Source organism: Bidens hawaiensis, unplaced genomic scaffold (genome assembly GCF_021521415.1).
Source record: "Bidens hawaiensis isolate Kalapana, Puna unplaced genomic scaffold, B.hawaiensis_p1.1 tig00018745_1, whole genome shotgun sequence".
Classification (NCBI taxonomy): Eukaryota; Viridiplantae; Streptophyta; class Magnoliopsida; order Asterales; family Asteraceae; genus Bidens; species Bidens hawaiensis.
This window is the reverse complement of record NW_027492838.1, coordinates 268,716-331,083: the sequence shown is the minus strand read 5'-3', so window position 1 is coordinate 331,083 and position 62,368 is coordinate 268,716. Positions and strand designations below refer to the sequence as shown.

The 62,368-nt window shown below is 36.5% G+C and overlaps 6 protein-coding genes, 1 non-coding gene and 1 pseudogene across 10 annotated transcripts; 3 read left to right on the top strand and 5 right to left on the bottom strand.

The window, feature by feature from the left end:
* Positions 1-7,618: 7,618 nt before the first annotated feature.
* Positions 7,619-10,558, top strand: LOC143556799 (NAC domain containing protein 50-like). 2 transcript variants are annotated; one of them, XM_077046040.1, is made up of 5 exons: positions 7,619-7,954; positions 8,761-9,038; positions 9,179-9,364; positions 9,861-10,040; positions 10,119-10,558. In XM_077046040.1, the coding sequence occupies exons 1-5, from the start codon at positions 7,753-7,755 to the stop codon at positions 10,362-10,364; spliced, it is 1,092 nt and encodes a 363-aa protein (XP_076902155.1). In that variant the 5' UTR covers positions 7,619-7,752; the 3' UTR covers positions 10,365-10,558. The 2 variants fall into 2 exon arrangements, with proteins under 2 accessions (XP_076902155.1, XP_076902154.1); XM_077046039.1 differs by having other exon boundaries at positions 9,861-10,558.
* A 3,265-nt stretch (positions 10,559-13,823) lies between these two features.
* LOC143556829 (NAC domain-containing protein 53-like) lies at positions 13,824-20,850 on the top strand. The gene is made up of 6 exons (XM_077046065.1): positions 13,824-14,175; positions 17,348-17,622; positions 17,763-17,951; positions 18,779-19,246; positions 19,337-19,559; positions 20,156-20,850. Exons 1-6 carry the CDS (start codon positions 13,983-13,985, stop codon positions 20,551-20,553), a joined length of 1,746 nt encoding a protein of 581 aa, XP_076902180.1. The 5' UTR covers positions 13,824-13,982; the 3' UTR covers positions 20,554-20,850.
* A 687-nt stretch (positions 20,851-21,537) lies between these two features.
* Positions 21,538-23,842, top strand: LOC143556827 (putative CoA ligase CCL5). The gene is made up of 4 exons (XM_077046063.1): positions 21,538-22,985; positions 23,089-23,156; positions 23,234-23,336; positions 23,551-23,842. Exons 1-4 carry the CDS (start codon positions 21,594-21,596, stop codon positions 23,674-23,676), a joined length of 1,689 nt encoding a protein of 562 aa, XP_076902178.1. The 5' UTR covers positions 21,538-21,593; the 3' UTR covers positions 23,677-23,842.
* A 107-nt stretch (positions 23,843-23,949) lies between these two features.
* LOC143556828 (putative FBD-associated F-box protein At5g22720) lies at positions 23,950-26,488 on the bottom strand. Its single transcript, XM_077046064.1, has 3 exons — positions 25,509-26,488; positions 25,264-25,433; positions 23,950-24,200 (listed from the first exon to the last, which is right to left on the bottom strand). The coding sequence occupies exons 1-3, from the start codon at positions 26,478-26,480 to the stop codon at positions 24,194-24,196; spliced, it is 1,149 nt and encodes a 382-aa protein (XP_076902179.1). The 5' UTR covers positions 26,481-26,488; the 3' UTR covers positions 23,950-24,193.
* Positions 26,489-28,922: 2,434 nt separating this feature from the next.
* On the bottom strand, positions 28,923-33,675 carry LOC143556826 (uncharacterized; annotated as a pseudogene). Its single transcript, XR_013139450.1, has 8 exons — positions 32,183-33,675; positions 31,956-32,074; positions 31,390-31,432; positions 30,871-31,295; positions 30,208-30,499; positions 29,389-29,554; positions 29,201-29,306; positions 28,923-29,114 (listed from the first exon to the last, which is right to left on the bottom strand). The product of XR_013139450.1 is annotated as an uncharacterized LOC143556826 (transcript).
* A 12,732-nt stretch (positions 33,676-46,407) lies between these two features.
* On the bottom strand, positions 46,408-46,480 carry TRNAA-AGC (transfer RNA alanine (anticodon AGC)). The gene has a single exon. It is a non-coding gene; the product is annotated as a tRNA-Ala (tRNA).
* A 2,881-nt stretch (positions 46,481-49,361) lies between these two features.
* Positions 49,362-53,324, bottom strand: LOC143556797 (uncharacterized). 2 transcript variants are annotated; one of them, XM_077046038.1, is made up of 6 exons: positions 53,026-53,324; positions 51,887-51,918; positions 50,379-50,569; positions 50,237-50,282; positions 49,785-49,867; positions 49,362-49,663 (listed from the first exon to the last, which is right to left on the bottom strand). In XM_077046038.1, the coding sequence occupies exons 1-6, from the start codon at positions 53,262-53,264 to the stop codon at positions 49,484-49,486; spliced, it is 771 nt and encodes a 256-aa protein (XP_076902153.1). In that variant the 5' UTR covers positions 53,265-53,324; the 3' UTR covers positions 49,362-49,483. The 2 variants fall into 2 exon arrangements, 1 of the variants encoding a protein (XP_076902153.1); XR_013139447.1 differs by having other exon boundaries at positions 49,556-49,663; positions 49,785-49,902.
* Positions 53,325-54,659: 1,335 nt separating this feature from the next.
* Positions 54,660-55,588, bottom strand: LOC143556796 (uncharacterized). The gene has a single exon (XM_077046037.1). The coding sequence runs from the start codon at positions 55,309-55,311 to the stop codon at positions 54,697-54,699; it is 615 nt and encodes a 204-aa protein (XP_076902152.1). The 5' UTR covers positions 55,312-55,588; the 3' UTR covers positions 54,660-54,696.
* Positions 55,589-62,368: the final 6,780 nt, after the last annotated feature.

The following is a 62,368-nucleotide window of genomic DNA, read 5'->3' as shown; positions in this document are numbered from 1 at the left end:
GTGGTGATAGGCTTTGGTATCAACATCAAGTCGTTTCTTGAACGATGGGCAATTAGGAAAACAAGTTTGCTTCACTTGCACTCCAGAATGCTACTGATTGTTTTCAATTGTTAACTTGGTTTATTGAGGGTAAGTTTGGCAGAAAACTTTTATAGTTTTTAAGAGCTTTTAGCTTTAAGCTTTTAAAAAAAAAACTCTTACTTAATTTAAAGCCTTTTTTGATTCAAGGAGTTTGAAGCTTTTAGGTTATAAGAAAATAATTAAAGCTTAAAGTTTATACTAGTAGTGTTTAGAAATAGCTACAGGCTTTTAGTATTTTAATTTACTTAAATAACCTTCAAAAATAAATACATTAACTATTATTGTTTTAAGTTATGCTTATTTTAGTAATTTTATACATTTTATTAAAAACTCCAGCTACTCTACCAAACATCTAAATATATCTAAAACGTTACATCTACCAGCTACCAGCCACCAACTATAGCTAGCAACTAGTTTTGCCAAACATAACCTAAATTAATAGTTATAAAGGTTCATGTTCTTTTTCTTAAAATAACCCCTAAATGGTATATGCAGTATTCCTTACTTAACATTAACAAGGGGTGTTTGATAGTCTCTTAATTGTCATTAAAAGACTACCTCTTAGGCTGAGTGTAGTGGGCGTGGGCTCGGGCGACAAACGGGCGCGAAGGGGCTAGAACACCGGCCCCCCCCCCCCCACCCCGGCGATAATTGGGCGAAAAGGGGCGGGGGCGGGTTGTTTTTGTCGCCGGAGTGTTAAGAAAATAATAATATTATATATATATGACCGTTGACAACGGTCAAATATAAAAAAAATAAAAATTAATTTAAACAATATATATATATATAAACATACACCCCTATTCTTCATTTTATATCCATTTTATATACAATTCATACTCAAATTCTTACAAAAAAATTAACAAAATGAAAATCCTAGAAACAATCCGAACCAACCGAACTACCAATTCCCTGCTTTCGATCAAACGAATGGTTCGCAACCGAGCCAACCGAACCACCCGAACTTACAATGGAACCCGATGAACCTAAACCAACCGAGCTATCCGGTTCAATTTTCCGACCCGAACCTAAACATGTACGCCAGCTATCTCAGCCCCCAAAACACAATGCCGGCGTTCGGGTCTACACCACCGGAGTCGGATCCGGTGACGGTGCCGGAGACACAAACGTCACGGGCCTCCGGTCAAGCAAAAAGGCAACCCGTAAACACAAAAAGAAACAACCGGGGGAGCTGATGGTGCAACGTGATCCATACAAGCACTGGAGCGAGGAGGAGGAGGTGGCCCTCGCAAGGGCTTGGGTCGTCATTTCGGAGGATCCCGGCGTCGGTAAGTTTTTTAATATTAAGTATTTATTAAAAATGTATTTAGTGTTTATTAAAATGTATACTAATTGTGACAAATAATTTTAATTTGTAGCTAACTTTCAAGCCACCGGGGTGTTTTGGAAGAAAGTCTTTGAAGCTTGGCTCACGATAACCAATAAACCCGAAGACTACCGAGGAAAAGAAGAGGTTCAAGCCCACTGGAAGGGGCTTAACGCCGATTGTTAAAATTTTGTCGGGATAATTAACCGGTTGCAGGGGTCCGGCTGGCGTAGCGGGCATATCGACGTCGACATTATAAGTCAAGCCTTGAGCGACTTTCGAGCTCAGGGCCAAACTTTTGAGCGGCCCGGGAAACCATTCAAGTATTTGAAGTGTTGGGAAAAGCTACGTCGTTGTGCGAAATGGAATGGGGCACCAACCGTTCCGGCCGCCCGACCAGCCGGCTCATCCCGGCCTTCAAAAAAGTCGAAGACATCGTCGTCGACAAATCCGAGCACACCAAACACACCCTCCGATGCTCGTAGCTTCTTCCTGGACGACACGATTAACTTATCGGACGATGTTAATATAGCCGACGACAAAGAAGTAGAGGAGGTGCCTCGACCACGCGGGAGATCGAGAAAAAATAAGGGGGATGTTCGTCATCAACACGATTCAATACGGCGCCCGATAAAATAAACGAGTTGGTCGGTCATTTGGAAACAAATGCCACGGTAATAGAAAACGACATTCGAGCATCCAAGAAACAACAAGAAAAGCTGAATCAGATGTTGGAATTACGTCAAATGAAAGACGACTACGAATCCCTCAAAGCGGAGAGGTTTCACGAGGATGCCGCGTTATTGTTTCAATGACGACGTGAAAAAATACGCGAATATTACGGATATTAGTTTCTTTTTTTTTATTTATGTTTTTTTATATTTTTTTCTTTAGTTATGTTTTTTTATATTTTTAGTTATGTATTTTTTTAGTTATGTTTTTTTTGTATTTCTTTTTAATTTTAATGCATTTTTATTTTATTATTTAAATAAATTAATTCTTATTTGATTAGTTTAATTATAATAAAGAAAATAATAAAAATAGATATTGTGGGCCCAACTTGTAGCCCCTACACCATTACACCAAAAAAAAAATTCGCCCCTTTGCTGACTGGGCGCCACGTGTCACAATTCGCCCCCATTTGTAACCCATTCACTACGCATAGCCTTAATGATCTATAATTTTTTATGGTTATCAGGTAATCTTAAGTCTGAAAGTAACAAAAATTCACCTAGTTTATAAAATAATTTTTTTTCAAACGACCACGAATTTTTATTACATGTAGTACTTGAACTTAAGACCTCCAAATCCTTCAAGAAAAAATCTATCTTTAACAATTGACTATCAACCCATTAACTTATAACAAAATACTTAGATCATATGTTTATAGTCTCTAAAGTCTAAACATATATAATAATGTGATGAATCTAACTCATGCTTAATTTATAACGTACAAAAAGATTTAAGGAAAAATTCCTCAAATATCCCATTTTAAAGGGAGATTTCAAATATATCCTTTTAGTATTCAAATTACTCATTTGTCCCTTAGTAACTCGTGATCTTCACCTCTACGTTATAATATCGGTACGACATGTTTCTTAACTCGCCGCCTCCCCTCCATATCAGCTCATAGCACGTCGTCTTCCCACCATGTTAGCTCGAAACTCATCGTCTCCCTTCCATGTTAGCTCAAAACGTGTCGTCTTTCCACGGTGTTAACTAAAAAAATATTCTACCTTATCTTTACTAATAACATGGATCCAAAACTTATAATTCGCCCCTTTGCTGACTGGGCGCCACGTGTCACAATTCGCCCCCATTTGTAACCCATTCACTACGCATAGCCTTAATGATCTATAATTTTTTATGGTTATCAGGTAATCTTAAGTCTGAAAGTAACAAAAATTCACCTAGTTTATAAAATAATTTTTTTTCAAACGACCACGAATTTTTATTACATGTAGTACTTGAACTTAAGACCTCCAAATCCTTCAAGAAAAAATCTATCTTTAACAATTGACTATCAACCCATTAACTTATAACAAAATACTTAGATCATATGTTTATAGTCTCTAAAGTCTAAACATATATAATAATGTGATGAATCTAACTCATGCTTAATTTATAACGTACAAAAAGATTTAAGGAAAAATTCCTCAAATATCCCATTTTAAAGGGAGATTTCAAATATATCCTTTTAGTATTCAAATTACTCATTTGTCCCTTAGTAACTCGTGATCTTCACCTCTACGTTATAATATCGGTACGACATGTTTCTTAACTCGCCGCCTCCCCTCCATATCAGCTCATAGCACGTCGTCTTCCCACCATGTTAGCTCGAAACTCATCGTCTCCCTTCCATGTTAGCTCAAAACGTGTCGTCTTTCCACGGTGTTAACTAAAAAAATATTCTACCTTATCTTTACTAATAACATGGATCCAAAACTTAAAAGTATTTGAATATTTTAAATGTTATTGGTGTTTAAGTTATTGTATATTAGATTTTGGATACTAATATGATTTAGAAAACTCATGCATACCATCAAATCATTTTATGTGTACCTTGTTTAGATTTAATTTTTAAAAAACCAAGATTTATTAGATTTAATTTGTTAGCTAACACCGTGAGGAGGCGACGAGTTTTGAGCTAACATGGAGGGAGACAATGAGTTTCAAGCTAACATGGTGGGGAGACGATGTATTATGAGCTAATATGGAAGGGAGACAATGAGTTTAAAGCTAACATGGTGGGGAGGCGACATGTTATGAGCTAATATGAAAGAGAGGCGGCGAGTTAAAAATCCTTTCGTCTCGATTTTCTAACCTAAAGGCGAATAAGAATTAATAATAGACAAATGGAGAATTTAAATATTGAAGAGATATATTTGAAATCTCTCTGGACAATTTGGGAATTTTTCCAAAGATTAATGAGAAAATTCCCTAAATAATCCATTTGAAGAGAGTGAGAAATTTAAATGACCCATTAATAATCAATATTCTCAAAAGGGATCAATAAATTTGGACTGGAGCGACGGGATTTAAAAAGATTTGAATCTCGTCTGTTCCGTCAAAATTTAAAGTGAATATGTCTTTCCCGTCCAAATTTAAAGTGAATCCGTCTTTCTCGTCCAAATCTTAAAATAATTTCGTCTTTCCGGTCCAAAATTTTAGATAATTTTTTTTGTCATTTTCTCTAACACTTTTTTCTCTCTCATTCAACCTCTCTCTTCTTTTTTTTCTTCTTCTTCTTCATCATCATCTTCTTTTTATTTATCATCTTCGACGATTTCTAGTTTCCGACTCGTCCGAGGAGAAAGATTTCGATAAACACAGAGTGGCTTCATCGTCAATTTCGTCATCTTCATCATTGTTACAGAAATCATAGTAATAATTATCGATCAACAACGAGAAATCTTGGAAGTTAACCGTTCTCCGTTAATGAGTTTTCTTTTTATGCGGGCGATGAAGAAGAAAAGATGATGATGATAAAGACGAAGAAGAAAAAAAAATGAATAGAGAGGTTGAAGAGAGAGAAAAAAGTGTTTGAGAAAAGGACAAAAAAAATTTCTAAAAATTTGGACGAGAAATACAAAATTATATAAAATTTGGACGGGAAAGACGAAATTATTTAAAATTTGGAGGGGAAAGACGGGATTCACTTTAAATTTGGATGAAGTAGACGATATTCAAATCTTTTTAAATCCTATCGCTCCAGTCCAAATTTGTTGGTCCATTTTGAGAATATTGATTATTAAGGGGTCATTTAAATTTTATCTCTCTTCATTTTTCCAACAACCAAACTTAAACTATGGGAAAATTCCCTAAATAGCAATTTTGAGGAGAGAGAAAATGAGAAATAGCCCAAAATCCCTGCATATTCCCAAAATAGCTCACTAAATTTGGATTGAAGCAATGAGATCTAGCGAAATCTTTAAACCAATAGAAGTCTGACAAGTGTAACTTTTTTGAAAATCCGAAGATTTATTTGAAAATGTTGGGGAACCAGTCCATATTTTCCACTTAATGTTCTTATAATAAAACAGTATTGTCCGACGGTATAATAATGTTTCCTACAGGATCCCTTCAAATTCCAAAAACTTGGGAAATTGTGCCTTCAAACTCAGTCTTTCAAGACATATTTCGGGTGAATTTGTACCAAGAAGGCCATGATTTTGTAAATATTGAGGGACCCATCAATATTTTTTCACGAAATCTTATTCTCAAAGGCCTTTTTGTCAGACGGTTTATTAGGTTTTATATCAGACCCCTACAAGTTTTAAACACATGGGAAAATGTACATTTTAATTTTGTCTTTCAAGATATTTATTTGGTAAATTTGTACTAAGGGGATCATAATTTTGAAAATATTGAGGGACCCGTCCATATTTCTTCACTGAATCTTATTATTAAAAGTTGTCTTGCCATACCATTTATTAAGGATTCTACCTGACCCCTACAAGTTTTGAACACATGGAAAAATGTGTCTTTCAACTTTGTCTTTCAAGACACAAATCTGTTAAATTTTTACTAAGGAGACGATAATTTAGTTCAACTCTTACGTGTCCATCAATATTTTGCATTATATGTATAGTATCATCTTCCTCAATATCTTCAACAATCAACTCTAATTCTTGAATCAAAACCCTGAAGTTTAAGATGGGGGATCAAGCTGATGTTTGAAGCAAGACTAACACCTCCCTGTTTACAGTTTATTGGAACATAATCATAGCTTTCATTACCGGTTTGCCAATTACCACCATAACAAACAACAACATTATCAAATTCCATGGAAGTTGAAGGTTTAGGGTGGTATAAAGGAGGAAGATGAAGATAAACACATGTATATTCATTGAACGATCATGTCAGAGTAGACGAAATCTCATAAAATATTGTCGGTGTAGACAGATTAAAAATTAATTTAGTAGGTGTGGACTAGATTTCAACAATAAGAAATAAACTACTAGCTCGTCTTCTTGGTACAAATTCACCCAAAATACGTCTTGAAAGTCTGAGTTTGAAGGCCCAATTTTCCAAGTTTTTGGAATTTGAAGGGTTTCGGTAGGAAACATTATTATACCGTCGGACAAGACTGTTTTATTATAAGACATTTAGTAGAAAATATGGACTGGTCCCTCAACATTTTCAAATAAATGTCGGATTTTCAGAAAAAGTTACACTTGTCAGATATCTATTGGTTTAAAGATTTCACCAACTTTCGTCGTCTCAGTTCAAATTTAATATGATATTTTGGGAATACGTATAAATTTTGAATGGCTATTTAGGGAATTTACATAAGAGCATTCACATCCCATTCCATATATTTTTCCTATAATTTAGCTAAAAAACACCATTCCATAAATTTATCTATCATTTTTCAAAATTCTTTCACATTCTATTCCCTATTCATATCCATAAATTATTATTTTTTATTTTTTTTCCTCTTTTGTCTTATTATATAGTAAATGGTGATTGGGAGATATATGATATATTAGAGCATTCTCAACCCATTCTCTAAAGTTGTCAAACCCATATAATTTAGGGTAAATTTTAAGAAAGCCATCAAAATCACCTCTTCAATCCATTCTCTATTATATGGATGAGTTATATGGCATCTAAAGTAAATCCCTAAATATAGGGACTCATTTTTTATCCATACCATATAATATAGCAAATATATCCCAATCACCATTAACTATACAATAAGACAAAAGAGAAAAAAATAATAAAGAATTAATTTATGGATATGAATAGGGAATAGAATGTGAAAGAATTTTGAAAAATGATAGATAAATTTATGGAATTGTGTTTTTTAGCTAAATTATAAGAAAAATATATGGAATGAGATGTGAATGCTCTTATATGGTATGGATAAAAAATGAGCCCCTATATTTAGAGATTTACTTTAGTTGCCATATAACTCATTCATATAATAGGAAATGAATTGGAGTGGTGAGCTTGATGGTTTTCTTAAAATTTACCCTAAATTATATGGGTTTGACAACTTTAGAGAATGAGTTAAGAATGTTCTAAACTATTCAACGAACGGCTAACCCATTCTTCCAAGTCTTAACTCCTCAAAATGTAGACCAAGTTACATGTACCAATGCAGCATGTACATCCGACGATTGAATAATGAACTGAATATTTTTAGTAATTTTCTCTCTGGAAATCAAAATCGTACATGAAAACCCTCAAAAGGGAACAAACAGGTGCAGAAAAAGTGTGTGCTCGATTTCCGTGTTAAACAAGCATCCATTCGTCATCCATCATGTAGCTTCATCTACACTCCTCATAATAATAATAATAATAATAACAGTCTAATTTCTGTAAATTAGGGCGCCAAAATGAGTAATGAGTTGATGACTGTGGCGCCACCGGTGGTGACGTCTGCGGTGACGTCATCGCTAGCACCTGGATTTAGGTTTCATCCAACGGATGAGGAGCTTGTAAGGTATTACTTGAGGCGGAAGGTGTGTGGAAAGCCGTTTCGATTTAAAGCTGTTTCGGAAGTGGATGTTTACAAATTGGAGCCCTGGGAGCTTGCTGGTAGTAGTTTTATAGGATTCCGAATTTTGTTTCTGATTTGTTGAATTTTATGTGTTTTGCTCAATTTTTTCAGTTGAAATTGCTCGAGATCTGCTCGCAAAAAGCTTGAATCAAGCCGAGGTTAACTAAAAATAAAAATAAGTTTTTTTAATAAACGAGCCGGCTCGCATGCCTAAACAAACCTTTTATTTAGATATTTTCTTTATGATAATTAATATATATTTATTTACTACTCACCAAAAGAGTTGAGCTTGAGCTCTTTATAGGTTAAACAAATTGAGCTCAAGCTTTAGAAATAGAGCTCGAAACGAGTTGAGCTTGAGCTTGAGCTCTTTTGAAGTTAAACGACCTGAGCTCGAGCTTTAGCTCTCTTTAAGTTAAACAAGCCTGGGTTCGAGCTTCACTTATCAAACTTTAGATAAGTTCAATAAAAGCTGATTGCCTTCCTCTTACACTAATAGTAGCCTTGCTTAATAAACGAGCCTGAGTTTGAGCTTCACTTATTGAGCTTGAGCCAGCTTGCGAGTTAAAACAAGCCTCTTATTTATATATATATTTTTTATTTATAAGTTATAATAATTAATATTGTTTATTTAATACTGACGAGCCAGGCTCGAGCTTTAGATTAGAACTTGAGCTTTCTATAAGCTAAACAAGCCAAGCTCGAGTCTAGTCGGGCTCATGCTCGGCTCAGCTGTTTGCACTCCTAAATTTCCCCAAATTGTTGTAACTAGGTTTGTTCTGTAGCTGTTAGGGTTTAACATGTAAGATATTATTCTTACATTATGTAATTTATATATTGTTAGATTATTCATCCATGAAGACAAGAGACCTTGAATGGTACTTCTTTAGCCCTGTAGACAGGAAATATGGCAACAGTTTACGGTTGAACCGTACTACCGCTAGAGGCTATTGGAAACCAACCGGAAAAGACCGGGCCGTTCGCCATAAATCCGGAACCATAGGGATGAAGAAAACACTGGTGTTCCACAGTGGGCGGGCCCCGAATGGCAAGCGAACTGATTGGGTAATGCATGAATACAGACTTGTGGATGAAGAATTGGTGAGTGCTGGCATATTGCAGGTTGGAAATTTGCTTCAGTCATGATTATTGTATTTGTCTTTGTATGCAGTTATATAGATAGATAGTTAGATCATACATATGTTATGGCGCTATTATTATTAAAGTAGTTTGTACTCTTGTTTTGTGGGTTGCGGAAAAAGGATATGTTTGTGCTATGCAGAATATTTCAGAAGAGTGGTTTAGGACCGCCCAACTGTAACCGATATGCACCGTTTCTAGAGGAAGAATGGGAAGATGATGCAGCTCTTTATGTTCCCGGTAGAGATACCGAGGAGGATATGTCCCCCGGTGATGAGTCTCAGGCTCAAGGAAATGGCATTGTGCAGGTATTATGTTGTATTCAATTTTGTTGTTATATATGTGTGTGTATCTATGTGGAAAATGACTAAAATACCCTTGCACATTCGAATCAGAACAAATATTATGGACCAGTTCATTTTTTAAGGTTGATGTAGATGGTAAATGATACAGTGAAGCTATAACTCAAAGCTTGTGTGCATACATGTGCAAATTACCAAAATACCCTTGTGATCTTGTGCTATCGAAAGTCCCTATTGTATTTGATAATTGATATCTAAAATGATCTTTTTTACTTCCATCATGCAAGAATTGCAATGTTTGACCAACACATATTAGTAAATTCATTGACTAACTGGCGGACCAAAATACCCTTGCAATTTGTTTATTTTTGTTGATGCATGTTATAAATGCTACAATGAAGTTATGGCTTGTAGTTTGTGTGTATACATGTGCAATTTACCAAAATACCCTTGTGTGCTTGTGTACTTGTCTTCTCATACATATGAAACTCATTTTTCACAGGAACTCGCTGCCAACGCGATCCCGTTAATAAGTGAGCCAATGGTGGACCTACGAACCGTCTTGTACGTCTGTAAACGTGAAAGGTCTGAAGATTGTGTTGTAGACCACGGGCCCGAGCTAGAAACCATCTCTCTGTTTCACAATAAAAGGTCAAAGCAGAGTGTTGACCCGACCACCAATGTCAGCAATGGGAACGCTTCAGAAGACTCGACCACCAGTCAAACCCCGTGTGCACTCATGGAGTTTCCTCTGTTGCAGTCTCTTGAAGCTAGTAAAAGTCAACCAACCGGTCAACCCTCCTTCCATGCCTCCTCTCTTGAAAAATTCGTGCCACCTGGATACTTAAAGTTTATTAATAACTTGGAAAACGAGTTGCTTGATGTTTCAATGCAAAGAGAGACTATGAAGATTGAAGTGATGCGTGCCCAGGCGATGATCAACATTCTTCAGGCCCAGATTGACGTGTTGACCAAGGAGAACGTTGACTTGAAAAGGGGCGTATAGGTAGTTTCATGTCATTTAGTTTTGTGGCCCGATGGCTATCAAGGTGTACTTTGTTTTGTGCATATGTACCCTGTTTCTAGACAAATGTTAGAATGGGGTGAGTTTATTTTAATTAAGTCATTTGCTTAGTCTTAAACTTCCAATTGTTTGGTTACTATTTTTTTTCCTTTTGTGCTCAAATAAGCTTAATCTGCATCATTTACAGCATAGGTTTTTGGACAAATTAATGTTCCTCTTTATAGGTGGTGATAAAAAAGGTTTTCTTTAGGTGTTTGGTAAATATGTTTTTCTCATTCAGTTTAAGATTTAGTTACATAGTGGATGTTGAGGTAGGTTTAGAGGGCGTGTGACTTGTTCCAAAAAAAGTTTGTAAAATAGTCGGTTTTGGTTAGATTATATTACGTGTCAGAATGGACGGATATTGTATAGGCCGACTAAATAACGTGTCAACAAGGGCGGTTCAATGGGCTTGTGTAAGGCCCCGTTACCGGTAGCCCTACTTTCGTGTTGGATTTATTCATAAACGCAGTTCTAAATATCAGAGTTAATTAAAACATTCGCGGAATATAAAAGCTTTCATAAAACATTTCATAACAAAACACATCTTGTCTTAAAACATCATTTTGTCTTTCAAAATAAACAAACATTAGACTTAAACGTCTTGAGTCTTCGGATGCCAGCCTCTTATTCAGTGCCACGTGTCTCCTCAAGCGAGCTGCCTCATCCTACTCACCTGCGTGCATCTAAAAGTCAGCTACGCTGAGTGAGTTCTAGTTAATCATACATTATACAATACACATAAACTTATATTCTTTCATTCATAATTTCATACTTTCTTACTTTCCTTTTTTGTATTAACTTGCTTTCATATCTTACGTTATAAAGATCATCACGCCCTACATTCCTCGAGTATTATTAGGGCTCGGTACCCTCCTTCCTTGAGTATTATTAGGGCTCGGTACCCTCTTTCCTCGAGTATTATTAGGGCTCGGTACCCTCTTTCCTCGAATATTAGTAGGGTTCGGTTCCCTAGTTCTCGAATATTAGTAGGGTTCGATTCCCTCTTCGTTACCATACAACCATACATCATACCTCGAGTATTATTAGGGCTCGGTACCCTTTTCGTAACCATACAACCATCATTTCCTTCTTTTATTAACTTTATCACGTTCATACACATAAGCATACATATCATACTTACCTTATACATAGCGTTACAACCTGACAGTACGTGCAACATCCGAAGATCGTTCACGTACCATCAAGCAATCATTCATACATTTCACATTATCCACATAAGGCATACACTTATCTCTTAGGATAAGCGTATTAACAAACATATTGAGTATGCACACGGCCCCGAAAACATAACACATAAATGGGGCTAGAAACTCACCTGAACACGGTTACGTTCACCGTTAATCGTAATCCCTTTCTTCAGTTGTGCACGGCTGACTGTATAACAAGTATACGTATCAATTAACTATCACTACTCGTATCATCTTTCTAGTCTTAACTAGTACCCACAACGAACGGGGGTCCGGGGGCAGCGCCCCTGGCTGGGGTCGAGCTGCCAGGTCAGCTTGGAAAAATTTTATTTACATTAACTGTCTTAACACATTTTCTATTAGGTTTTTAATTTATTTTCTAAGCGAACTTAACTTTAGGCGAATTTAACCTTAAGCGAACTTAGCTTTAGGCGAAGTTATCAGTTAGGCGAACTTGGCCGTAGGCGAAGTTATCAGTTAGGCGAACTTGGCCTTAGGCGAAGTTACCAGTTAGGCGAACTTGGCCGTAGGCGAAGTTATGCTTTGAAGGCGAAGTTAAGCTTTGAAGGCGAAGTTAAGCTTTTGCAGGCGAAGTTGTTCAGGTCAGCTACAGGTTTGGTTTTTATCAAGCATTTTGGCGATTTTAATACCCTTGTTATGGTTCGACATCACCCCCTACGTTCCCTAACCGTTTTTGTTCGTATATATATTCCGTATATACTATAAAGCTTGGACCTTTAAGGTAAAAACGTTCAATACTACGTAAACTTTAAAGGTCAAGAACATACCTTTTATACGTTCGGTGTGGTCGCGGTTTGCTTGGTTATCTCGTATATTGAAGATCTAATAATGGTCAGCTTGATTCTTGGTCTCGGATGTCTCTCTCTCTCTCGGCCGAATATGGTGTAGTGTATGTGTGTGTTTTTGAGTGTGTATAGATTATGATGGAAATGAAATGAGGGTTTAGGGTTTTAGGTTGGTTTAGGGGATATTTATATCCCTTAAAGCCCATGGACCTAAGGCCCATTCTCATTTAACCCATCTTAATTAATCTAAGTCCATGACCGTTCTTTACTCGACATTAATTAATTAATAACGCGAAATCACTAAACGCAACTTTCTTTATTTAACATTATAAATTTTAGGATGTTACAGCTTGGCTAATTAAGAAAGCCTTTTCTTTTTCAAACTTTAGCAACAATTCAAACGACTAATAAAGAAAACTCTAAATTGTCTGAAACAAGTATACATTATATGTTTTTTAGCTCTTACACCGCGACAAGAAGGTCCAGAGATGATGGTTGAGTGAGTTGCAAATGGAGCCACTACACCTATATTTGTACTGTTTAGTATACTAGTTTAAGGTATTTCTAAACGTAAAGACGTTCCTACAATATTTTATAAGGAATCTATATAAAATATCAATAATATCTAGATTTTCATGAATATTTATATAACTTTTCAAATATGTTTAAGACTAAGGGTGTTTCGTATTCGAATCAAACTCAAGGAACTCATAATTTGTTTCGAATCACATTCAATTTCGAATGTTCGAATTCGGCTTTCAATAATTCAAAAGTCTTCGATTTAGTAATCAAATTTTGAATTAATTACTAATTTATGATTTTCAATTCGATTCGAATTATAAGTTATATATTTTATTTTTATTATATTTACACACACACCTTTTTTTTACAATACGTTAATTAAGATTTTTAAGTTCTAAAGACTAAAAATTTAAGTTCATTATTTTGATTATTAATTCATGATTTCAGGTAATTAGACGTTACCACTTTGAGTATTTAGAATGTTGTAACTTTGAATGATTGATTTGTTTTATAGACTTGGATATTTTTGGTGTTTTTTAAAATCTCAAGTTTGTAGTACATTTGAAATTAAAAATAAAATAGACATTCATTCTCATATTTATTTCGAATCGAATCCAAATCGAACTGATTATTTTGAATTCAGTTCGAGTCTAGTCTATTTCTAACTCAAATCCGGCTTTCAAAATTCAAAAATTCAAAATTCGATCCATTAATCCTTGTATTGTTTTTGTTAACTGTAGCACTCATGATGAGTCATCACGTTTGAAGAATAGTCAAGAATATTCTAGATATCATTTTTAGTTCGGTCATAACATATCCATATTCTTATATCTAACCTTTTATCCAAAAAAAAATCTTATTAAACAGATATTAGATAACCAAAATAAAATAAAAAAGGTTTATTTAGTAATACACAGTTACACACACAAACACACCAACTCGTTTTCCAAATTTCAAAAATCCCCAAATTTGAATCAAACCCTAACCCTAGCTCTTCAATACTCAAAAATCACTCGTATATTATGGCAGTAATCGTTGATTCGTTACCAGCAGCACCAGCCACAGCCTCTTCGTTGGCTCCTGGGTTCAGGTTTCATCCCACGGATGAAGAACTCGTGTGGTATTACCTCAGGCGTAAGATTTTCCGTAAACCATTTCGATTTGACGCGATTTCGGATGTTGATGTTTATAAAGTCGAGCCGTGGGATCTGCCAGGTCAATTGACTCAATTCAGTTCTCTTTTTGTTCAATTTTTGTGTTAATTAGGGTTTCTGTGATTGTTGAAACCTAGATTTTAAATTATTATTAACTATTCGGTTTGGGTGAAATATGTTTTTTAAAAGTTATAATAAAATGTTTTATGAATCTGGTAATGATGTAGATAATATCTGTGGAACTCATAGCTAGGGGTGTGAATGAAATGTTAGGAACAAAGCGGCGCGCGGAAGCGAAACAGCACACACATGCACAACGATAAACACACATAAACGAAAATATAAACGACACAAGAATTTAACGTGGTTCGGTCCCCGCGAGGGGACCTACGTCCACGGGCTGCAACTAGGTTTTCTTATTAGCTCAGAACCAAGATTACAATTACATGATGGGATATATATAATAAACAAGATTAGGGTTAAACATAATTAGGAGCCAAAACCGGGCCTTCTAATAAAACCGGCCCAAAGGCCTTCATAACCCAACAATCTCCCACTTGAAGGCCTTGCGATAAATTCCAGCCTGCCATCCAAGTAAATATAACAATCTCATTCATCCAGTAACTCTAGTAATCTTCAGTAATAGAAATCAACCAAGCCTCCAGTTCCAAGAACAAGCTAAAACTTCAACAAAAGAAGTTCTCCAAGCCTCCAGTTCTCTAGGAACAAACTAAGATTTCTACCAATCCACACCAGTTGCAGCGCCCCTTCCCATCAGTTACCTGAAAGGCCCATTGAAGCTCCCGAGAGCTCCAATCCGGTCATCACAGACCCAGCCATGACAAAACCCGCCAATGGCTCATCCTCAATCTTAACCGGCCCTCACTTACTCACACTACCGGCTCCAAAGACTTCCAGAGGATAATCACTCTCCAAAAATCAGCAGACTATACCAGGAGAGATTTTCACATTCGGATTTCACAGTCTTCCGAACTCAACGTCCCTTTGGAAACAAACCTAGAACACACCGCGTGCTCCCACTGTTACCAAAACCTCGAACATGTTCAGACCTCCGAATACGCTCAAGCTAACATCACTGTGGCTCCAGGCTTCATGTCTGCAAACTGAAACCCCTTAGCTCTACCCGATTCAGCGAGCCAAGACCTTATAACTCGGAAGTTGGTTCACTTCTTCCGACGATACAGAGACCGTATCTTCCAAAAGTCTTTAACTAAAAGATTCAACAAATGCTTCATTGAAGTGAGTAACAAGAAATAAAGCAAACTAGAATCTTGAACCCAAGAGTCTTCACCGCCTTCACTGAGTCTCAATGCATCAACCCCAGATACATTCTCAAAAGCAGAATTCCAAACCTTTCGACATCGACTCTTAAAATGTCTCACCTCTACGCAACCTACCAAGTCGACTATGCCCAGCTCCCACTGTTCCTGTTATCCCAACCCATGCCACACCAACACTCCATGAGATGAACCCCACTCGTACTATCCCGGCAAATAACTTTACCCAACACGAGATTATGAACCTCTCAAATGGTGTACCACTGATCACCACCAAACAAGATATAACTTCACAATTCCAAACGAACAAGAAGTAATAATCACAGTTTCGAACCAGCTAACAGGCAAACAGCTATAACAACAGTAGAACTTTCATGAAATCAAGCGGTACCAAGGGTTCTATGACCGTACACACGATCAGTTAACTCAAACCCTAACCGAAAGATCATCCAAACGAGCAATAGATTACATGACTTGCCACTAACCTCATTTTTTTTTTTCACTTATGCCGTCACCAGCACACCCGCTGGTTCCATTTTCTCCAAGTTTATCCATCACCAGTACTCAGACTAATCTCTTGCAAACAAATCTGAACCCGAACCTAAATGGTCTTCACAAAACCCGGTTCCCTGAAGCCGAGCAACCTCCAAAGAAAAACCCTAAAACCCGAAACACCCGACCCGGTGCTTCACCTGCAACGCCCGAGTGAAACCTGCAACTCCAAGAAGTCCAAAACAGGAATTCTAATTGCAAAATCACCCGGAAAACCGTCCCAAACAGCCCTGAAAAACAGCCCCGAACAGCCCTGTTAACCAGAAAAAACGAAGATCTCTGACAATACTGTTCACCGCCGGAATCACTGTTCACGGCCGGAAACACTGTTCATGCCGGATACTGTTCACCGCGGCACTGTAGCGGCGGCACTGTAGCAGCCCTTCTCAAACCAGCCTCTTCTACCTTTTTTTTTTTTCCGATCGATACCCGTGCAAAACCGTGTGTAAACAACGAGCCAAAGCTCTGATGCCACTTGTTAGGAACAAAGCGGCGCGCGGAAGCGAAACAGCACACACATGCACAACGATAAACACACATAAACGAAAATATAAACGACACAAGAATTTAACGTGGTTCGGTCCCCGCGAGGGGACCTACGTCCACGGGCTGCAACTAGGTTTTCTTATTAGCTCAGAACCAAGATTACAATTACATGATGGGATATATATAATAAACAAGATTAGGGTTAAACATAATTAGGAGCCAAAACCGGGCCTTCTAATAAAACCGGCCCAAAGGCCTTCATAACCCAACATGAAACCGATCCAAATCTGTAATAAACTGAATAACTTAACCGAAAAAGTCAAAAAACCGAACCGAAACAAAAACTGACAGTTTGGTTTTAGGTCTTTGTAAAAATCGAACTAATGGTTCTCTTTTGGTTTAACATGTACAAAATAGGAGTAAGTCGTGCTGGATTTATGGATTTTATTATTTTTTTAATTTTTATTTGAAGGAATTTATAAGAATTTGATAAATATGTAGCTCTAAGTATTTTAGTCCAAATTTATAATAATCAATTATTTATTAATTAACAAAATGATTAAGACCCAAATTCATTATTTTGTGACAATTATTTTTTTCGTCCCATATTTTTCAAGCTCAAAATGATTAAGACCCAAATTAGTTACTTTTTGTATTCTTTTTTTCAGTCAAGAATTCTCAAGCTCAAATGGGAAAACCAAAAAGACCGAAAACCGTTCCCGAACCAAAAAACCGATACTGAATGATTCTTAAAAATTCAAAAACCATAGTTTCAGTTTTTGGTTCGGTTTTAGTCCAAAACTGACCCAAACCACCCATGCACACCAACGGTAGTACTTTGAAATTTTTGTGAAGTTGTTAAAGTAGAGCTAATATTTGGTCAAATTTGGGGTGCAGGTTTGTCCAGAATCAAGACTAGAGACCTAGAATGGTACTTTTTTAGTGTTTTGGATAAGAAATATGGAAATGGATCGCGTACAAATCGAGCAACTGATAAGGGATACTGGAAGACTACTGGGAAAGACCGTGCTGTTCATCATAGGTCTCGATTGACTGGCATGAAGAAAACATTGGTTTATCATATTGGTCGGGCACCGAAGGGTGAGAGAACGAATTGGGTTATGCATGAATACAGATTCATTGATCAAGATTTGGAAAGAGCTGGATTTCAGGTGAGGAAGATGTGGTTTGTGATTTGTATTACATAATACACATACATGTGGTTGATTTGTGATTCAGTTTATGTTTGTTTTCTTCTGTTATCTTGATGTTGCTGTATTATGTTAACTTATTGTGGATTTTGGGTGGGCAGGATGCATTTGTTCTTTGTAGAATCTTCCGGAAGAGCGGTTCTGGGCCTAAAAATGGTGAACAGTATGGAGCACCATTTGTTGATGAAGAATGGGAGAATGATGAGCTAATAATGGACCCGAAGCAGGACTTTGGTCAGGTGCTTGTTGATGTTGATGATGCTTATCTTGATGCAGATGACCTTGAGCAGGTTTGGGCTTTTACATGGTTGTCATTTTAAACATGCTTTCATGTATTCTTACCTTTTTTATTGGTACATATTAGGTCTAGTAAATATGTCTAATTCAAGAATTAAGAGTATGAAATCTTTTCTTTGGCCAACTATTTTTATGCCAATGTAATGATATGATCATTAGAAACATATAACAGTTAGAAGTATCTTGAGGCTGAGTGTGAATTACCTATTGTTTACAACAATGCCGGTTTAAACTTCAATACTTCATTAAGCATTTGTATAAAAAAGATGAGCGGAAGCAGAGGGGTTGGACTTTGGAGATCTCGACACCCTCTTGCTTAAGTCTGTTTAGTAGTGTTTGGTTTTAGGTGAGATCATTTAGAAGCACATTTTTAGAGTAAGATTTCATCAGTATCTTCACTTTTCTGTCTTCATTTATGTGTTCGTAATGCTATACATTCCTTACTTCAGTTAAAAATTTAGAAAATGAGTTTGACTAGTCAGTTGGCTTTCTTTTGTTCATTTGATAGAAGTTCACGTTTGATCATTTACCTGACACATATAGTCATTAATTCAGTATTTCATATTATTATTTGCAAACTTTCTTACATTGTGATTGAAGACTGACACTCAAAAGAATAAAGTGATATGTATATGCTTTTACGTGTATTCTTTTGTTCTTCATCTACAGAACTAACTCCCAAAGGTCATCATGCGCGTAATTAAAGAAACATTATATGATTAATCCTAAGACATTAATTGATGTTTTAATTACATACAAAGACATTTTCAATGGAATCAGACTATCTCATTAATTTATAATTAATTCTCTTTTACCTCAGATTCTTGGCTCAGACACGCCAGAGGAGCATCGTCCTCTTCAATTGGAATTTCATCAAGGTGATGACGTCAGCAGTGGTGATGCATTCACAGAAACAGTTGATGACCAACAAAGTCTATTGGTGGGTGAGGGTCAACCTCAGGCTGACCAACCGGACGGTCCAAAGTTGTTTGATTTGCCCATACAAAACGAGGTGGACCCCAATTCAGTGAAGCATGAATACATTAGCGAACCAAACGATACCGTGGATTTTGATGTGGATTATTTGCTAGATCAACCATATTTTGATGCTTCTGCTAGTGACTTCCAAGTTAACGAAAGTTCATTCTTGGAAACAGAAGACCTTAAAAATGTTGTCAAGACGGAACCTGGTCTTAACATGTTTGATGAGTACCCCACGTTTCTTATTCCACCAACTGATAACTTGGAATACGCTTTTGAGTCGTTAGGAAATGATGATATTCTCAGGGTAACACACCATTATTCCATTTTCTTCTTTTCATTTATAGTTAATGTTGTCGTATCATAACCTAATTCGATTCTATTTTTCAATAATCAGAATGCAAACGAAGAAACTCATCAATTTAGTGAAGTAAGTCATGAGTTCTTTGAAGTGAAGAACAGTGATTTTGCCTCTACTTCAAATCAAGAGAGACCAGATTTGGAAATGAGTAACTTGGAAAGAACTCCCGAGACTTGCGAAGCAAGTCAACAACCGTTTGAAGGACAGGGTAACGATTGCGTTCCCTATTTGAAGCAGGAGGATGCAGATTTGCCGACAGGTAATATTAGAAATCATACGTTTCCTAGAGGTGAAAATTTCAACCTGTTAATTTATGACAGGCCAATCTCTGTAATGTTTATAACGGGTCTAAAGGCTAAACATAAAAGATTAGCTTATAAGGACTCGTCCAAAAGTCAGATTCCATAGATTCAATCGTTTTCAAAGTAGTCTATTTACACACTAATTATCTGTAGGGAATACTGCATAAAATAGAGTCAAACTTCATGCCATTTGGTGATTTTAGCAACCAACTTTGACTTGCAAGTACTACCAGTTTTATGATTAAATCTGTTAACAGCAGATGTGACACTAGTTGCTGCTATGCCAGCTGGCATCAGACCCCACACAAGCCGAAGGGGAATATAAAAAAAATGTAGTCCAAAGAGTTAGACCTTTTAAAATTTATTTTCAAAAAAATTGTAAAATGTCAAATCAGATGTCATATGGCATATACTCGTACACTGAAATGACAAATAAGATGTCACAATTGGGTATAAATTGTAAAAACAGATATAAAAATAGATGGCATTCGGGGATGCCCATTTTGAGGCCTCTACCTAAATCTAAATACATTGTTCACTTTGGTTTGTGCAGATTTTGCATACCCGTTTTTGCATCGGGGGAGTTGCATGTTGGGAAACATGTCTTCTTCATCTGCATACGCATCAGAATCTTCTGCAAAATATATGGCTGCTGCTTCACAAGCTTCTACTTCAATTCGTGTTACAACAGGGATGATCAGAATAAGAGATGTTTGTTTCATAGGGAGCAAGTTGGACCTGTCATTGACCAAAAATGGTCATCTCAACATTGTTCTCTCGTTGCAGTTGGAGCAAAGTGAGGGTACTTCTGTAAATTTACACGAAGCCCCTGCTCAAAAGCGTAGTTCTGTTTCGCGAAGCTGGTTGTACTGCTTGCTATTGTGGATCGTGGTTCTTTCGTTGAGCTTCAAAATCCGCAGTCTTGTTTGTCCTAAATTGTACATGAGCTGAAAGGGTCAATGTTCAACCGTCAGGTTTGTTGGTCACCAAGGAAAGCTTCTAAATGCTTCTCAATTAAATCTTTATTCCACACTGTAGCGTCTTAAACAAAATGATGCTGTCACGGAGGCAATGTTTTTTTATGTTTTCGGTTGAAAGTTGTGTCGGTAAGAACATTAGAAAGATCACTGGGAACAATTTCAATGCTTATGTGGAACTGGAAGGAAATAGTGCTTCGCTGTTTCCTGTCTATTTATCTGTTGCATTTAATTAACCGATCTGAATGCGTGTATGGTGTAAATTAGCCTAACCTCGTGCTATGATTGAGCTTCATAATCTCGTTTACGCCATAAGCACATGTGTTTATGTATATGATAATTACGAGGGTCGTCGGGTCGAATAAGTGAACCTGAATCTGAATTTGACTCATGTATTATTTGTGTCGGACATAAATTATAACTCGCAGGCAATGCGTGTTTCAGTTCGACCCAATTTTCAATTTAAACAACCAATTATGTGATTAATCGCTTAGTTTGTCCATGATCTGCAATTATAGAAAAACTAAGATATCTATAATGTAAGAAAAAAAAAGAATAAAATTAAAATGTTTTCAATTAGCAAGTGACAAATGAAAGGATTTTATTTTAATGCCGAAAGAATTATTCCAATAATTATGATGGCGATATTTAATGTTTTAAATTTGGGGTTAGTACAACTTTCATCAGTTTTAGGGAAAAAAATTATTCTAATTGAAAAATAGTTAAAAAATATATTAAAAATAAATTAGTTTTAAGTTTGAAAGACAATGATTTAAGGAAATGGACAGGAACAGAAAGGTGTGACAAGTGACAAAGATGGAGTATATTCCTTTACATCATCGGACATACAACCTTCGACCCAGTCACCTTTAGCCGGCGTACAGCCCATGTCCAATAATAATATTCCAAACCTCCGGTGATAACAATGCACCTAAAGACACGTCTACATAGTACTACAACTAACCACTATAAGTTGCATAAACTACATACAACTTCTTCAACATCTAGGCCACAATGGACACTTTTGAGGACATACCCATTGGCCAATCCCCGAGTCCCATAACAAGTGGCGGGTTTGATTCCCAGACGGGAATCTACCACTCGCTCGTTCAACTCGGGGATGGCAACAAGATTCCCACTACCGCTAATCTCGACATCGCAACATTTGTGTTGTCACAGTTTCCAAAACCCGACCAAGCGGAAAAGAAAGTCGCGTATATAGACACGGCTACGGGCCACCGAGTCATGTACCGTCAACTCCAACGATCAATCTACTCGTTGGCAACCGGGTTGTACCACGGACTCGGTGTCCGTAAAGGCGATGTTGTATTCGTGCTCTCACGGAATTCGACCCTCTACCCGGTCATATGTCTAGCCGTGTTTTTAAGCGGTGGGGTCCTAACCACGGCTAACCCGCTTAATACCAAGTCAGAAATAACCAAACAAGTACTCGACTCGGGTGCAAAACTAGCCATTGTGGCTCATGATGAGGCTCACAAGTTGGTATCAACCAATGTCCCAACCCTCCTTACCACCCGTCCGGTAAATGGAAACGACCTCTCGGTAGAAGAATTAATCGAGTGCTGTGAACAAATGGAGTTGCCCGAAACCCGGTTGACTCAGTCGGACGTGGCAGCAATACTATACTCCTCGGGGACAACCGGAGTGAGCAAAGGAGTCTTGTTAACACATGCTAACTTCATTTCTACAATGACACTCCTAAAATGGTCAACTTATAAAACCTCAGCAGACAAAGATGTTTTCCTATGTTTCCTACCCATGTTTCATATATATGGTCTTGCATTTTTTAATATGGGCTTACTTACTTTGGGTGCAACAGTTGTTTTGATGCAAAGGTATGACTTTAAAGGAATGTTAGAAGCTGTACATACTCATAAAGTCAATAACATTCCCGCGGTCCCACCGATTATACTAAGTTTGGTTAAGTATAACGAAGGCGGGTATGACTTATCGTCTTTGAGACGAGTGGGGTCCGGTGCTGCACCCTTGAGTAAGGAGCTCGTGGATCGGTTCCGAGCCAAATTTCCATGGGTTCAACTCCGGCCCGGGTACGGGCTAACCGAGAGTTGTGGGGCCGCAACGTTGTTTCTTAGTAATGAAGAAGCCAAGGCTCGTAATGCTGGTTCGGGAAAGTTGTTACCGACGTTTTGTGCTAAGGTGGTTGATAATGAAACGGGGTCTGCTATGCCGCCTTATCAAGAAGGGGAGTTGTGGCTGAAGTCACCGACTATTATGAAAGGTTATTTAGGGAATGAGGAGGCAACCGCTGCAACGATTGATTCGGATGGGTGGTTGAAGACTGGAGATCTTTGTTATTTTGATGAAGATGGATGTTTGTATATTGTTGATAGGATAAAGGAGCTTATAAAACATAATGGGTATCAGGTATAGCGCGCTTATTACATAACCTGTTTTAAGTAGAGACTACTATACTACTATGCATGTCGGATACATACGCGTGATTAAATGACATAAGTTATTAATGTAGGTAGCTCCGGCCGAACTAGAAGCGATACTACTAAGCCATCCTCAAATACTTGATGCTGCAGTTATACCGTGAGTTTCTCTGTGCGTGTGTGAAAATCTTTTTGTAAGTATTTTGACGATCTTAAAATATTATTAAAATATTGTAGACTCGAGGATGAAGAGGCGGGAGAGATACCTATGGCTTATGTGGTGCGAGCAACGGGAACTCAACTCAGTGAAGAACAAGTCATACAATTTGTTGCCAGTCAGGTTTGTCTAAATTACACCTTCACTGCCTCTAGGCGGAAATGGACAGGCTAAACAGGTTGGATAATGGGTCAAAATGGGTTCAGTCGTATATGCATTAGAAACATATCTTTTAGTTATTTTGTAATCAACCCGTTTGAGATAAAACATAACCCAAACCGACTCGTTTATAAAGTATATGAATGATGGTTTGATTGTGATTGTTTGCATGTTTTAGGTGGCTCCATTCAAGAAGGTGAAGAAAGTTTCCTTCATAAACATAATACCAAAGTCAGCTGCAGGAAAGATATTGAGAAAGGATTTAGTGGCACTAAGCAAACAGCAGGTCCGGTCAAAGCTTTGACCACCATATGTAATCGATTACAAAGCGGAAAAGTTTTACAAAATCGATATACTGTTCTATTATATTATGTTAGACGTATTAATAAGACCGGAGATATGTGTTGCAGGAATCCTCGAAAAGAATTTTAGTTCTCGTGTACAAGTAAACGTCACATGCTACCTATGTAACTCCTTGTGTAATCGATATAGTTTTAGAAACAAGATTTTGAAGATTTTTTAATAGATGAGACCATCTAAAGGCTAAAAAATACAATATGTCAACAAATTATCGAGAAGCTAAAATTTAAAAAATAACCAAAAAATGAACCTAACACGAACGATAATACCTCTTACGGTTTTTCATAGAGAAGAAAGTGATGTTATGACATCCAAAACAAGAACCGATATATGAAAACCATAATTAACTACACTTCTCTAGGAAACGAAGGGGTGCCGGTGTATATTAACTTCCTTTGTAGATATCTAATAGCATAAATGCATAATACCATAAGCAGCAAAATATAGTATTCGTTGATCATTTACCACCTGCAGACAGTATAAAATATCGTAAGACTACAGCAAAGGTGATAGGTGTGTAAGCGAGCCAAGCATCAGCTCGCTAAAAGTTTGAATCTAATTGAACTTAAATGAGTTTGAGCTAAAAATTAAGCTTGTTAATAAACGAGCCCCAGCCAAGCCGTCGCTTCACTTATAGAGCTCGAGATGGCGTGCAAGCCTAAACAACCAGCTCATGAGCCTAAATGAGCTTGATATTTATACAACTTTTAATTAATATATTAAATATAAGTTTTCATATTAATTAATATCAGATGTAAAACTATGATTTAAATAACAAAAAAATATATATTATGTTATACATAAAAATATATATAAATAATTACAAAGTTATATAATTTAGTTAATAAATAATAATCTATGATCTATCTGAGCTCATCTCGGCTCGTTTACACCACTAAAAGGCGACAAATAGCAGAGCGGGCCACGCGGCTTGGTATAGGTCGAAATGGGTTCGTTTGACCTGAACACATTTTGTCATTTTGTCCAAAACTCATTTGTTTCCAAAATAGTCGGTGTGTCAAATATTACTATTAAAATTATACTATTTCAATCATAATAACTCTTTTAATAGAATGATTTGCGAAATTTTATGCATTAAAATTTCGCTTTGGTTAGAGCTTCAGATATAAAGCTAGAACGAGCTGAGTTTGAGCTTGAGATCTCGTAGTTAAATGAGCTCAAGCTCGTCTCGGTTCGTACACACCACTAAAAGGCAGTAAATGGCAGAACGAGCAACAGCTAAAAAATGTAACCTTTTGGTTTAGGTCGAAACGGAACCTGTTGACCTGAACACATTTTGTCCAAACCTCATATTTTTTTTCTAAAATAGTCTTGTGTTTCAAATATGATTATCAAAATCATACTATTTCAATCATAATAATTCTTTTAATAGAATGATTTAGTAGATTATATGCATTAACAATTCGCATTGGACAGTTCAACTCACGTGACATGTTTTATTCATAAATAAAGCAATTGAAATCGTCACCTCTACTGATTTTTAAAAAAATTAAAAAACGCGAAAACATACCAGGGCAATGATTTGACAACAGCCTCGGGAGAACCCTTGAGCAAATAGTTTGCCACAGACAAAAGAAGCTCACTCACGGGCTTGTTTGGTGGCGGGATAAGGTTCAAAACCTTAAGCTTCACAAACGGGCTTTGTTCTTCATCAAGCATGCTATGCGATAGCGATAGAAGCTTTAAACAAATAAAAAAAATACTTAAAATAGAGGATATCAAAATATAAACTCTGATATGATACATTAACAATACCTTAATAGTGGATGGAGAAAGATGAACACATTTCGCATTTCGAAGGCACCAAAGGATCCGAATCAGATTAACCTTCTGCTCATACTCATCAGGATGAAAATTATAAATATTCCAATCCGTCACTTGCTGAAACGAAAAACAACAATCAACATACACAGTATCCAGCTCAGACATATCCGAGGCCTCAAATTCCATCGGAATAAGCCCCTCGAGCTCCACCCTCTCAAGCTTTGGAGCCAAAACCACAACCTTCTCATACGGAATCGGCTGATAAAAACACGATTTAATCACCAACCTCGTCAACCGGAACCCAATCACTTCCATCGCACGCGAATCACACTGCAACTTGCAGTTCACCAAAAACAAGTCCCTCAAATTAGGAAAACACGAAAACGGCTCGCTCACAACGATTTTAATCCGTTCGAGACGCAAACTAACGAACCCCGTAAACACCGGGAACGCATCGAACTCCAGCATTCCCTTTAACCTCAAACATTTTAACGAACCACCCGAACCACTTAAACTATCCAAGAACGAAATCGGGCGGCATTTCGTTAGATACTCAGACGTATCGACGCTTAAACTACCGACACGGTGCATACCCGCATAGTTTAAAATCTTAGCTAAAGCATTATGATCAGTAGTCTTAATATTAACACTATCAAGCTTAATTAACCGATTTCGGGCGGATAAAACGTTATCGATGAAGTTATCGAAAGCGGGGAAGGTGATAAACTCTGAAGAATTGAAATTGAGAACTGGGGTTGAAGACCAGAGATTTACCCAGCGTTTGGACAAGAGTGAAGCTTGAACTGCTAATTTGGTGTCTAGGAAGGAGAAGATGTAGATTAATAAAACATCTGGTAATAAGCTCAGTCTGTCTTCTTCTTCTTGTTGCTGTTGATCATCATCATCGCCATGGTTATTATTATTATTGCTGGTGGAGCTTGAGCTTACAAATTTTCTTTTCATGGTGATTTATCGTTAATTTTTGCAGTGTGTGAAATGGGGGTACTGTGGAATTAATATGTGGGTATATTGTTATTCCTAGATTTAACTTATTTAGGTCGCATACCATAATGGTATTTCCCTTATATATATTATTATTATTATTATAATTATTATTAGCTTTTATATAGCTGTTAAACTGTGATCTTATTATTAATATTATTATAATTAGTAGTAGTTTGTATATAACTGTTAAACTTTGATTTCCTTTATTTTGCTTCATACACATGTACTTAGAGCCGAGGGTCTCTCTGGAAGCCACCTCTTCATTCTTTTGGATGGAGGTACGGTGTGCCTACATCCCACCCTCCCCAGACCCTACTTATAGCTTTGCTGTCGGTGGGATTTTACTTGGCATGATTGATTGATTGTATATTGTTATTCCTTTATATATATATATATATATATATATATATATATATATATATATTATATATATATATAGTTGATTGTAAGTTATATTAAATGACCAATATGCCCTTACATATTATATTTTTTGAATTAAAAGACAGAAAATATAACTTCATATATAAAATTAACTTAATAAAAAAAGCCTAATAACAATAAATAAGCATTAAATTTTTTATTAGGAGATATTTTAGACGGGTGTTTTTTTTTCTTTTCTTTATCAGTATTTGAATAGTTATGATTGAGAATTATATAGTTATAGTCAAGATGTAACCTGAAAAGTGAGAATGTTTTAATGTATTTTTTGGAAGTCCACATGACCATATGCCAAGTAACAAGTTAAGATAAACATACATATCAAATACATACATATGGATACATAGTATGTGGGTTGTTAATGGTTAGGCGAGGTGTCTCGCTAATGCCTTTTAATTATCTCTATGTTTTGTGCCTTGCGAACTGATCATGAGTACATGCATAAATGACAAAATATATCAATTAGCTCACTTATACGTCCTCGGTTGATTATGTACATTCCACACTCAAACAACGATCTTCCATTTTTTGAAATTATGCCGCCACCATTCTCAACTAATTTGCTAAAAATGATCTTCACCCTTGGTAGTTTATGTACATTCCACGTTCAAACAACGATCTTTCATGCTTTGAAATACTGAGTTTGCTATTTAAAGGTTTGAGTGGACTGGATTTGAGTTATAAAAAATGAAGACACTAAACTAAAAAACTAAATTTAAACTAACGGACAATAGTTATTTGAGTCAAATCATAGAAACTAAAACCGTATATAAAAGATCATATGTAATGCGTATTCTAAACTTTTTCTTGGTGTGCTCTTTTTACAAAAGGATAAATAAGTTGTTTTTTTAATAAAAGATTTAATTTATTTAATATATTAAACATTTGTTTGGATCTATTACGAATAATCAATTACTGAGTGTTCATATTTTCCAGGATATAGGATAGAGAAGTTTGAGTTATATTAGATTTGTTTATTATATGTTGCTTTTATTTAGGGGGGAAATAAATGATGTGTCCTTACACACCTTTTTTTTATTTTTTGATCGTTATATACCTGAGTTTATAAACCGGTTTTGGATTTGAACTGTTTTTAAATAAAGTTAAACGCCATTGACATAGACGGCGACATCCGGTGGTCCCAAGAAGAATATCGTATTGACATAGACAACGACATCTAGTGATCCTAAAAAGAGGTTATCAGTCGCTATCATTGATTGGTCTCAGAAGCCATAGAAGAGTCTTCTGGATACTAGATAACGACATCTATAGGGACCACTACCTAACGTCATTGTAAATGCGATTGTACATGTAACTAACGAAGTAATACACACATATATGTGTTGTAATATTTGTAACAAATCTCATTCAGAACATTAATAAAGAAACCTTAACCATGTGTTTTTACTCTCATTCACTAACTCGTCGGGATTACTACACCCATGTCCCGAGTATATTATCCAATAAGGTACATATCACCGTTATCCGTTATACTAGTACCCGGAGGTATTTGCTTTAACAAACTCAGTTTCAAACCAGTTTTTGATCGTTTTTTATTCCGTTTTCAAAGCTCTTAAACCGATATCAAACTGGCTGTACAGCTTGAGACCGAGACTGGTTTCAAAATAAGTTTCATCAGCTCATACATAATTGATTTGTTTAGAATAGTTTCTTTTTAACTTGGTAAATGCAATGAATTTAAATACCGAAAACATAAAGATGTTACACTTCATTTTTCAAAACAAGAGTGTGCTCGTGATCGATCGAAAAAATTATAGAGGATTCTATTAATTCAGGTCATAATCAATGTTTTAGAGGAAACTGCATTCAAGAAAACACAAGAAAAAACATCTTCTTCATACATAGGTTTGTATGCACGTGTGGAATTTTATTATTCAATAAATAAATACCAACTGTTATTCCAAGTATACAATACATAATTAATCAGAAACATAGTGAGGCAAAAATGACATACTCTACAGAAAACCACCAACAACTTTCTTTAATCTTCTTCCTTAAATCAACTTGTAATTTGTTTACAGTAACGAGTAAGCTCGGATAACCTCAACAATTGGCGCCCGACACAATGGACATTTCCCGTCACCACGAACCAACTCATTTGCACATTCTGAACATGTACACATGTGCCCACATCTGTATGACAAAAGGATATTTTAGACATTTTACTAACGGTAAAAAGTCACTTTCAAAATTAAGTTTCCGGAAAATAAAAGGAATACCTGTACAACAAAGAATCAATTTGGCTATCACAACATATACAACAGGTTCCTTTGTTCACTTGATCAAAAAAACTTGATCCATCTTTTGAAGTTTCTACAGCAATACCTGCATAAAAGGTACTAGTTTTTTGTTAACAATCGAAAGGGCAGAATGGTAATTACAACTTAAGTGTGGTGTCTGAATGTACCTTGTCCACCTCGTGATCGATTCAAAGCAGCAGAAACTTCGTGTCTGACAGACCGTTGCAGCTCGATTTGCATGTCCATGCACGCCTCTAGCATCTTCTGCATGTGAATCATTCCTTGTTGCAGCCTTGCCATATCTGCTCTCAAATCACTAATCATTTCCCATTCCTGTTTCATTAATGTTCGGTCATTGATTACACAAACAAGATTGTTTTATTTATGCTATTTGAAGTTATATTAATCAAATAATCATGATTGATCATTATGATTATTGAAAGGATTTAATAAGTATGACAAAAAAAAGTCTGAAATGACCATACAGGCCTCTTAAATTAGGCTAAAAGAAGAGTGATTTGTGCCCTTCAACAATAAAATTATCCTTTTACCATCTCTTTTAGTACATGGTAAAAACTAAAATAGTCAAACCTATCAATTTAGTGATGTACAACTGGTGTAAATGAGCCGAGTTAAGCCTTAGCTCATCTAGGCTCGAGCTCAAGCTCGTTTAACTTACAGGAGCTAGAGCTCTATTTCTAAAGCGCGCATTTATCATTTATTAATTAATTTATATATATTTATACCTACCTTTATATATATATAACTAATATTTTTATATGTAGCATAATAATATTATTTAGTTATTTCATGAGCAGCTTGGCTTGTACAAGTTACCTTCCAAAAAACAGTAGTATATACTGTAAATTGGTAATTATCTTTATTCACAGCTTGTTGATATTAATTACTGAAAACCAATTATTCAATTCATAATCTGTTTATCCAAATATTTACAACATAAGCAAACACATACAGTTATAACTTACAAGTTCAGAGCGATGATGCATTGTGCAACGGGTCCAACTAGAATAAGGAAAATGATGCCAAATTGGTTGTGGTGGAGGCACAGGTGGCGATGAAAGAACCAATGAAGGCCCGCCACCATTCACATCCTGCTGATTCAGATCAGTCGGTTCATCCTGGTCAACCTCTGGTGAAACAGGTGGCCGGTTCAGATCCCAGTCAACGGGAGCATGACCTTGCCGACTGACATATGATTGAATCAACTGGTCCAAGCTCTCGCGAAAATCGCTTCGAAGAAGATTAGAAACACTTCTTCTACAATAAACAAGAAATTCAGTCAATGCAAAAGTAATAGTAAAAGATAAACAGCTGTAAAAACTAAAAAGAAAGAATTACACGGATGGTCCCAGTGGGTTGGTCTTGATTAATTTTTTAGGTAATGTTAAAAGGTATTTTAGTCATTTCACATGCTCTTAATGAAACAAGTTAACGCTCAACCACTCGAGGGATCATTGGTGTTGCATTCCAGCAAACAGTTGGTCTAAACCTGTATTTTTTTAAACTTGTATACGTAAACCACAGGAACTACCCGTGCAATTCTTATAAACAAATAGTGTTTGGATGTAATTCTATTGTTTGAAGCTTTAATAATCAAATAATCAGATGTTAAACTGTAGTTACTGTACCTGCTTAAAAGTTCCCGGAGTTCCATGCTGTAAACATTATCATCATCAGGTGGGTGAAACCTATTGACCTGGCCCAAATGCAGCATCGGCGGGTCAGAAGGCCCGTTGGGCCAATTCTCAATGGCTTCGTGTGACATATCACCATCAGTTTCTGAAGTTTCTTGGGGCCAATCGTTACCTGAATTTTCTTGCCAATTTATTCCAGCATCTTCTAAATTTTCGTCTCTCCATATATTATTAAACTCAGTATAACTGCTGTTTTCCTGCTGCCACTCTTCTCTCTCATCTTCATCAATGTTTTCTTGTTGATTTGAATTTTGAGTGGATGTAACGGTATCCGAGCCGCTTATGCGGTTGGTTACCTGGTGAATGTCAGTTTCCTGGGCCCACAGTTGTGATGGGTCTTGGTTATCATGTTCGAGTTCCTGTGAAAGTGTAAGTGTGAGTGTGAGTCTAATCGCTTGTGAGATTAGTGATGTTATTGTTGAAGATTAGTGGTATAAGAATGGATGTGCTTACTCGAGCATGAACTACATTTTCTGATCTGGACCGGAACCCTTCCCTGGTATAAGAGGGAACCATGTCATCAACTGACAGTAACAAAGAAAATCTTAATAAACGAATTCAGGACTATTTAACTAGAGCTGGAATTTGATACACATATGGGTAAATGAGTCCATTCGGGTTAGGCTTCATATGATGGATGGTTTTCTAAAAATTAGCTATAAACCAAACCAGACAGGAAGTCACCCAAACTGTACTATAAACCAAACCAGACAGGAAGTCACCCAAACTGTACAGAAACTGCATTAGACCTTTATTCCAATAGTTATCAATGTACAAATATAGCTTTTTAAATCATATTCAAGTAATTAACACATTCATTATTTACAAAACTCAAAAAAAGAAAAACAAAATTCTCAATGGCATTGGCCCGACACATACTAAATGGTTACTTGTTTTGGCATGCCACTCGACCCGTACCATTTAGTGTAAAAAAAAAGTGCTAGAAAATAATGGATCCTAAAAGCAGATACTGAAACTGATATCAAGACTTCAAGCATAAAAGATGAAATAAAGCATACCTTAAACCCGAAACAGTGTGACGTTGTCTCAACTGAACCAATTCACTTGCTGCAACTGAAGAAGGCCTTTCTTCTTCTACAGGTCTTTCATTTCTTAAGAATCTGCCTCTCAACAATGACTGGAAAAACGAAAACAAACTTCAAACTTCATGTAATCAACTAATCATATAATCGTATGCAAACATGGTTATACAAGGCTTTTAGAGAAAACAGAAACAGAACTAAACCTGAAGACGGTTGCGATGAGCAAAACCAGAAACAGCTCGATACTCTGTCAAACCCTGAAGTTCCCTCTGTCGTTCGCTTTCAACCCTCATAAGTAGGTCAACTAAAGCCTGTCTACCGCGTAACCTAAGCATATCCCTTCTAACATGCTCTGGTTGACCATCATGTTGACCACCCGTCCTTTCATGACTTTGTTCACGACCGCCACGTGTACCCCTCTGCTGACTTGTCATTTGCACCCATTCCCTCACATTCCTCACTCTTTCCCTCTCAGTTTCCCCGAGCCACTCGGCCCTCGAACTATTATTATTACTCTGTGCAACATCCAGTGCATCCCTCCATCCCTGAACAATGTGCCTAAACCTCTCCCGTTCAACCTCACCAATATCAGGACTTTGCTCACGGCTCGAACCGTCCGTGTCTTGATCCCGACCCTCGGTCCGTGGCTCCATCAGATCATTCGACCAAGTTCCATACTCGTTTTCAGTTTCATTCCCTCTGCCTTCAGTGGTGCTTGAAACAATCGTGCTCGAGTCCAAACTTCTTTGCGGGACCCTCTCACGAACCCGATCCAACACATGTTCTTCTTCTAATTCTCTCCACATCTGCAAAAGCGAAGACGCGCGGGGCGCTCGATCTCTCAACATTCCCTTGATTACTCGGAGAATCTCGAGATTCCCTCAAGAAAAACGAATCCAACATCGAAACAGTTTGCAGACCCGCAAGAGCCATCAACTCAGACTCGCGGTTTCTTCTTTCGATTGTCGTAATCACTTCTCGAGCTTGCCTTGCACTCAAAACCCGAAACTGTCGTCTTCTTACAACAGAAGATTCTGCCAGATCATCATCCTCTGATGATACAAATGACATACAATCATACAATCTTTCATAACCCAAACAACCATCATTATTATTACTCTCAGCCTTATGTATTATAAGTTGCTGTTGAACAACATCTGTCATCTTACCACCAAACAAACGTAACTGATATAAAACCCTAACCCTAACTCTACTCTAAATTGATACAGAAAACTGGTTGCCGTGCGATAAAATCAATATCATCTGGTCAAACATGCGGTCAATGATACAATTCAACGTGAATACCGAACGAATTGAACTGTAATCCATTACAATCAGTGGAAGAGAACACAAGCAATAAAATGATTTCACGAATGAATTCAATCTCTCAAGGAAGACGTACCTATGAAGTTGTGACAGATTGTAAAGAAGAGCAAAATCAAAATTCGAAAAGCAAGTTTATTATTATAAGTTATAATAAGTTGGAATTGGTTTGAATTTGGTGGTAAAAAGTTGATGAATTTTGGGGAAAATAATGAAATTTAAGCGCCAATGAAGAAAAGAAGTATCCAAGAACAAGAGGATGAAAGCTTATAATGTTTATATTTTGGTGACTATTTTATGTATGGTTTCTTGTTTTCGGTATACCTTTGGGCTAGGGGGTTTTAAATATTTCACATATTTCATAACCTTGCGTAGCGGGCGTTATACCCGTTTAAAACGTTCTTAAAATGTCAGGAAACACCGCTCCACAGGCGCCTTGGGTGGAAATGAGGTGGGGGCTCCTCTTAGACGGTGTCAGATGGAGGAAAGAAGCTGGTCAATAATTGATGGGTCAGCTTTATTTATTTTATTTTTAATAAAAAAATAAATAATAATGATAATAATAATAATAGAATGAGTTAATGATTGGATTTTGGAAGGGCTTCATCCATTACACCATTTTGTTGTAAAACACCCTTATGATGGCATCGCACAAAACGCTCTTATATGGGCTCCATCAACTACACATGGTCTTACTTTATGTGTTTTTATATATAGCAACGGTAATAACTTCCTAACCGAAATAACCGAACCAAACCTAAAACCACCGACAATTTGGTCTTATGTATTTTCAAAAGTCAGATTTCCGCTTGGGTGTTCAGTTTTGCATGTACTGAAAATTGAACACTAAAGATCAAACCTAGCTCGTAATAACCCAAAAACCTTACTTTTACTTTTAAATGCTAAGTGATTTATTAAAAGATAAGGAAATAGTGTAGCCCTGAAATATTAGTCCCGAGTTTGTATTAATGAATTTACTGTTACTTTTTTTTAACAGTGTTGATATTATTAATGGACTAGCAAGAAAACTCTCCATAATAAAGAGGTGGATTTGCTCGATTAATTTACAACAATTATTTCAATTGACTATTACTACTAACCGTTTTAAGATTAATGATTAAAGTTGAGTTTGGTTCTATCACGAGTGTTTGGGATTCCTTATTTTTTATATATGTTACAAAGTTATAACTTATGACTTATATAAGTCATAAAGAGGTAAAATAAGGAATCATAAACACCCCCTTAGTGTCCAATTTATGATAGGTCCTTATGGCAGCCAAATTTTTCTCTAATAATGAACAACTAGGAACATCCGCCGCGTTACGGCGTCATCGCAATTTTACGAATTTGATCGGTATTATTTAATTTCGTAATGACAACAACACTAAGTCCAAAAAATATTTATGCGTGTATCTAAAATATTATGTTCACACTTACAACTTATGATCAATGTGTCACAAATAAGCTTTGTATCGATTAACTTTGTTACGTTAGTGGCACCAAACCCAATAATTAATTTAGTAAGTGCCCAAAAGAGTTGTATAGCTTATGATACGAAAAATAACACATTTAAAACGACTCTTATTCGACCGGTAAAACCCAAGTGTTGCGCGGCGAGTCGGCGCGAATTCCCACAATTTTGGTTATGTTCATTACGGTACACCGAACTAAAAAAACTCATATAGCTTATAAAACAACAAAACATATCTAAAATGACGTTTATACGTACGGTCTAAAATGCGAACCGATGCAGATTTGTTTTGTTTAATAACGTTCGTTATGGTAACGGAACTATAAAAACAAAAAAGTTATATTATCTCAGTCCCGTTGCTGCGACGGGACAAATTAAGTTTGTAAAGACCCAAAAGAGTATCGGAACACATACAACTTATAATTATAGTCAAAAGAATTTGATCTCCATTGTCTATGTTCGTGTCAATATATGCATTAAACCCTAAGAGTAAATTAATAGACGCTCAAAATAATTTTGAAACTCGTATAGCCTATGATACGAAAAAAAAACATATTTAAAACGATGCCTATTTGGTCAATAAAAGACGGGCATTGCAGCGAAAATGGGAATTCGAGCGACATCGGCTACGTTTGTTACGGTACCGAAATTGAACCCAAAACTAATTTCGTAAAGTTAACATATTAAAAAAACACGGGCGTTGCGTCTGCGAGCTGATGCAACTTTTTCGGTATCAGTTAAATTCATTACAAGTATAAAACTAAGCCTAAATTATCCTTTAAAAAAACATTCTTTTATGCATCACTAGATAATAAAAAACACAAAAGAATAACTAAAAAGTTGTAACTAAAAAAACCTTAGAAGATAACTAAAAGAACAAAACAAATTAATGCCAAGGATTCGAACTCATGCAAATACCCTTTGGATGACTTTGGGAGAACAACTTAAACCATCTAGCCAAACTATAAAGTTGGTTTTAAATAGTAATTAATTTTAGAAAAGTCAAACAAAATGGTGCTACAAAGGATCTGTGGCACCGACAAATAGATATTAATATAGTATATAATGTTAGTGACCAATATTTTACAACTGGTCTCTAATATAGCAAATTGTTTTTCAAAACCAAAATTTGTTTGATATCACTCAAATTAAATGTTAGAACCTGTTTTTGTTATAAAATCAAATTTTGAAAACATATATTCTTAGATTGGTGGTTGAGGTGCAAGTGTGCAAATTGATTGTGATATGATAGCAGATATGGATAGCTAAACCACTAAATATGAGTGATTAGAATGTGAAACCTTAAAAATCATTGACTTTATTATGATTTGATGGTTTTTTAATTTTAAAGTAAGAAAAAGTGTTAAACATGAGGTTAGTCTTCTAATTTATATAAATTCATATTTATATTAATAAAAGTACTTAAGCGATGGACGTTTAAGTACTCCTCGATAAAGGTTTTATTAGACCAAGTGTTTCCCCGTGGGGCGCACCAGTGTTGTTCGTGAAGAAGAAGGATGGAAGTATGAGAATATGCATAGATTATCGTGAGTTGAACAAGCTTATGGTATAGAATAGATATCCTTTTCCAAGGATTGATGATCTGTTTGACCAACTGCAAGGTTCAAGTTGGTTCTCACGAGTAGATCTCAGATCAGGTTATCATCAGCTGAAGGTGAAAGAGGTAGACATCCCTAAGACAGCGTTTCGGACGCGGTATGGACACTACGAGTTCCTCGTGATGTCATTGGGTCTAACGAATGCTCCTGCAGCATTTATGGACATGATGAATAGGGTGTGTCGGCCAATGTTGGATAAGTCAGTAATCGTCTTTATCGACGATATATTGATCTATTCCAAGAGCGAGTCCGATCATGCTGAGCATCTGAAAGAGGTATTGGAGACTGAAGAAAGAGAAGTTGTATGCTAAGTTTTCAAAATGCGCGTTCTAGTTGCAAGAAGTGCAATTTCTAGGTCACGTGATTAATCCTGAAGGGATTACCGTCGACCCAGCTAAGATTGAAGGGATGACTAATTGGAAGACTCCACAGAATCCGACTAATATACGAAGCTTCCTAGGGTTGGCTGGCTACTATAGGAGATTCATCGAAGGTTTCTCCAAGCTAGCCGCACCATTGACCGGTATGACCCGAAAGTCGGTAGTGTTCAGTTGGGGAAAGTTCCAAGAAGAAGTTTTTGAAGAATTGAAGAAGAGACTCACACAAGCTTCAATCCTTGCTCTACCCGATGGTGACGAGGATTTAGTTGTGTGTGCTGATGCCTCACATCAAGGGCTAGATTGCGTTTTGATGCAACGAGGGAAAGTGATTGCTAAAGCGTCTAGACATTTGAAAGTCCATGAGAGTACTTATCCGACGCATGATTTAGAGCTAGCGGCAGTAGTGCATGCTCTCAAGATATGGTGACATTATCTGTATGGTACTAAGTGTACCATTTACACAGATCATAAGAGTTTAAAGTATTTATTCGAGCAGAAGGAGCTGAATATGAGACAGAGAAGGTGGTTAGAGCTGATAAAGGACTACGACTGTGACATAAAATACTACCCCGGTAAAGCGAATGTAGCCGTCGATGCGTTAAGCCGTAAGAATGCGGAAGTCCTTGCAACAGTGAAGTCATACCAGCTGATTATGAATTCAAGCCTTTTCGAAGAAATCATCAAAGTGCAGTCAGAAGTGTTGGTAGATGAAGGGTTAGTCAAAAAGGAAAGAATTTATGGCCAACAAGATGAGTTGATGGAAAACACTCATGGTGTTAAGACTAGGTTTGATCGTATGTGGATTCCACGCCATGGAGATCTCAGAGGTCGAATCTTAGATAAAGCTCATAAGTCAAGATACTCGATTCATCCAGGAACTACGAAGATGTACCAAGATTTGAAAAGAGATTACTGGTGGCCAGGCATGAAGAATGATGTAGTAGATTATGTCAGTAAGTGCCTAACTAGCTTGAAAGTCAAGGCAGAGCACCAGAAACCTTATGGAAAGATGCAGCCTCTAGAGATACCAGAATGGAAATGAGAAAACATCACCATGGATTTCATAACTAAGCTACCTCGTACAGCTAAGCATCATGATACCATCTGGGTGATAGTGGACTGTTTGACCAAAAGTTCTCACTTTCTGCCCATACGAGAGGCCATATCGTCAGAAACGTTAGCAAATTTGTTCATAAAAGAGGTTGTGGCCAAGCCTGGAGTGTCGTTATCGATCGTGTCTGATAGAGATACTCGATTCACTTTGAGGTTTTGGAAGAAGTTCCATGAAGCTATGGGAACGAGATTAAACATTAGTACGGCGTATCATCCTCAAACCGATGGACAGTCTGAAAGGACGATCCAAACCCTCGAGGATATGCTTACGTGCTTGTGTTTTAGACTTTGGAGGAAGTTGGGATGATCATCTGCATCTAGCAGAGTTCTCCTATAACAACAGCTACCATTCGAGTATTGGTATGCCACCGTTTGAGATGCTTTAAGGCAGACGATGTAGGACCCCGGTGTATTGGGGAGAGATTGGCCAGAAAGAGATGGGAAGCCTAGAAGTTGTGCAAGAAACCTCTTCGAAGTTCGATCAGATTAAGGCAAGAATGAAAGCTGCTCAAGACAGACAGAAGTCGTATGCTGATAAGCGGCGACGGCCGATTAAGTTTAACGTTGGTGACAACGTTAAACTCAAGGTCTCGCCTTGGAAAGGGATTATCCGTTTTAGGAAAAGAGGAAAGTTGAGTCCAAGGTACATTGGACCGTTTAAGATTTTAGATCGTGTAGGTGAAGTGGCTTATAAGCTAGACTTGCCAGAAGAGTTAGAAGGAATTCATTCAACCTTCCATGTTTCTCACCTAAGGAAATGCCTAGCTGATGACACGTCTCATGTGCCATTAATGGACATTGAGGTTGACGAACAGTTGAACTATATTGAACAACCGATCGAGATAGTTGACCGCAAGGAGAAGCAACTTCGTCACAAGGTTATACCTTTAGTGAAAGTGACATGGAAGCATCGCAAGGATTCAGATGCTACTTGGGAAGCTGAGGATGAGATGCGCAAGTTTTACCCGAATTTGTTTATGTAATAGTTAGGTTTCGGGGACAAAACCTCTTTAAGGAGGGAAGACTTGTAACATCCTACTTTCGGTTATATTAATAAAATAAACTTCGTCTATTTTATAGTGGGTCGTTATCGGTTTAGATAAATAGAATATGAGTTGGGCTAGTGTTCGGTAAATGGATATGGGTTATGGACTTGGGGTATGAAAGAAGAAGGAAATACCATGGGCTTAAGCCCATGACCCCTAAATATAAATACCATTAATCATCTTTTAATCCACATTCACACATATTTCATACACCACCCAAAAACACACACTTAAGATTTCTCTCTAGTTCTTCCTTATCCCTAGCCGAAATCAAGAAGGAAACCGAGCACCGACCCGAGGTAACGATAGTTTAATATTGTATGAGCTTAACCCGTTAGATATAGTTGCGAAACGACGAGCCGACACCGTTAAACCGTTTAAATCACGAGCCGAACCTATGATGAGCTTAGGGATCACCCTAGCTCAGATCTGGATCGAACGGGGCAAAAAACGGTGAAAAACGAGTTAAAACTCATTTTTCCGGTGAGTTCGCGTTTTTTCAGCGGCTTTCCAGCAATGACGGCGCCGGAAAAGTAATACGAGGTTAAGAGTATGTCAGGGAATGTTATGACATTCCCTGACCTAACCCTAGTTCGCTAGGGGGGTCGTTAAGACGATTCGCTAAGGAAAGCATAACGAACTAGCTGTAGTTCGTATCTAATTTGTTAAGGGAAAGGGGTAACGAATTACCCTTGATTCGCTATAACCAGTTCGTTAGAGAAGATGACGAATTAGATGGACCAATTCGTTACTTGGGCTAGTTCGCTTGGGACTGATTCGTTAAGGTCCAATTCGCTATATGGACCAGTTCGTGAAAGGGTCCAATTCGTCATAAGGACCCGTTCGCTATAATGCTTGATTCGTTACAAAGCCAGATTCGTTATAATAGTTAATTCGCTATGAACTCCCATTCGTTAAGGACTGAATAACGAATTAGAACTTTGAAAGAATGATAGAACAGTCCATGGACTTAGAAAAAGAATGAATTAATTACAATTAAGCCCTTGAACTTTTGAGTTAGCGAATTAAATAATAATTTAAAATCCTAATGGAAAATGTGTCACGACAGTTAATGGAAATAAAATTTTTCCAAGCTGACCTGGCAACTCGACCCCAGCCAGGGGCTCTGCCCCTTGGACCCTGCTAGGGGCTGCCGCCCCTAGACCCTGCTGCCAGGGGCGCTGCCCCCGGACCCCCGTTCGTTGTGGGTTATAAAAAAAGATAGAAATACGATATGAGATAGAATAGTTAATTGATACATGTAAATATTATACAGTTAGCCGTGCACAGCTCAAGAAAGGGATTACCATTAACGGTGAACGTAACCGACTTCAGGTGAGTTTCTAGCCCCATTCCTCGTTATGTTTTCGGGGCTGTGTGCATACTCAATGTGATTAGTTAATACACTTATCCTAAGTGATAAGTGTATGCCATACATGTATTATGTGAAATGTATAAATGGTTTCTTGCCAGTACATGAACGATCTTCGGAATTGCATGTACTGCCAGGAAATGGTTGATGTTATATGTATGTTGTAATATGAAGAATGAATGATGTATGTATGTGCCAAAGTTACGATTATGTATATAGAAAGTATGTTAAGGAGGGATGGAAGAAGGGGTACCGGACCCTAATAATATCCAAGGATGGAGGGTACCGGACCCTAATAATATCCGAGGATAGAGGGTGACCGGACCCTAATAATATCCGAGGATGAAGGGTACCGGACCCTAATAATATCTGAGGATGAAGGGTACCGGACCCTAATAATATCCGAGGTATGTAGGGCGAATGCTCTTTATAACATAAGGATAGTTATGTATGTGTATGAAAGATTGATGGACATGTTAAGTATGTAATGCGTACCTTCGGGCACGTATATGTGTATGTAAAGTAAGTTATGTGATTAATTAGAACTCACTCAGCGTAGCTGACTTTTAGTATGCACGCAGACAAATAGGTTGAGGCAGCTCGCGTGATTGAAGACACATGGCATGGAATCGAAGAGACTGGCATCTCGAAGAAATGTTGTGATGTTTTAAAGACTATGTTTTGTTTTAAATGATTATGAATGTTTTATAAGACAAGATTTGAAGGTTATGTATTATATTATGGTTGAAGTTTTAATATTCCGCGAATGTTTTAATTAACTCTGATATTTAGAGCTGCGTTTATGAGTAAATCCAACACCAAATGTAGGGCTACCGGTAACAGAGCCTTACACCCATGCACCTCAATTTAATATTAGCGGCCTTTAGCCTACTTAATTTGTCTAACTACCCATCAAAAACTCAACTCCTCAATATCAATTATACATATAGCAAAATCCAATCTATAACCAGACTATTGGTAGCAGTGGCGAGGGTAAGATATAGACAAACCATACATCTATTCTAAAGGATAAAGAAGTTGTTTTCAGGGGCGGACCCACATAGGTCCGATCGGGGTCCCGGGACACCGATGTTTTTTAAAAATTACTTAGAGACGGTATATTAAATTTTGTAAGGACCCCATAAAAATTAATACTTGGAACCCATACTATTAAGATTGAACTGGTACAGTGGAAAGTCCCTTGTTTTACTTGTGAGAGGTTGTAGGTTCAAGCCCCATCATACTCCTTTTTTGTTGTTTTTTTAATATCCTAGTCTTAGTTATTCAGTTAGGGTATTTGTGCTTTTTGTTAGTTTCTCTCGTATAGTCATTATCACCATGCAACATATATAATGTTAACATGGATTTTGCATATTCTTTTATTATTTACCTTGTGTATGTATATTATAATTAATCATTTATTTGTGTTAGAGTTAATTTTTCATGTTTTGGTCAATTATGTAAGACCATATATATAGATTACGTTCATGTTTTTCGGGTATGAATTAAAAGTGTATGTTTCATCTAGTTTGTAATTTAGATTCTTTCTACTTACTCGTTTCCAATGACACCATAGTTCCGTGTTTTATTATGTTCCTCGCCTCGACCCGACCCGAATAACGACCGACCCGAAAAATTTTGTAAACCGAAAAAATTGGGACCCCATTGACAAAAAATCCTGGGTCCGCCACTGGTTGTTTTCAATGAGACCTTTGTTCAACAACCAAATATGAACATGAAAATATAAATATAACATATACATATAGTGGTACTGGGAATCTAAAAACAACAAAACAAATAGTACTAAAAAATATTATTAGTGTGCTACTAATATATATAGTTCCATATAAAAGAAAAGAAGGGGAACATCCCACAAGCATAAAACAACATCGCTACCTAGCCCATAACCTTGCCCATGCAATTATATACGTACTCATTTTCCAATCATTTTTCCTCTTGTTTTTACCACCTTAACTTTTTCCATCTCTTCCTTTACGCCAATTTCCCCTTTTTTTCTGTCTTTTATCATGTTTTTATGGAGTACATTGCTTTTAACTTTTAAGCATATCTTTATATAATGAGTAGACTAGTAGTTGAACTAAATAGAGAAAGATTGTTGGGTAATTGGGTATGACTTTTATTTATATAGAGAGATGGAGATGAGAATGTGATGATAAACTTATTGTGTTTATCACATTTAATGACCTTATTCTTAATGTGTTCTAGTGTTGTTCGATTTCCAATAGGTATATTTCTCCCATCCAATTACGCAAAACCTGGAGGTTTCATCTAATCCAAAATTAGTTGATAATAATTTGAGGTTAAATTTTTCGTACGAGCCCACAGTATTTTCTACATGCAAACAACTTATCATTTGCATAAAGGGTCACATTTGAGAAAATGATCAAATGCGTACCCTCATGTGTCTTTCATGTTAAATCAGACGGGGTTGGAAGGATGACCGCACAAACAAATACTAAAACGAGATCAAACTTATATATAATGTTAAAGAGGAATAAAACTTATACTTTTAACAAAACAAGTAATTCACTCTTAACTTATTATCTATATCTATAGTATATTATAATACATATAGACAACCTTTCACCTCCCACTTTCTCTCTCATGAGACGCTTGTATATTTAATGTTGGAATGAATGCTACCTTCAATTCCATTCATTGTTTGTCATTACCACATTCGTTTCAATTCCATTCATTGTTTGTCATTACCACATTCGTTGCTTGAGTCTGATTTAACCATTCCGTGTGGTCAAACATTAAGGAGATGTGCATGATTTTCTACATCTTGACTTAAATATATAGACAACATTTCACCTTCTACTTTCTCTCTCATGAGACGCTTGTATATTTAATGTTGGACTGAATGCTACATTCAATTCCATTCATTGCTTTGTCATTACCATTGAGTCTGATTTTACCATTCCGTGTGGTCAAACATTAAGGAGATGTGCATGATTTGCTACATCTTGACTTAAATAAAGCGATTAAAGTCATACGATAAACTTGACAGATACATTTGATACATCTTGACTTAAATAAAGCAATACATATAGACAACCTTTCAACTCCCGCTTTCTCTCTCATGAGACGCTTGTATATTTAATGTTGGACTGAATGCTACCTTCAATTCCACTCATTGTTTGTCGTTATCACATTCGTTGTTTGAGTCTGATTTAACCATTCCGTGTGGTCAAACATTAAGGAGATGTGCGTGATTTGCTACATCTTGACTTAAAGATATAGATAATACATATAGACAACATTTCACCTCAAACTTTCTCTCTCATGAGACGCTTGTATATTTAATGTTGGACTTTCAATTCCATTCATTGCTTTGTCATTACCACTGAGTCTGATTTAACCATTCCGTGTGGTAAAATATTAAGGAGATGTGTGTGATTTGCTACATCTTGACTTAAATAAAGCGATTAAAGTCATACGATAAACTTGACGGATACTATAACACAATAAATTCCTATAAGTATTATATTTCACACCCGCAGCAAAGCGCGGGCTCTCTGCTAGTATATAACTTAAATGGAAATACCGGGAAAACAATAAAAAGTTTTCTATAAATACTATTATTGACAATAACCATAAAACTTGCTCTATTATTAGTGACAAATATTATACAACTCACTCTATTATTGACAATAGTCAATACCGAATAAGTAGATTGTAGAATTTCTTTTTATCTACAATTTATTATGAAGCGTTATTATCTATCCATCAATATTATTCGGCTATTTCTTTAACAATTGTCACACAACATGTGCTTGAAATGATTAAAATGCTTATATATGGAGTACAAAAACATGATGCTTGTCTAGAAATAATCATGATAGGTTATGCATTCACGTAAACATAACATAGAACAATTCACTTGTATTTCTATATTTATTTTGGTTGGATCTGAAAGAATAGAAATTGTGTCTCTACATAAACAAGAGTATATGTTCATAGTTTTTATTTGCTAAACAACTATTTTTTGAGTTTATGTATCTCTTTATAATATCAAGGTCACATCAAGTTCTTGAATTCAGTTTCCTTTGTAGGGTGTAACAAGCTAGAACTTTTAACTATGAGGCCACGATGAAATTCGTTTCAACTACTCTAACGCAGTAATTTATAGTATCAAACTATTTCAAAACGGAAATTTAACTCCACTATTAATCGAAACCTTTACCATCCATGGCTATAGATAGTTAATGAAAGAATATGGTTTAATAACCCCAAGGATCTAAACCAGGCCCTTAATAAATTATAAAAGTTGAATGTCCAAATCAAATGAATGATTAATATTTGGCTTCTTGGAGATGGAGTTTTGTTGAAATCCTAGAAAAAATGGTGATGGAAACAACATGTGCATACATGGGCATCCTAAGCATAATTAACATGCATGTGTCACTTTATCCCAATGCTTTTGTCTTCATAGTAATAGGCAGCCTCCCCATTCCACCTACCCCTATAATCCATACATCCATGGACCCTTGTGATGGATGATCATACATGATCATGTTTGCTTAGGATTGCTTTGAACTTTTTTCAAATAATATTTTGTTATAAGAATGTGGCATGTAGCTATGGCAGGCTGAGGTTTTCGATGCTCTGTGAAACCAGCCTAACGCGTTGCCCTCTACTTTAGGAACCAAGAGCCTAAGCCTTCGCTCGAACAACAAGATCCAACACCAAACTTGCAGCAAGCTTGATCCAACCATTCTAGGCTCCACTTGAGTTGCAAGCTCACGTTACCAAGCTCGGCAATAGAGAAGCCCCATTTACCAATTATAAGCGGCAACATGTTGCATCTCATTCCTGATGTGGGACAAATACAAATGGTTAAAATCTTGTCCATTGTGATGTGGTAGTGAAACCATGAATATTTGTTAAAAAGATGAGTTACATAACATGTTAAAAATGTAACAAAAAACAGAGAAAAAGATATTTGTAATAACAAACGAGACAATTTTTTTACATAAAGCTTAAAAATCCGACTTTAAAGAACAACCATGAAATCAAACCAATAACTGGTTTAAATGGTTTCAAGGTTTCAACCTCACAATAACATTACAACCTTAACAATGTTACTAAACGAGATACAAGTAAAGCTGTCGTTGCTCAACAAACCAATTATCTTTTTCGCCTCTTAACAGCAGCCAAATCCTACCCCACATGATCTGCAGCCGTTAAAAAGACCACCGGATTGACTTGAATCTCTGCCAAAAATGAAGCTTCTTGTCGTCGGGTTACACACAACCTGCACCGTCGTTCTCCAACTCACATGCTCTGCGTTTGTCCCAAAAAAAAGCATGAATCAGTGAATCATTGTTGCCCGTTTATCTTCTGTCTTGATGTAACAAAAAAAAGTAGTTAATTGATATATAAATGGGTTAAATTACATTTAATTTTGCCTAAAAAATATGCCAATATGCACAAAACTATATTACCTTGCATACACATGATACCTCTGGCAATTCGGCTCTGCCTGCTCTCCACCTAATGGTGCAAACTGCCCAAAATGCTTATACATTTCTCATCTTAAAATCCAAAACCGACGTGGACGGAAATCATGACGCCCGATACCCTTGAAACGGCGTGGGTCCATTGGTGTAATCTTGGCCAACAACATGTCTAGCAGTTTGCTAGATATGTCCTTTGTTTGAACCGCAACCTATCATTATGAAAACTAATATACCCTTTTTATCTATTTTGTTTATATAAATAAAACCATCTTCGATCTTCCTCTCCATCCGGATCATTTAAAAGCTCGGTTACATGTGACACATTCTTCAAATGTGACACTTTCTGTAACTATGTAATAAGAAAATATTAAAAATCACGAATAGCATAGACATTTCACACCCCTTTACTCTTAACCATTTTTAACTTTCATACCGCTGATACTGATCATATCTACTATCATATGTGTTCTTTTGAATCTTTGATACCATCAGAAACCTCAACACCCTCTCATATATGTATCATACTTTGGAGACGACGGTAACCAAATCCCGTGGTCCTTTATAACATGTAGAAGGGTTTAAATGCAGTGAACGATAAACTCATAAAAGAAAAAATATTATTGGAGATGCGGGGTATCGATCCCCGTACCTCTCGCATGCTAAGCGAGCGCTCTACCATCTGAGCTACATCCCCAACACATTGGCTAGTTTGTACAAATTATTATTATTTATAGAACTAGTAAGCAAGCTGAGTAGTATGGGACAGCCAACCAAACTGTTATGATTTCGTTTGTTTAATACTTTCAGTGGCTCTTCTTTAAGTTGTAGGACAAGATTATACGGATGAGCGATTTGGTCTCGCATGCTAAGCCGAAAACAAACCAACCTAGTTGGTTTTTGCACTTGTGTTTGGATTTATATTAGTTTCCTTTTTTTGAACTTTAATCTCCTAAGGATTTTATTATTACCAGTTGTTTCGCATTTTGGTCTGTTATAAGTAGTCGGTGGTGACGCCTGTAGAAGTACATTTTGATGTAAATTGTTACAACAAATACATTTTGGTGTTCAATATTCTTATCATAGAATTTTAGATGGAATGTAACATTTCATTTTATAATAAATTGATTTAAATTTAAATGGTAATAAAAGTAAAAAAAAGTGGGAGTCCATTTGAAAGAACCCGGATGGCTATCTGGACCAAGGCTGCACCAACTCGTTATCCTTCCACCGTCTAGAGCGAGAGGTTTTCGATGCTCTGTGAAACCAGCCTGACGCGTTGCCCTCTACTTTAGGAACCAAGTAGCCCGAGCCTTCGCTCGAACAACATGACCCAACCCCAAACTTGGAACGGGCAAGCCGGATATTGCAGCAAGCTTGATCCAACCATTCTAGGCTCTGTCACAGTCCAAACTACTTTAATGCCCTCACTTGAGTTACAAGCTCACGTGACCAAGCTCGGCGATAGGGAAGCCCCATCTACGACTAATAAGCAGCAACATGTTGCATCTCATTCCTGATGTGGGACAAATACAAATGTATATAATCTTGTCAATTTTCTTGTTAAAAAGATGCAGTGAAATGATGAATAATTGTTAAAAAGATGAGTTATATATAACATGTTTAAACGTAACCCAAAAAAAGTGAAAAGGATAAAAAAACGAGATAATATCAAATTCACAATAACATTACAACCTTAAAAATGTCACTAAACAAGATACAAGTAAGATCATTGCTCAACAACCCAACTTCCATTTTGCTTTGAACAATAACCAAACCCGACCTCACACGATCTGCAACCATTAAAAAGATCATGCGATTCAAATCTGAAACCCAATCTCCTGGTAATTCTGCTACTGCCTGCTCTACACCTAATGGTGCAAGCTGTCCAAAATGCTTATTACAATTTACATTTCTCATTTTAAAATCCAAAATTGACGTGGGCAGAGATGTTGGTTACACTGGAAAGATGTTTGCTCTGTATATGAAGTTCAACTTGGGGATAACGAATGAGTGTGTCATAAATAATATCTTGAAATTCTTAAACAGTTCGTGTGCTCGAGCCCAATTTATCCTTGTCAGCTGCGTTGAATATCGCACCAATATCTTCCTACAAAACATATTTATTCGTCAAACGTGATGCTTTCTGTACAAATTTAAAAAGAAAATATTAAATTACCATGACTTTGCGCTGATCAATTCTAGCACTATCACCGATAGCAAAAACATTTGCACATCCCTATACTCTCAAAAAACAAATTAATAAATAATAATAATAAACCTGGCCAATTTGGCCCATGAAGTCTTTGACAACGAGTCGGGTTCAAGCACTAGCTGACCATACATCTATTACATGGGGCATAGAAACAGTAAAACCCGACACCACATATGCACGGGAAAACTCAAAAAAGAAAAAATATCAATGGAGATGCGGGGTATCGATCCCCATCTTGTATATACATTTACATTTATACACTTTATTCATTATTTACAGTATAATTTATCTACAAATATTAAATATATATAAACAATACTGTTTTGTTGAAAGTTGCAACGGCGGGTTTAACGTTTCATACCAGCCCACATACACCACTGAATCTAACAATTTACAAAACTAGTAAGCAAGCTGAGTAATATAGGATTTATATTATTACCACTTGTTGCACTATTTGGTTGGCAAATTGAACCCAGGAAGCTCTTAAGCCACAAACTTTTCAATTAGATGTTCAAATGCATTAAGTAAATCAGTATTACCATTTCTGGTGATGGTGGTTACATTGTACCGGTTAGTTATAAGTAGCCGGTGAGTACATGGTATTGTGTTGACGTGGCGTCTGGAGAAGTAAGTTGTCATGGAAATGGTCACAGTGAGCATTGCCACTGTGGTGATGATTAATTTTGGACTGATCCATTATTCATAACCAACACCATGTGCACACCGGCTTGGGCCTGCTGACATCTATGATCTAACGCGGCCACAAAGTTATAGAAATAGACCCAGAAAGTTATAAAGTTTTGGCTTGGGCAAAAGCAACCTAGCAAACAATATTAAAGCAGAATTCAATCTGTTCTTGAAGCACAAAACTAGCAACTAATATTATAGCAGCATCCGATCTGTTCTTGATACACAAAAAAAGCAAATACATCTCGGTGTTCATATCATACAAGTACAAACTACCCAAATGGATAAAAAAAACGCGATAAAATAACCGAATTTCTTGTGGAATGTAACATTACATTTTTACACAAAATAGATTGATTTGAAACCCTAATTTTGAAAGGAGGTGCAACAATCTTCATATAATATCATATCCCACCCGTTCCAAGAGGCTGCCTTGAGGTGTCACCCGAAGCCCACGCTTGATAATCTTTCACCAACTGCACATACATAGGTTGTCGTCATTTTTTATTTTTTTTTAAAGTCGATTTGCATTGTATTATGTCTTCAATGGATCAAATATAGAACTGGCAATTTATGACACGCCTGTAACACAAAATGTCTAACACGATTGAAAACATGTCCAAACGGGTTCAACCTGCTGAAGACGTTTAAGTTAAACGATTTAACTAATCGTGTTTTATAGGTTAAAAGATCCAGACGACACGTTTAGGACCTGTTTATCAAAATGACGTAGTTTTATAGTTTCAAAAATACGTAGTAATTAAATACATGGACTGTAATTTTTGCCAAACTTTTATTTTATTGTGTTACTTGTGTCATTGGTGTTATTAAACTGCTTGAGTTTAAGCATATTAAACATGCCTGTGCCATAAACCATGGAAGCATAATCTTCAGTATCTGCTCAAGAACTCGGGTGCCACTTGATTCGATAGTACTAACAGGGATTGCCCGAAAAGGAAATGGAATATCAATGCTAACCTGAACAAAACATTTCAATGAACATACAAATCAGGAATTGTATTAACTTTTGAGTTAATGAACTAATTTAAGATTAAAAATAATAAAATTTATTTGAAATTTTCAGAAACATAACGATCACCTCGATAACAGTGTCGGACGTGAGTTCTTGCATGGAAGGACTGCTTTTGCTCTTATCACATGATATTCTATTCACCATAGAAGCTGCATGCCCATACCAAACTAGTGTCAATGGTGTCCTGAAAAGCATTATTAATATAACTTAGAATAAAGTATTATCTTAGAGTATTAACTTCTACATCAAGTTTTTAGCTTTTTCTTAGGATCATAGTATGAGATTTGATGTGATCATTTCGGCATTGAATATTATATCAAACTTAGTTTTTTTTCTGTTTCATATTTGTGCTTCCACTCTGCATCAATACTACACAGCTATGCAATTTCAAAAGTCTAAATTTTTTACCTTTTTAAACTAACTATCTCATGTGTTGTCATATTTATCTCAAATAAAAAGAAGACATATCAAGGTTAAAGTTACAAACGTAATATAATAAAAGTTAATGAATTGCTCACCATCAAATTTATCATTTTGTGCAACCACAATTGGAGACCCTTCAAGCTGCAATGAGAAAAAACACAAAAGTTCAAGATTAATGACACCACAAAATCCTACACATTAGTATGATTAAGACGCAATTTTGAAGACTTTAATCACCTTACACGACACAAGGTTAATCAAACAGCCATTAGGTTGTTCCTCAACTCGAACCAGCAATACAGGACAAACCTCAAAAGCAAAAAACTTGAATTTGTACACATAACACCTGAAAGTATTGTCGTCAATCCGTTCGATCCTTTGAGCATCAAGAACAGAGTATTGGCTAGCAGGAAGACTCATATACTCCACTGTCATTAACACCATAAAATTGAAACCAAATCCGATGATTTAATTCATAGATTGATTGCAGTTTCTCCAATTTAAATTCACTGTTCCCAGTTGAACTACAGTCTACAGACTTTCAACCATAAAAACAGCTCAACATAAAACCCTAAATCATAAATTAAACCAAATCAAATGATTTAATTCAAGGGTGTGCATAAAACCAAAAAAACAACCGAAACAAAAACTGACGGTTTAGTTTTATGTTATTGTAAAAATCAAACTTATGGTTCGGTTTTGGTTTCGCATGTGATAAAAACCGAAAAAAGAAAGGTGTGTTTCTCTTTAAACCCTCCCCGGACTTTACTCTATGAGTGGGATTTTACGCATATGATTGATCTCTTTTATTTTTAGTTTTACATAATATATAAGAGCTTAATAAATATGTACCTCAAATATTTATCCCAAATGTATAATAATCAATTAGTTATTAATTAACAAAGTGATTTAGGCCCAAATTCGAAACCAAACTAAACCCGGACCAAAACTCGTCCCGAACAGTTTTCAAAAGTTAAAAAACCGAAGTTTTGGTTTTAGCCCAAAACAGTCCCAAATCGGACCGCACACACCCCTAGTTTAATTCAAAGATTGACTATAGTTTCTCCAATTTAGATTCACAATTCCCAATTGAACTACAAACATACAACAATAAAACCCTAGATCATAAATTAAAACAAATCAGAAAACCTGATTCACAGATTGACAATAGTTTCCCCAATTTAGGTTCATGATATTCATGTAATATTTTTTCCAACAACTAAAAACAGTAATCTGATTAAAACTTGCCGTAACTTATGGGGGAAAACGAGCCGAGCTTCTTACGAACTACTCGAGATCGGATTAAAAAAAAACCTCAAAACAAGCCAAGCTTTTTCGAGCTCAACGAGCCTCAAATATAGCTCGTTTAGTTATCGAACCCAAGCTCGAGCCTTGTATGGGAAGCTCGTTTAGGCTTGTTAAGCCTTGTGTATTTTTAAATTTTACCTCTTTCGAGCTTCTATGAATTAATTCCACACTGCACAGCCAAGCTTTAAAGTTTTTCTCAAAACACATAAAAAATAATAAAAAAACGTATACCAATTAATTAATTAATTAATAAAAAGAATAATAATAAATAAATAAATAAATAAAAGAGTCAATCCCGAGCTTGAAAAAACGACACACCAAACCGAGCACAAGCCTAGTAGAGCTCTGATCGGGGATGAGGTTCGGCTCGTTTACACTCCTGCTGGAACTACAAACAGTAAATCATAATCATAAGAAAGCAAACAAACAAACATTACGTAGAGGGCGTTCGAGTTGACGGACAGACACACAGGGGCGGATCTATGGTACAAATGGGTGGTTCCGAGGAACCACCCGAGTTTTGAAATAATAGTGTATTTATGTATAAAAAATATTAAAGGAACCACATTATAAATTGGAAAGGAACCACCTCATTCTTATTTGACGCGCTTGTACAGCTGGTAAGTTGTTGATTTTGCAACCTAGAGGTCACATGTTCGATTCCGTTTTTTTACACTTATTTTTTTTAACTCACTCTTATACCAATTTGGGTTTTATAATAATAATACACAAACACCACAAAACACACTGCAGCGTCTCTCCCCTGATCCCTCTTCAAGACTACCAGCCGTCCCCGTCCGTTCTCCGACCACCGCGTTACCGCTGCCGCTTTTCCGGCCGTCCTTCTACACTCCTCCCGCCGCTGCATAACCTTCCACTCTTCCTCGAAGCTCGATTGTTCGAATCCTCCCAGTTTGAAGGAAAAGTTACATTCATTGTTAGATGTTAATTGTTCTTTTTCTTCTTCTTCAATGTTAATTGTTCTTAACTGTTATTGTTGGTTTCAATTTGTTAGGTTGTTAGAAAGATAAGCTGCAGAAGGTTATCTTTAAGTTGTTTATTTGTCCCCAGCCCCTGACCCTCTTCAGCCCCTGACTGCCGGCAGCCTCACTCCGTCAGCCACTCGTCCTCGTCACTCCGACCATCGTGGAACGTCGGCAACCTCACTCTGTCAGCCACTCAGCCATCCCCGTCCTCTTGCCACTGCCTACTCTTACTCGAATCCTCTAATCCTCCCACTTTGAAGGTAAGTTTACATTCACAATCCATTGTTAAATGTTAATTGTTCTTGACTTCTTGTAAAATGTTAATTGCTCTTGATTGTTAAGTTATTTGTTAAATTTAGTTTTAGTTTGTTTGATTGTTGGTTTTAATTTGTTAGTTTTTAATTTCTAATGACGGTGTCTCTTTTATTATTTTATCGTATTTTTATTATGTAATGAACTTTCTCGAACCATCGAACCGACCCGAACCTTAAACCGACCCGGATTTTTTTATACCCGACTCCATGAAATAGAAACGTCTAAAAGTAGTGCACCACCCGGAAAAAAATCCTGGATCCGCCACTGCAGACACAGACTCCGTCCGGCGAGCAACGAATCGAGCTTTCGGCACGGAAGATGAATCTGCTGTAACAGAAAGAGGTTGTTTCGGCAAATCGTCTGAATTTGATGACGTTAGCCCAAACAAGGCGTTAGTGGGATGAATTGAACGAGAATTTGTAGGCTTTGTTCTGAATTGAGTTGAACTTAAAGAAGAAGATGAATAATAATAATAATAATAATAATAATAATAAGAATTGAAGGTTAATGCCATTGCTCAAGAAATCAAAACTGTTTGAACAAGTGAAGTTAAGTGTGTGTGAATGAAATAGATAGACGTGGTATCGGATAAGCCAACGGGTGAGAGGTTAAATCAGTGCTCATGTTAGTTTAAACATACGCTGCTACGCTAATTTACACCGAGTGCTAAATGGCGCGCTTTTAACAACCTAACCGACAACCTTTGAACGGATCGACTTTATAAAAAAACCGTAAACTACGGTTTTTGTTCGAATATACGAACTTAATCTAATAGTTTTAAATTTACGATTTTTGTTCATGTGGTTTCATTAACATTGCAATTAAATTCGATCACACTAACTCTGTTAAGTCTGGTCGTTCACGTGAGGGGTTGTTTTGTCATTTTTCTCCCTAAATAAACCTAAGCCCTAATTCGCAAGCCCCCTCATGTGAGGGGCATGCTGATGGGTTTAACGGCCAGACTTAACAGGGTTAGTTGGATCGGGTATAATTGTAAGTGAAATGAAACCACATGAACGGAAATCGCAAATTTGAAACTGTTGGATTAAAACCGTAGATTTGGACAAACCATATGAACAAAAATCGTAGTTCACTCAAACTTAAATAACCTAAGCTACAACCAACCGCAAACATATAACTTACAACAAAAGGTTAACAAAATTAAATATGCATCATAATTCTAATTCAAACTCGCCCGTTTAGTGCGATTTTTCACCCTAAAGAAGGAATGAGCTTTAGCGTCGCCCATCAATTTTTCAATTGAACATCTTCCTTGATTAAAAACACACACATACACACTCGCTTATGGCTTTCCAAATTATCCAATGAGAAACAGGCCCCGGTTTTTTTGCGCAGTAGTGTAAATTTACCCGTTTCGTCCGAAAATTTTTATACGTAGTGTAAATTTAGGCGTTTTCCGCTGAAAAATTGAGTCCGGCCCCCTCCGTTTATGAAATTTTGTATACATTTTGAGTTCGGCCCCTCCGGTGTCTTAGTCTAAGCTTCGCCACTGATGAGAAACCATCAATATTGCTTGTATTATGGCACATGTTTATTTCGCTTTCGTTAATTTGTTTAATCGGGTACTCTAGTATTTCTTGCACCGTTTGCTGTTTATCGAATTAAACTCGTCGTTTACGTCTAGTTACATGCCACCTTTTTCATATATTTTTCTCATTGCATGTTAATGGAATAATGGAGCTATAAATAAGACTTTTAATGTAGGTTCTACAATTCTTTTAAACTTGGATTTTCATTTTCATAAATATAAAAGTATATAAAAGAAAAAAACGAAATGAGTACATTCTTATAGTTATAATTGTACATGCATAGTCTCTTACAACCGATTATGATGAAATATGTAGTGAATCTCATATGATTTATTATTCTGCTTACTAATGACATAGATTTACTAATATGTGAATAATGAGATTATTGTATAAAAATTAGTTACGTGGTCCATAGCCACCATCATCGCCACCGTTTCCTGACCCGTAACCTGACCCGTATCCAGACCCGCTCCCATACCCCGAACCTTGACCATTATGCCCTCCGCCGCCTCCACCACCACCTCCTCCACCGCCACCGCCGCCACCACCTTTCCCACCACCACTTCCATATCCCGAGCCACTACCACTCCCATATCCGGACCCACTACCCGAGCCATTCCCACTACCACCGCCACCACCTCCGCCCCCTCCACCACCACCACCTCCTCCCTTTCCACCACCCGACCCATAACCCGAACCACTTCCTGACCCATAACCCGAACCCGATCCACTACCATTCCCTGACCCTCCACCACCTCCTCCCCCTCCACCGCCACCTCCTCCCTTGCCGCCACCACCACGTCCATATCCTGACCCACTCCCTGACCCATAACCCGACCCGGAACCCTGGCCACCATCTCCAACACCCGAACCACCACCACCTCCTCCACCTTGTCCACCACCGCCACCACCTCCTTGACCACCATTCTTCTTAGAGGATCTAGCGGCTAAGGAAAGGTCCACAACGATCAAAACCAAAAATGCAATGGCTATGACCTTTGAGTTTGCCATATCCAAACTCCTTATGAGTTATGATCACTAGAATATTTTACTTATAATGTGTATATGTTTTGAAACAATGCAATGAAATGTAATATTATTTGTGATGTGAAATGTGAATGTGTATGTTTGAGTTGTGACTTGTGTGGTGCAACAAGAGCAAGGTGCCTTGGCTATTTATAAGCATTACAAACCTCAAAAGTTAGAATTAGTTTAATTAATAATAATTGTTTAGTAGCTTCCAATTGATGGATGACTCAAAGTGAAACGTTGGATATGAGATTAGTGGTGGTGGTAGTGCTCTCTAGCTAGCAACCTCTTTGGTGGTTGACCTCACTTTCACTTTTGACTAACACAAGCATCACCACCGTTCACACAACTCCACGTGGCAACATTTCCTCACAAAAATTTTAATGCTTCTCATTTATTTACACACGCCAAATTCACACATGAATTTTGAGATTTTATGATCTTTCTATTTTGTTAAGAAAATGTTATATAACAATATTTATTGGCGGATAATTAGTATGAGAAATTTAAGAACTAAATGAAATATTTTAACCCTTGATTGATTTGCATTTTTTGTGAATTACTTTTAATTTTTTTAAATATATTGATATTGCTACTTTTGGTCGTTGTAATCCATAAATAAAAAAGAACATTTTATCGGAGCTTGCATCCGATGTTATTGATTCAATTTCTTCACCACCGATAGCAATCAATTCTAAAAAGAAGCTTTCGGAAGGAAAGACTGCACTACTTTGGGCCAAGAAGCGAAGGGAGTGAGCTCGGCTGCTTCTCCTCCAAATAACTTACTTTTCCTCAAGCTTGTTCCGCATGTGCTTTACTCGCCATTGGTGCTTTGCTATCTTCTTATTCTTCATTGGACGATTCATATGGCCTTCGCCGTTCTTTCCCAACTAAAATAGAAAATGTTGTATCACATCGAGGGCGCTTTGTTTTCCGCTCCCAATGAGATGGGGAATTTTTAACTCCCTAATATTTTATGTTTAGCAGTTAGCAACATTTATTTTACGTGATTTACAATACTAAGGGGGTGTTTGGGATTGCTTATTTTTATCAACTTATAACTTATTAACTTTTTGAAAAGTAATAAGGTGTTTGGCATTGCTGATATTGTGAGAGGAAAAGTTCCATAAGTTACATTTTTTAACTTATTAACTTAATGAAAAGTTATACGTAGGTAAAATAAGGAATCCCAAACACCCCCTAACACTTTATATATGTAAAAAATTTTGTTTTTGAAATTGTCTCGGTGTAAACAATTTTTCTATTGTTTAAGAGGCTTGCCTCCCTCTCACCCTCCCTTAACCTTACTATTATTAACTTTTGTAATAAATGAAATACTATTGTGTATTTTTTGTTTGTGTTGTAAATGTAATGCGAGTTTTAAGTTTATAACCATGGTTATAGGTTGAGATTCTATGGATGCTATTGTAATTACACCATCCCACTCTTCATACGAACTGTATAAATAGTAAAAAAGGTCATATGGGTCGTATGGCATCCGTGTGACCTTTGTTAATGGTATGTGTTCACATATTTCTCTTCTATATTACTCAAGTGCAGTGGTAGATCTTAGAATTTTTTTCTATGGGTACAGGGGTTTTCGGTCCCGATGGTCGGGTTGGTCATTCGGCCAAATATATAAGACACAATATCTCTACCATAACAAAAGTACATCGTCAACATTAAATAAAATAAAAAGATCATGTTAAATTAAAAAGTTTACATATTATAATTGTTCCTTATGCATTTTCATAATATCATGGATTGAAAACGACATCGCTGTCTCTCTAAAATTCAAGTTTTTGTTTTTTCACCGGCGAACCAGAAATTTCGTGATACCAGGTTTGCTCGTTGAAAAAGAATGAGTTCGTTCATTCATTCGTACATATAAGTTATATAGAAAACCAAAAATGGACCGAGTTCGGCCGAACGGGGTGACTTGTATGTGGATCCGCCACTGCTCAAGTGCAACACATATTACATCCCCTATGATTTTAAAAAATACCAGCTCCTACGACCCGTATGGCCGTATGCTTAGCCATTTAGCCATACGGCTTCGTAATGCCCCTCATAAAGTTATACAACCTATATGACATGATGGTGTGTGGTCGGCATATCTATTGCATGCTTATAGCCAATAGCCTGCACCACTTTTAATCCAAAATATAGATTTACATGCCCGGCCTATAGTCTATTTTCACTCAAACAGTCAAACCATATAAGTTATAACATAAATAAACTAGAAATAATTTATTATTTTATAATTTTTAGCATTAAAGCCCTTAAAACAGACGTTCAATATTCATTCATATATGATGATAAAAGTTATAGCATGTACCCCTTTTGCAAGTGTATAGATTAACGACAAGTGTATTGAAGGTATTTTGACATTAAACTTATGAATACTAATTATTAAAACTAAAGCAAAAAAGCTATGTTCACGCGTGACAGATGTAGAAAGTAGAGAAAGAGTAGGAAAGATGAGAAGAAATGGGCAAAAGGACACCACAAGTGCATATTCCACTTTCTTAAAATGCCACCAACTCCCGTTAGATTTGATAGATGGATGGATGATGCATTTAGTTGGGGATTCAATTGTTGTTTGTATTTGTATCAGGACGAATGTAACACGAACAAACATGTCATGTGGACATACTTCAAAAAAAATTCACAATATAGTGTCCTAATTTAGGATGAGGTTAGCATCCAACCGAAATCTTAATTCGGTTTTCAGATTACTGAGTTTCCTACCTAAATATCAGAATTCAAATTATATTTATGTGTTTTTATCTATGGGTTAGTTATCAGGTTGGGTTGTTTGGGTTTTTGGTTGGGAAAAAGTCACTCTCTATACTTCTAAGTTCTATACTATATAGTATATACTATAATATTGTAAGGCCCCGTTTGTTTTTTAGAGATTTAAGTCTGAATCTGAATACCACATCTGAATGTTAAGAGGTGGTTCAAATGTCTGAAATCTGAATCATTAAGAGGTGGAGGCTAGAGACGAACCTCTAGTCGTCGGAGATGGAGCCTAGTCTCCGGGTTAGAAGTTAATGGAGGCCGGAGACAAACATATGTTTTTTTTTTGTTAAGAGGTTTTCAGACCCACTAAAAGCTCTTACTGGTTCAGATGCTATTAAGACGCTGAACCTCTTAAATGCCAGAAAAAAAACAAACAGCCCCACGTCTGATTACGTCTGACCGAATCAGACGTTTTCCTCTATTCAGAGAAATGAGGCAAAAACAAACAGCGCCTTTTAGGATGACAAAAATATAAAGTTATAGAAAATTTAAGAGTTTAAGTAAATTACAAGCGTTAAAATACGTTGTATAATCCAATAATGTATACAATAATTACATTATTGTTTAAAGTTAAAGCATTACTCATTGTTAATTTGTCTCACATTGATACGGAAATAAAGAAACACAACAGAGGGACCACCTATAAATTGCATAACTTACACGCTCGGTCAGTTGGTCATTTGGTTAAGTAAGTTTTACTTTTGGCCATTTGGTAAAAATAAGTTATATATTTGGCCATTATAATAAATAAGTTGTAAAGTCGAGCCAAACTGAATCGAGTGAGTCAGCTAGATTTTGCCGAGCTAGAGAATAAAATTCTAGCTTGATATTAATTTTCCAGCTAACCCGAAGGCTAGGCCTAACTACTGCCTAAATGAGTGAAGGTTGTGGTTATGGTCATGGTTGTCATTTTGGTAGACAAATAACCATAATTCATTGTGGTGGCATTGGCTCTCATATTCTCGACGATTATTTTCCATATTTTTAGAGACCGATGGAAAGAAAATGAGCACAAACTTTATGTTACTCTAAAAGGGTCCATGATCACGGTTGGTTAATGTGCATAGCAGTTGTCCCATTTCAAAATATCATAGTCACACGTCATTGATCTTAATTTTTACATTTCTGCACATTTTTTCCCCTTTTATTTGTATTTTTTTGTAACAGAAGTCAATGTGGTTAAGGTCATATATCAAGAAGCGAAGAAACAAAATACAATATTCAAATTCGGAACAATAAATTGGTCGATATGCACTTGTACGCAAGCCCTATATTGTCCTCAACCAACTGGATCAAAGTAAGGATCAAAAGTGAAATAAAATATAACGACACACTAAGAACGTTTAAAACGAATTAGCAAACTTAAGAGACAAGTTCGTGATATCGAATATACCATGAGGACATGATTGTAAATTAGACTCGAGAATATTAACTATAAATTTCAAGACATAACTAATGATATCACTAAACTAATTTGATGATAATATAGTTTCATAAATTCCAAAAGATATCTGCATTAAAAACGCGTAAAAAACAACAGTGTTAGTCGTTTTCAAATTGACATTGGAGTTGACCTCCTGATCACATCATTCGTTTGAGAATAATTAGGTGTGAATGATAATGATGTTATCTTGGATTAAGTGGACGGTGAGTTACGTTTAGGAGATAACAACGTTAATTTGTAAAAACACGTTTCCTTTACAAACTAATGATAGTGCAAGTCAATGTGTTATCTTTTAAACTATTATATTTATGTATTCGACAATTCATTTCCTCCAAACACACCATGGTTTACTTTTAAGAAATAAAACTATTAACTTCTTTTAATCGCTAGACAGACAACATCAGCCCTTATCGTTCGAGGTTTCTATTTTTTATGTTATCAACCTCAAAAGCTTCTATTTTATGTTTTACAAGCATTGCATATATAAGATAAAGAGCATACGGATTCTAGGGTAAGACACCAAATTAAAAGTCTGATTTTACCCTTTTGATTTTAGGGATGTGTAATGATCCTAAATTCGACTGCATGAAAACTAAAAAAATATTATTATATTATAGCAAAAAACTGTACCTAAAGAGATATGACTTGGATTCACGGGCAAACCTGGATCTGGTATAAATTAAATGCTCGATGTATGTGGTCCACAAAAGGACAAAGTGAATATTTCCCTTTAGCCAATACGAACAATAGGCAACTGTCATAGACCTTAGTCCATTCACTGGACGGAGACCAAGAACGTTATTGATGACCTCAAACCTAACCTCCACAACTAAATAAGTAAATAGCAATAGACAAAGAAAGACCCGAGTATGTTCTCATTGTCAATAACACTCACACCAAGAACGTTTGTACTTGTCTTTTCTTCATGTTAATAATACATAATAGCAATTTGTTTCAAAAATTAAAAACCAAATATTAATTCTCATGTCGAAGAGTTTTTTGAGCTGACATCACTCAATGGGGTGAAGTAGTGGCCACTCATCAGAGTCATGATCTGAAGACTACATGTTCGAATCATGTCACCGCCTACTCTTTCGTATCACGCTAATTCAATGTCAGCGGTTGGTGACAGACCTGTAAAGAATCGAGCCCTTCTCACCAATCAACTTTGGGGAGAGTATTCTGTTTGAGCCTACTTCTATCTCATCAGATGCATGCGTATAGCCTATAGAATCCCGCCTTATTCTCAAACCCGGTGGCTGGGTTGATTGAAACTCCTTTAGGCTCAACCTGGCATAATCAGGTGGAACCCGCATCCTATGACGAGGCTGACGGTGCTTGTTTTGTAGTTTTATCGAGGTCACTTTGTACATGGATTTCTAGTACTTGCTATCTCGTATACGAAATTCCTTCTTTAGTACCATATAATGTCAGTTTAATGTTGAATCAGCACCGATTATGTTCCCAAAGTGACCATGAATGGGGCACAAACCTTTGGACTAGTGATTTAAGCTTATTCCTTTTTGTACATGCCATCATCACATTATATATATATATATATATATATATATATATATATATATATATATTAATTGAGAAGTAGTCGTTACTCACATATTTTTAGTGTAGATGTTTTAATATTTTTTTAATGTGAAGTTAGTTACTGCATCGATAGAAGCAAGTAGTCTTTTCCTCCTCTTCTCTCAACAGCTACCGTGTTCTTCTATTGCTTACATGGGAGTTCCCCATCCGGAACTTGATTCTGATGACAATGATACAGAGAGAGACGTCGACAGAACCTCCGATTTGAACAGCAGCCGCTGCCTGCCCTACACTTCACAGCCGCTCGAACTTTTTAAGAGAATCAAGGGTTGTAACCCAAATTTGGTAACATCTTGCGTTAATTTTGTGATGATTGATTCATTACCAGTACTATCCAATTTTTGATCTTCTGGTTAGGGTTTTTTATTTCTCCGTTAGTGATTTTGGTGTGAATGAGATGTTAGGGTTTTTGATTTATAACTGTTACGAAACAATTTTATTCAAGCAGAAGATCGATAAAGAGAAGAAGAAAACTAAGAGGAGAAGAATAATCTCAAATTCATGAATATTCATAAGATCAAGTTCTTTCTGCTTAAGTACAACTAGGTTAACAACTAACCAATGACACTCTATACTATTCGACTATTACAATCCAGTACTTCTACTATTTTGATACCTAACATTACCCCCCCCTCAAAAGATTTTTGTCCCCAAAAATAAAAAAAAATAATGAAAAAATTTGCTAATCAAAAGTATCAAAACCAAATTGTGAAAACAATATGTAGTTTATCATCCATTGCAACCCATATTTGTCAATGAATGGGACCTTCACTGTTTCAATTGCATCTTGAAACACTTTCATAGAACTAAGTCCACCCTCATGTCTTTCCATGTCATTGTACAAATACTCCAACATATTTATTGCTCCTTTAACCCTCATCGACCCAATAACGATAGTCGATAGTCAATGAGTTTAAAAGTAATTCTTCTTGTTGCTTTCTCTTTTTCTCCATAAGTAAGTGCTTTTCCATAACCACCAACATCAATAACCAAAAAAAATATGCCAGCTAAGGGTGACTCACTTGAACCGTTTTGCATACCTAAAGCTTGGATAGAACAGCAAACTCCGGTTTGATCTAAATACCTGCTTATAAGTTCTTCCTGGTTCTTTTTGTCCCACTTTTTCTTCCTTACTCCTCTCCAATGAGATACTAATATATTGGTAAAAAGTTTGTATCCCAGTTTCCA

Bases quoted from the DNA above. Each gene is read 5' to 3' on its own strand.
- LOC143556799 (XM_077046039.1), top strand. From the start codon at position 7,753: ATGAGTAATGAGTTGATGACTGTGGCGCCACCGGTGGTGACGTCTGCG. The intron at 7,955-8,760 runs GTAGTAGTTTTA...ATATATTGTTAG, and splicing joins GGAGCCCTGGGAGCTTGCTG to ATTATTCATCCATGAAGACA. The intron at 9,365-9,860 runs GTATTATGTTGT...CATTTTTCACAG, and splicing joins AAGGAAATGGCATTGTGCAG to GAACTCGCTGCCAACGCGAT.
- LOC143556829 (XM_077046065.1), top strand. From the start codon at position 13,983: ATGGCAGTAATCGTTGATTCGTTACCAGCAGCACCAGCCACAGCCTCT. The intron at 17,623-17,762 runs GTGAGGAAGATG...TTGGGTGGGCAG, and splicing joins TGGAAAGAGCTGGATTTCAG to GATGCATTTGTTCTTTGTAG. The intron at 19,560-20,155 runs GTAATATTAGAA...TGGTTTGTGCAG, and splicing joins GGATGCAGATTTGCCGACAG to ATTTTGCATACCCGTTTTTG.
- LOC143556827 (XM_077046063.1), top strand. From the start codon at position 21,594: ATGGACACTTTTGAGGACATACCCATTGGCCAATCCCCGAGTCCCATA. The intron at 22,986-23,088 runs GTATAGCGCGCT...TTATTAATGTAG, and splicing joins TAAAACATAATGGGTATCAG to GTAGCTCCGGCCGAACTAGA. The intron at 23,157-23,233 runs GTGAGTTTCTCT...AAAATATTGTAG, and splicing joins CTTGATGCTGCAGTTATACC to ACTCGAGGATGAAGAGGCGG.
- LOC143556828 (XM_077046064.1), bottom strand. From the start codon at position 26,480: ATGAAAAGAAAATTTGTAAGCTCAAGCTCCACCAGCAATAATAATAAT. The intron at 25,434-25,508 runs GTATTGTTAATG...ATTTGTTTAAAG, and splicing joins TTTCTCCATCCACTATTAAG to CTTCTATCGCTATCGCATAG.
- LOC143556797 (XM_077046038.1), bottom strand. From the start codon at position 53,264: ATGGCATTAACCTTCAATTCTTATTATTATTATTATTATTATTATTAT. The intron at 51,919-53,025 runs TGTGTCTGCAGT...GATCCGCCCCTG, and splicing joins GTTGCTCGCCGGACGGAGTC to TGTGTCTGTCCGTCAACTCG. The intron at 50,570-51,886 runs GTAATGTTTGTT...TGTTAATGACAG, and splicing joins TCAACTCGAACGCCCTCTAC to TGGAGTATATGAGTCTTCCT.
- LOC143556796 (XM_077046037.1), bottom strand. From the start codon at position 55,311: ATGGCAAACTCAAAGGTCATAGCCATTGCATTTTTGGTTTTGATCGTT.